Raw genomic sequence first — 72,089 nt, forward strand, 5'->3', positions numbered from 1 at the left:
GGACTTCTAGTACTATGTTGAATAATAGTGGCGAGAGTGGCATCCTTGTCATGTTCCTGATAAGGGAAAGGCTTCCAGCTTTTCCCCATTGAGAATGATATTTGCTGCAGAGTTTTCATAGATGGTTTTTATGAGACTGAGGAATGTACCCTCTATCCTTACACTGTGAAGGGTTTTAATCAGGAAAGGATGCTGTATTTTGTCAAATGCTTTTTCTGCATCTATTGAGAGAATCATATAATTTTTGAATTTTTCTTTCTGGTTAAAATCTAAGACACTGATCGATTTCCAAATGTTTAACCACCCTTGCATCCCAAGGATGAATCCCACTTGGTCATGATGGATAATCCTTTTAATGTACTCTTGGATTCTATTAGCCAGGATCTTGTTGAGGATTTTGGCGTCCATGTTCATTAGGGAAATCGGTCTGTAATTCTCCTTTTTGATGGGGTCTTTGCCTGGTTTGGGGATCAAGGTAATATTGGCCTCATAGAATGAGTTTGGTAGCTTTCCGTCTGTTTCTATTTTTTGAATTAGCATTAGGAGAAGAGGTATTATTTCTTCTTTGAATGTTTGGTAGAATTCCCCAGGAAAACTGTCTGGGCCTGGAGTTTTGTTTTTTGGAAGGTTGTTTATCACTGACTCAATCTCTTCATAGTTAATTGGCCTGTTTAAAAAATCAATTTCTTCCTGTTTCAGTCTTGGTAGTTTATAGGTTTCCAGGAAGGCCTCTATCTCTTCCAGATTGCTTAATTTATTGTCATAAAGCTGTTGATAAAAGTTTCTAATAATCCTTCCAATTTCATTGGTGTTGGTCATGACCTCTCCTTTTTCATTCATAATTTTATTAATTTGGGTCCTTTCTCTATTCTTTTGGATAAGTCTTGCTAGTGATCTGTCAATTTTATTGATTCTCTCAGAGAACCAGCTTCTAGTACTGTTGATCTGCTCTACTGTACTCCTGGTTTCTAATTCATTGATTTCTGCTCTAATATTGGTCAACTGCTTCCTTGTGTGGATTAAGTCTTACCCTCTGTTGCTGTTCCAGCTTCTTGAGGTGAGAATATAAAAACTGCATTTTAGATTTTTCTATTCTTTTGAGTGAGGCTTGGATGGCTATGTATTTCCCCCTTAGGACTGCCTTTGCAGTATCCCATAGGTTTTGGACCATTGTGTTTTCATTCTCGGTGGTCTCCATAAACTGTTCAAATTGATTTTTGAGTTCCTGGTTTATCAAATCATTCCTGAGCAGAATGGTTCTTAGTCTCCAAGTGTTTGAGTTTCTTCCAAATTTTTCCTTGTGGTTGAGTTCCAATTTCAAAGCGTTGTGGTCTGAGAATATGCAGGGAATAATTTCAGTCTTTTGGTATTGGTTGAGACTTGTTTTGTGTCCCAGAACATGGTCTATTCTTGAGAATGTTCCATGGGCATTAGAATAGAATGAGTATACTTTGGTTCTGGGGTGTAGTGTTATATATATATATATATATATATATATATATATATATATATATATATATATATATATATATATAGTCCAACTCATCAAGTATGGCATTCAAAGCCCTTGTTTCTTTGTCGATTTTTTGCCAGGGTGTTCTGTCTATTTCTGATAGTGGAGTGTTGAGGTCCCCTACCAGTATTTTTTTTATCTATATGTATTTTATCTATATGTCTTTATTCTGGTTAAGAGTTGGCTTGTGTATCTTGATGCTCCCCTGTTGGGGGCATATATATTTATAATTGTCATATCCACTTGTTGAATACTTCCTTTAAGAATAATATAGTGCCCTTCTGTGTCTCTAACTGTAGTCTTTAGTTTAAAATCCAATCTGTCTGATATGAGAATTGCTACCCCAGCTTACTTTTGAGGTCCATTGGTGTGAAAGATGGTATTCCATCCCTTTCCTTTCAGTCTGAATGTATCTTTAGGTTCAAAATGAGTCTCTTATAGACAGCAAATGGATGGGTCATGTCTTTTATCCAATCTGCAACCCTGTGGTGCTTTATGGGAGCATTTAGGCCATTTACATTGAGACTGAATATTGAGAGATATGCTTTTAATGATGCCATGTTGCCAGTACAGTCTTTGTTTCTATCGATTGTGACTTTCTGTTCTGTATCACTCTTGGGGCCTTTTTACCTTTATAGAACCCCCATTAATACCTCCTGTAAGGCTGGTTTCATGGTTACAAAATTGGTTAATGACTGGAGATTCTGGAAGGTCTTTATTTCTCCATCAATTCTGAATGACAGCCTTGCTGGATAACGGTTCCTTGGCTGCATGTTTTTCTCTGAAAGAGCTTTACAAATGCCCCCCCTTTCTCTCATTCCAGGTCTGTGTAGAAAGGTCTGACGTAATTCTGATACCTTTGCCTCGGTACGTGAGAAATTTCTTTGCCCTGGCAGTTTTCAATACTGTATCCTTGAATCTAATATTTGCGAATGCACTATGACGTGACGTGGCGTAGGTTTGTCGTGGTTGAGCCTGGGAGGGGTCCTCTCTGCCTCTTGGACATGAATGTTTGTTTCCCTTGCTAGATTAGGGAGGTTTTCAGCTATAATTTGTTCAAATATCTCTTCTAGACCTCTGTTTTTCTCCACCCCCTCGGGGATGCCTATGATTCTGACATTGGAACATTTCATTGAGTCAGTATTCTCTAGTAACCTACATTCCTGAGCATGGTTTTTTTTAAAGTCCAGATTCTATTTTAGTTTTCTCTTCTACTAATCCATCCTCCAATTCGCTGATATGTTCTTCTGCCTCATTCACCCTGGCCATCAGAGCCTCTAGTTTTGACTGCATTTGGCTCATAGAATTTTTAATTTCTGCCAGATTCGCTCGCATTTCTGCCCTTAGAGATTCTATATTCTCATTAACATTTTCATTAATACTTTTTCCAAGTCTACACATCATCTTGATCATTGTTACTCTGAATTCCATTTCTGATAATTTGGTTATATCCATATCCCTTAGTTCTGTGGCAGAGGCCACAGACTCATTGTCTTTTCTTTGCTGGGGGGGATTTCTCCTTCTCGTCATTCTGATGAGGAGAGGTTGCGGGGTTGTCCAGAGCCCAAATTATTGACCGGGACCCAAGCCATGAGCATGTATTTTATAGGGATCTTAGGGCTTCTTGATTTTTCAGCCTGCCTTCTGGGGGAGGGGCCTGCCGCACTGATATTCAGGCAACCCTGTTTGGGTAGAGTCTCCCTGTCCCCTGAGAGGGGGTTGAGGGTGGGCACCCTGTGAGCCGGTATTTCCAGGCTTTTGTTCTCTGTCAGCTTTCCCTGGTGGTTTGCTGTGCCTCTTCTGAGAGTCAGAGCATCAGTGGCCGAGTCTCAGCCTCTGTCTCAGAACAGAGGGCTGCGAACCATTCTCCACTGATGTTCTGGCCACTTTAAGTCTGTTTCTGTTGGTGCCGCTCAACCCTGCAGCGTCCCGGGATGTGCGCCCCACACCCGGCATCCCAGCCCTCACTTCCAGGGCCAGCGTGTCTCTGTCCTTTGTGTTTCTAACACTGCCAGCGCCAGCTGCCCCCCCCCCCGTTCGCTCCCGGAGCTCCCGGTCTCAGTCTAGTTCCAGTGAGCACACTGGAGCCCCGTTTCAGTCTGGTGGCACGCGTTCCCGGCTCACAGTCTCAGTCTGCTCTCTCACGGGTGCCAGTCCACAAGTCCGCCCTCTCCCCCGTGCAGGTGGCTACTGCTTCCAGGCGTCCAAATGCGGCGGCTCCCTACCCCTTCCGTTTATCTTCCGATATCTGTGCGCAGTTTCAGGGCTCCACGCTTCGTACCTCAATACTCATCCTTGGAAGTGTTCATTTGTAGAGATCCATATGTATCTTTCTGTGTCTCATGCTGATTCCATGGATGTTCAGGATGCTCTGGTACCTGTCCAGCTCAACTCAGGGGACTGGCTGATAAAGGGGTCCCCTACTCCTCCGCCATCTTAACTCGTGAATGGGTGTTAAATGGGTGTTAAATCCCCTACTTTTATTGTATGTATTATCAATGCTCTTGAAATCCAGGAATAAATCACATTTGATCATACTGAATGATTATTTAATGTATTTTTGGATTCAGTTTGCTAATACTTTGTTGAGGATTTTTGTATCTATGCTCATCAGATTTATTGGCCTGTAGTTCTCTTCTTTTGTGGTGTCTTTATCCCATTTTGTTATCATGGTAAAGCTGGCCTCATAGAATGAATTTGGACATTTTCTTTCCATTTCTTTCTCCCAGAACCCAGAATCCCTCCCTTTTGGGCTAGTTTGAGAAGAATTGCTGTTAAATCTTCCTTAACAGTTTGGTAGAATTCATCTGTGAAGCCATGTGCCCTGGGCTTTCGTTGCTTGCAATTTTTTTGAATACTGATTCAATTTCTTTGCAGGTTATTTGTCTGTTCAAGTTTTCTATTTCTTCCTATTTCGGTTTTGGTAATTTATATATTTCTGGGAATTTACCCATTTTTTCTAAGTTGTCCAGATGGTGTCATATAGTTTTTCATAATATTCTCTTATAATTGTTTGTATTTCGGTGGTGTACATTCTTATTTCTCCTCCCACATTTGTGCGTTTTTTGGTTCCTTTCAATTTTCTTTTTGATAAGCTTGGCTAGATGATGATCAATTTTATTAACTTTTTTTCAAAGAAACAGCTCCTCGGTTCATTGATCTCTTCTGTTGTTTTTTGGTTTATTTTCGTTTCTATATTATTTATTTCTCTTCTAATTTGTATTATTTCCTTCCTTCTGCTGGTTTTAGGCCTCATTTGTTATTCTATATCTAGGTTTTTTTTAGGTGTAAGTTTAGGCTGTTTATTTTAGATTTTTATTACTTCTTTTTAAAAAATATATTTTAAAATTTGAGAGAGAGAGCAGGGAGAGGGACAGAAGGGGAAGAAGAGGGAAAGGGAGAAAATCTCAAACGGACTCTACACTGAGTGAGGACCATGATATAGGGCGTGATCTCACAACCCTGAGATCATGATCTGAGCTGAAATCAAGAGTGGAACACTTAACTGACTGAGCCACCCTGGTGTCCCAGATTTTTCTTGCTTCCTGAGGTAGGCCTGTATTGCTATATACTTCCCTTTTTGGAACATTTTTGGTGCATCCCAAAGGTTTTGGATCGTTTTGTTTTCATTTTCATTTGTTTCAATGACAGTTTTTATTTCTTCTTTTATTTCCTAATTGACCCATTCACTGTTTAGTAGCATGTTATTTGAGCTCTATGTATTTGTGGTCTTTCCAGATTTTTTCCTTCTCAACTTCTACTTTCATAGCATTGTGATGAGAAAAGGTGTATGTTATGACTTCAATCTTCTTGTAATTGTTGAGGACTATTTTGTGCCTAATCTGTGATCTATTCTAGAGTATGTTCTGTGTGGACTTGAAAACATGAAATGAATGTGTATTCTGCTATTTTAGGATGAAATGTTCTAAATATATCTGTTAAGTCCATCTGTTCCAGTGTGTCAGTCATTCAAAGTTTTTTTTTTTTCCTGGTTGATTTTCTGTTTAGATGATCTGTCTGTTTATGTGAATGGGTGTTAAATCCCCTACTATTATTGTATTATTATCCATTAGTTTCTTTAGGTTTGTTATTAATTGTTTTATATCTCTGGGTACTCCCATGTTAGGTGCATAAATATTTATAATTGTTATAATCTTGTTGGATTGTCCCCTTTATTATTTTACAGTGCCCTTATTTCTCACTTGTTAATCTTTGTTTTAAATCTTGTTTCTCCAATGTAAGTGTTTCTACTCTTGGGGCGCCTGGGTGGCTCAGTCGTTAAGTGTCTGCCTTCAGCTCAGGGTGTGATCCGGCATTCTGGGATCGAGCCCCACATCAGGCTCCTCTGCTGGGAGCCTGCTTCTTCCTCTCCCACTCCCCCTGTTTGTGTTTCCTCTCTTGCTGGCTCTCTCTCTCTCTCTCTCTAATAAATAAATAAAATCTTTAAAAAAAATAAGTGTTTCTACTCTGGCTTTCTTTTGACAGAAATATTTATCCATTTACATGATAAATATTTCCCTTTCCCCTCAGTTTCAATATGCAGGTGTCTTTATGTCTAAAATGAATCTATTGTAGGTATCTTTATGACTAAAATTAGTCTACTGTAGGTAGCGTATCCATGGGTCTTGCTCTTTTTATCCATTCTGACACCCTCTATACCTTTAAAAAAAGATTTATTTATTTATTTTAGAGAGAGAGAGAGCACGAGTTGGGGGGCAGAGGGAGAGGGAGAGAGAATCTCAAGCAGACTCCATGCTGAGTGCAAAGCCCAATTCAGGGATTGATCCCAGAACCCTGAGATCATGATCTAAGCCAAAACCAAGAGTCAAATGCTCAATCTGTTGTAGATAACATATAAATGGGTCTTGTTCTTTTTATCCATTTTGTTACCCTATGTGTGTCTTGATTGCAGATTTTTGTCAATTTACATTCAAAGTAATTATTGATAGTTATGTATTTTTTGCTATCTTATTACTCCTTTTGTGGTTGTTTCTGGAGATTTTCTTTGATCTTTTCTTGTCTTTCATGTTTTGTTGATTTTCTTAATTGACATATTTGCATTTCTTTCTCTTTATTCTTTGCATGTTTATTAGTGGTTTTTGATATTTGATTACCATCAGGGCTGTATATAACCTCTTCTGCATATAGCAGTCTATACTAAGTTGATGGTTGTTTAATTTCGAACCCATTCTTTTCTCCTCTTCTCCCCACATTTTAGGTACATGTTATATTTTATATCTGTTTTGTGTTTGTGTGTGTGTGAGTTCCTTACCTAACTTTTGACAAAAATATTCATTTTTATTTCTTTTGTATTTCCTGTCTTTTTACTGTAAATTTGGTCTCTCCTTTCCACTCAAAGATTCCCCTTTAATATTTCTTCCTGGGCTCAGTTAGTGATCATGAACTCCTTTGGTTTTTGTTTGTCTGGGAAACTCTTCATCTCTTCTTGTATTCTGAATGAGAGCCTTGCTGGATAGTATATCTGTGGCCACAGTTTTCTCCCATTCAGCACTTTGAATATATCATGCCACTCTCTTCTGTCTTGCCAAGTTTCTATTGAAAAACTTCCTGCTAGCCTTATGGGTTTTCCCTTGTAAGTTAAGGACATCTTTCTTTTTGTTGCTATTAAGATTTTTTTCTTTATTGGTGTATGTTGAAAATTTAATTACAATATGTCTTGGTGTAGGCCTGCTTTTGTTTATTTTGTTGGGAGTTCTCTGTATCTTCCAGATCTGGATGCCTGTTTCTCACCCCAGACTAGGGATGTTTTCAGCTATTATTTCTTCAAATAAAATTTCTCCTCCCTTTTCTCTCAATTCTTCTCCTGGGTCCCCTATAATACAAATATTAGTACATTTGATGGAGTCACTGAGTCCTAGGTGTTCTCATGTTGCATAACTCTTTTGTCTCTTTTGTTCATTTTCATTGTTTTCCATTACTGTTCTTCTAGGTCATTAATTCATTCCTCTGCTTCTCCCATCTTACTGTTCATTGTATCAAGCTTGTTTCCTATCTCATTTATTGCATTCTTTGTCATCTCTGACTGATTCTTTTTTAACCCTTTTATCTTTCCATTCTTTTCTCAAGTCCAGTGAGTATCCTATGATCATTGCTTTAAATTCTCTATCAGGCATGTTTCTTATATCTGTTTTGCTTGGATCTTTGACTATGATTTTATCTTGTTCTTCCATTTGGGTAAATTCCTCTGGCTTCTCATTTTGTCTAAGTCTATGCTTACTTCTCTGTGTTAGAAAAGCCAGTTATGTCTCCTGCTTCTCATTATAATGACCTGATGAAGAAGAGGTCATGTGATATCTAGGGCTTGGCACTTCAGGGAGTGTCTCCAGAATGTGTGTTGCATGACCTCTGCTGTTGTGTTCTTGCTTCTCTGTCCTTCAGACCAGTTATCTGCAGAGGCTCTCCTTTCCTGTTGTGGGCTGTGTTTGGTCCTTGGCCTGAATGTGGCGAGTTTTAACTAGGTGTGCTTTGGTCTGTCTGCTTGTGAAATGAGACCTGACACCACCTCCACCAGAACTGAGGCCCTGAAAAACTCTCTGGTAAGGAGGCATGATGTGGGCAGGGATTTGTGCTGGTCTTCTGTGGGAAGGGTCCTCTGCATTGGGACCGAGGGAAGTGTGATTGAGAATGGCAGTCCCACTGGAATACAGGGGGGTGGAGCTCAGTGTAAGCAAATTAGGCAGTCAAAGTGCCACGGTGATGCTTCCCAAAGATGACTCTGTGTTTATGCTGAGTGGTAGGGGAGGGAAATGTTGCTGGTCAGCTCCTTTATTCTTGGAGAAGTCTTTCCACAAATGCTGCCTCTCAGGGGCATGATCTGAGAAGAGCAAATAATCTCCCTGCTGTTTGCCCATGATGTTCTTTGGATCACTTTTTCCATGCTCTATTCCCCCATGTTGTTTGCCTGTCTTCTTTTCAAGAGCAGCACAGTGCCCTCCAGGCTCTATCCCAGCCAAAACCACTGACCTTTAAAATTCTAGGCTTTAAGCCCTGATGGTTGCAAGAATTCATGAAATTCAGGCCCTCTCATCTTCTGACTCTGGGGAAACTTTCTCCTTGTGCATTCTCCTATGTGCTCATCTCTCTTTCCCTTCTCCAAGATCACAACTCCCTCCCTTCCACAGTAGCCAGCATCCTTTTCTTCCCTAAACCAGTTCTCTGCACTTCCTACCTTCTTTAATGTGGCCTCTTCTCTCCCTTTATTTGTGGAGTTTTTTTCTGTCAGTCTTCAGGTCGATTTCTGGGGCATTAAAATGGTTTGATAGTTATCTAGTTGTATTAATTGGACTAGGTGAGCCTAGGGTCCTCCTACTCCACCACTATCTTCCTGTCTTCTATTTTCTATGTTCTGAGGAAACTCCATACTGTTTTTCATAGTGGTTGCATCAGTTTGCATTCCAACCAACTGTGCACAAGGGTTCCTTTTACCCCACATTCTTGCCAATGATTGTTCTTGTGTTTTTGATTTTAGCCATTCTGACAGGTGTGAGGTGGTTTTCCATGGTTTTCATTTGCATTCCCCTAATGATTACAGATGTTGAGCATTTTTTTCATGTGTCTGTTGGCCATTTGTATGTCTTCTTTGGAGAAAGCTTTTGCTTTTATATAAATCAGTGCTCTAATGTTGGGTGCTTAATTATTTACAATTTTTAGATCTTGTCGGTATGTTGACCACTTTATCATTATATAATGACCTACTTTGTCTCTTTTTACCATTTTTATGTTAAAGTTTATTTTGCCTGATATAAGTATAGCTACTCTTGCTTTTTGTCCAAAATGTCTTGTTTCTATTTTTTCCACTCTCTGTTTATATGTATCTCTAATGCCAAAAGAAGTCTCTTTTAGACAGCATATTGTTTGATCTTGTTTTTGTTTTGTTTTTATCCATTGAGTCATTCTATGTACTAGAATTGGAGAATTAATCTGTTTATGTATAAAGTCATTATTTATAGTAAAGACTTACTATTGTCATTTTGTTATTTGTTTTCTGGGTGTTTTATAGATTTTTTTCTCCCTTGCTTCTTATTCTGCTCTGTGTGTGTGTGTGTGTGTGTGTGTGTGTGTGCATGTCTTTTGGGTTCAGTATACTTTGACTTATTTATTGTGTTCTTTTGTGTAACTTTTGTAGGATTTTTTCTTGTGATTACCATGAGGCTTATATAAAAATCTTAAACTTATAATACCTTATTTTAAACTGACATCTTAAATTCAACAGAATTTGTAAATTTTATACTTTTACTTCTCTTCCCCCTCACATTTTAGGTTATTGCTGTTATAATTTATAAGTTTCTTTAATATTGTTGAATGAACAACAGATTGCTGTAATTATGGTTGTTTTTAATATGTTCGTTTTATTTTTTAACTTTTACACTAGAGTTGTAAGTAAATTATGCACCACTCTTAACCATATTGCAGAATCTAACTGCGACTATATATTCACTATTACCAGTGAGATTTACACTGACATTTTAAATTTTTATAATGTTAATTAGTTCTTTTACTTGAACTCAAAATACTATATCATTTTTTGTAGAACAAGTCTGGTGGTAATGATCACCCTCAGTTTTTGCTTGTTAGGGAAAGTCTTTAGTCTTTTTTTTTTTTCCTAAAAGACTACTTTGCCAGGCATGGAAATCTATTTTGACAATTATTTTCTTTCAATATTTTGTACTGTCCTAAAATGTTTCTTCTGTGTAATACGTTGAAAGTCTCATAGGGATTCCCTAGTATGTAACTTATCTTTTTTTTTTTTTCGGCTTTTAAAATTATTTCTTCGTCTTTGACTTTGACAATATAATTATAATGTGTCTAGGATGTAGTCCTATTTGGTTTCAACCAATATGGTATCCTTGGGCTTCATGGATCTGAATATCCATTTTTCCCCATGTTTGGGAATTTTTTAGACATTATTGCTTTAAATATGCTTTCTTCCCTTTTCCCTTTGTCTTCTCTTTCTGAAATCCCCAAAATGTGAATATAGTTTCTTTTCATTGTGTTCCACAATTCTCCTAGGCTTTTTTTACTCTTTTTTTTTCTTCTCCTACTAGGTGAGTTTCAATGTCCTATCTTTTCTTCTGCATGATCAAGTCTACTTTTTAAACTCTGGAATTCTTCAGTTCGGTTATATTTTTCAACTCTAGGATTTCTGTGTTTTGTTTGTTGTTGTTGTTGTTTTTCTTTTTGATGGTTGCTATCTCCTTGTTGAACTTCTTGTTTAATGTATGCATTGTTTTACTAATTTTATTTAGTTGTCTGTCTGCATTTTAGTGTATTTCACTAACCTTTCTTAATGGGATTATTCTATATATTCTTTGAGAGTTCACAGATCTCCATTTCTTTAGGGTCAGTTTTTAGAGTCCTATTAGTGTCATTTGGTGGTGTCATTATTTACCTGTTTTTTTTGGTGATTACTTATGTTGGTATCTGACCATTTGATTAATTGGCCCCTTTTTTAAACTTTATATGTTTGCTTTGGAAGAGACTGTTCTTCACCAGTCAGCTCAGTAGGGTTTCTAGGTATGACACTGATAAAGTCCTTAGGCAGATGAGGTCTACTATTCTGGTCTATTTTTGGGTAAAGAAACTGTTTGAGTTCTGAGAGTGGGGAACTGGGGTGTACCACTGGCTAAGAATGATTGGATAGGTCTACCGGCTTTGTTCCCTACCCAGGTGAGGTTGTAGGGTGGGCTCCACGATTGTTTGCATTCTCTGTTAAGACTTACTAGATGGTAGGGACTGGGTACTATATTTAGTAGTAGATGGGGCTATGAATTAGCTTACCTGCCATGGCCAGGCAATAGCATGGGACCCAGAGCTTGTACCACTTGCTTGGGGATCTGAATCAGTTAGTGTGCACTTAATTTCCTGGTCAGGTGAAGACACTGGTTGTGCTCTGCTGAGAGGGGAAGGCACAAGCTGTGTTCTCAGTTTAAGTGCCATTGTATGCACAGCTTTTGACTGGGTTATGCAGTTTCCTGTATGCTCTGGTTATGTTCCCTGGTTGGACAGCTAGAGGTTTATTCAACAATGAACAGACCTACAGATTAAATTATTTGCCTGGGCACAGAAGGAAAAGCATCACTAAAACTAATAAAGCTCTTTCTTGTCTTAAGTCAAGCTGACCCATACCCGATGTTCCCTGATCAAAGAGGGACACTAACTTTGCTCTGAAAACTATAAGTTTTGCCTGCTTGCCTACCTTTTGGCTCATGTGGCATTGGGCTGCAAAACTTCCAGGAGATGCACCAGCCCTTCTGCAGTTGGAGCTGAAAAACACTTCCCACAGTGGGTGGGACTATGTCACAGATTCCTTACCTGGGCAGGAGGGGGAGGAGCTTCTCCAAGCTACTTTAATTTTCCCAGTCTTTTTACATGGGAGGTACTGGGAGCTATTCTCAGCCTTGGCTATGAATTAATTTCCCTGCTTGTACATAGCACAGGAATGATCCACATCTAGTACTGGCTTTGCTCTGGGGGTAACCAGTCCTACCCTCCTGCCTCTCAGCTCGAGTGCTTCTGAGCTTCATTGTTTCTGGAAATTGTTGCCAGGCTTTCTGGGGCTTAAAGACATTCTCCATTGCAGATGGGGTTGTGATTCAACTTCTTGCTTGGGCATAGGCAAACCAGGTTCTATGGCCAGCAAAATTCCTCATCTGAAGATCCAAATCAGGCATATCCAAAGCTTGCAAAGTTCTGTAGTCAGAGTATGCCCCTGACTTGGCTCTGCAGACCAGCAAAGCTACTGGTTAATATTATTTTTTGGGCACTTTGTATTTGAACTTGGTCTGTCAAGATCCATGTATTGGTTGTTGCAAACCCTTCCCCTCTTCTCCAACACAGTCAGATTCCCAGTGGTTGAGCCCTGTAGATTCTCCTGCAATCCTCATGGTGTAGAATCAGAGTAGGGGCTCCCACAAAGCAACCCACAATGCTGAAGAGGGGCTGGTTTTGTCCCCAGGTTCTTTCTCATTGGAGAAGCCAGAGACTCAGGGGAAACCTCTCAGTGTGGTGCTCTGCTGGCCTGGGGAAGGGACAATGTGGTCAATGTGTAGCCATTTCTCTTACTTTTTTAATGTAGTCTGTCTTGGTCTCTGTGGTGCAGGAGAGTGCTTCAGTCTCACCCAGTGATCTAAGATTCCCTCATTTTTCTTAAATGGTTGTTAGTTTTTCTTCATGTGAAGGGTCATGAAATCAGGAACAACTTAGTCACCATTTTGGTGACATTACTCCTACTATAAGTTTTTACTTTGTGGTTACTATGATGATTTCATGTAACAACTTATGTTTATAATAGTCTTTAAGTTGATAACAACTTAGGTTTGAATGCATTCTAAAGCTCTTAACTTTTACTCTCCTCCCATGTTTTGTTTTTGATGTCGCATTTTACATATTGTGTATTCCATAACTATGGCAGTTACAATTATTTGTATTAGTTTTGTCTTTTAACTTCATACTAACTTTATAAACAATTAATCCACTATATTTACCATATTTACCTTTACCAGTGTGATTTATACTTCCATTTGTTTTCTTGTTACTGATTTGTGTCTCATCTCTTCAGCTTAAGGAAGTCCTTTTAATATTTTTTGCAAGTCTGGTGTAGTGGTGAAGAACTCCTTTAACTTTGGATTGTATAAAAAACTATTTCTCTCTCTTTCAATCCTGAATGATGACTTTGGCAGATACAGTAGTCTTGGTTGGGATATTTTTTTTCTTACAACATTTTAAATATATCATTCTACACTTTCTGATCTAAAAAATGTCTACTGAAAAATCTGCTTTACTTCTATCCTTTTTTTGTATGTGACAATTTGTTTTTCTTTTGCTGCTCTTAAGATCTTTTTTCTTTATCTTTAATTTTTGACATTTTAAATTATGTGTCTTGGTTCCTGTTATTTGGAACTCTCTGGACATTCTATATCTGTATGTCTGTTTCCTTCCTTGCGTTAAGGCAGTTTTCAGCCATTATTTCTTGAAATAAAATTTCTGTCTCTCTTCTTCTGGGGCTCCTACAATGTGAATGTTAGTCTGTTTGATGCTTTCCCATAAATCTCTTAAGGTATTCTTTTTTTTTTTTTTCTGCTCTGATTGGGTGAGCTTCTCTTCCTTGTCTTTGAGTTCACTGATCCTTTCTTGTTTCATCTAGCCTGCTATTGATTCCCTCTAATGTATTTTTCAGTTGAATCAATATATTCTTTAGGTCTGTGACTTCTGTTTGGCACTTTCTTATATTATCTATGTCCTTGTTGAAATTCTTACTGTGTTTATTTATTCTTCTGCTGGGTTCAATGAGCATCTTTTTTTTTAAGATTTTCTTTATTTATTTGACACAGAGAGAGACAGCCAGTGAGAGAAGGAACACGAGCAGAAGGAGTGGGAGAGGAAGAAGCAGGCTCCCAGCGGAGCAGGGAGCCCAATGTGGGGCTCAATCCCAGGACCCTGGGATCACACCCTGGGCCAAAGGAAGACGCTTAACGACTGAGCCACCCAGGTGCCCCATTGAGCATCTTTTTTAAAAAAGATTTTATATATTTATTTGAGAGAGAGAGAGCAGGAGGAGGGACTGAGGGAGAGGGAGAGAGAGAATCTCAAGCAGACTCTGAGCTGAGCATAAAGCCTGATGTGGAGCTTGATTTCACAACTCTGAGATCATGACCTGAGCCAAAATCAAGAGCTGTATGTTTAACCAACTGAGCCACCCAGGCACCCTAGTGAGTAATCTTTACAAACATTACTTTGAACTCTTTATCAAGTAAATTACTTATCTCTGTTTCATTAAGTTCCCCCCCTACTCCCAGGGTTTTATCTTTTTCTTTCATTTGAAACAGGTTCCTCTTTTTCTTCATTTTTCTTGACTCTCTGTTTTGGTCTATGCATTAGATGAAACAGCCACCTCTCCCTCCCGTGAAGGCTTAGCCTCATATAGGAAATGAACCTTATTGTTCAACTCTGCCCTAGCTATTGGTTGTCTTTCAGACCTTTGTGATTGTCCAGGCAGCCTATTTTATTTTTAATATCTCCTAGTAGTTGAGAGTGTGCCAAGATGTCAGTGTCCCAAAGGGGAGGATCTCTATCAACATCCAGCTTCAGTCTGATTAGAAACCAGACCCTCAGGCAACAGTTTTTGAAGAATGCAAATATATACAGTCCTGTAAGACTGCAAGTTTGAGCCCCATTGGACACCAGAGCCAGGCTAGAGTTGTTCCCTGAGCAGCAGTCACAAAAATTGGGCCTCTACATAATACTATATGCTCTATCCTGGGAGATGCCAATGAGCAGTAGTGAGGCAGAGGGACAGCACAATGAGAGTGTTCCCAGCCTATGTTTTCTGAGAGCAACTTAGTAGCTCCTAGATGTGTGTCAAACCTTAAACCTGCCCTTAAGACTGAAGTTCCAGGACAAGCAAGTAGGCCTCTTTCACAGAATAGCTGGGTGTGTATTCCAGTCTGCTGCCTGCCTGTGCAGTGCCTTGGGGGTAGCAGCCTGCCAAGAACGATCTTTCTGATTGTTACAGACTTGTGGGGGACAGAAACATAAGATTCCCTGGCCACCAGAGCCAGGTATTCAAGGGTTAGCCCCTGGGTGGCAGCTGCAAAAACCAAGACACCATACATAAAACCTGGGGCACCAGATACACTAAACACACCTCAGAGATTCTGGCACCCTGAAGCATAGCAAAGGAAGAGCATGAAAATAGTGCCATACTCTAAGGTCTCAGGAAAGGTTTACAGTCAGGCCTTAGATATATGCTTAATTAGAAACCTGATGTTCAGGCTGCAGCTATGATAATAAGCTAATTAAAACTCTTTCAAAGAAAGAGTGAGGTCTTGGGTCTGTTTTCCCTTGCTATGCCCTCAGGGTGGTAGTTGTTAAAGAACACTTCCTCCACTGGATACAGTTCTGTAAGACTAGTGAGTGTAAGCCCTGCTAGCCACCAAAGCCAGGCAATGTAGAGGTGTTCTCTGGCAGCAGCTGCAAAAATCATGACACCAGAAAAGTTATAAACTCCTTTATGTAAGATACTAATGAGCTGGAGCAAGGCAGGGGAGTGTAAAGATCACAGCCATATAGTCCTCTTTCTCAGAAGGACTAAGTGTGTATTTCAACCTGATAATCTGTGCAGTATCCTGGTAGTGGTAGCATACCACAAACTGTCTCTTCAATTGTTACAGTCCCATGGGACATATTTTATGCAAGCCCCCTACATCTCCAGAGTAAGGTGATCAAAAGACATCCTTTAAGCAACAGCCACAAAAGTGAGGTCACCAAATGTAAAAACTTGGGCACCAAATATGTGTGGAAGCTTTCTTCCAGAAGATACTAGTGCTTTGGAGTGTGACAGAAGAAGAGTGCAAAAATTGTTTCCACTGGCTACAGTGAGGTAACGAAGGAGTACAAAGGTAGAAACTGCTGTAAAAATAAATAAAAAAGGAAAAAACAGAAACTTAAAAAATAAAAAGGGAAAGGAAAATAAGGAAAGTAAGAAAAAAAAAAGATGGTACCCACTGACTTTAGTAGGCTTGAGGGAGAGCAGGAAGATGTTGTCTGCTTGCCTCTGTCCCTAAAGAGTATTAAGAGTATTTCAGCAGATATCTGACCCTCAAAATTTGCAAATTAATCTATTTCACATAAAGTCTTGGCACTTTTCAAGGGGCTGCTTTGTACTGAGCCCTAAATGAGTGACTGTGCAAAGGAGGCCTTTAAGAGCTGTTTCTCAGTTTGCCACAGCCCTGTGGGTCTCATGGGGTTGAGGCTTGTTGGTCTTCAAAGTCAGACATTTTTGAGGCTTGTCTCTCACATATCAGTCTTAAAAACTGGGGTGCCCAATATGGGATATAAACACTTTGCTCCTCAAGTTGAAGCTCCAGATTTTGAATCCCCTCCACCCAGATTGTTGATCATTGAGCCAGGGGAGGAGTTTATGGTGAAATTGCGTCTCAGCTTTCCTTACCAGCTTTGATGTGGTTTCCCTCTCATTTTTTAATGTAAAGGGGTCATTCTGCCAGTGTTTAGTTTTTATTTTTGTTTTTGTTTTCCCCATAGAAAATTATTCAATATATAGCTTCAGATTTGATATGTCCTTGGGAGCAGGTGACTTCAGGTTCCTCCAATGTTGCCACTTTGAACTGGAACCAGATCTCTAAATTTTACTGCATTACTTCCTGCTCCTCTGTATATTTCTAACCGAACTATAGTATTCAGTATTAGTCACCTCTCAGCTTTTTTTCTCTTTCTACCTTTGACTCATGAGGGTTTCCAATAAGAATGCTTACTCTTACTCTTTGGCAACAACTTGAAAACATGCCATCATGTAAAACTCAGTTCAGATGGAAATTCTCAGGTCATGGAAATCTACATCCAACTCCAGAAGATCAGGAAATCTGCTAGTCTATAATAATAGCTAGTGGAATTTTGCTACTTCCTTTCCCCATAGTAGCCAGTTTGAAATTCAGTTTCTGTAAACCAGTTGTTCCCTTTCCACTTCATCAATTCAGTACATTGAAAATTCTCAAAATACCTTAATTGTCCATGTGTGGTAAATTTTGAACCTTGGGAGATTAACTCTTTCAGATTCTTAAAGGATAATACCATACTTTTACTTGTAATTACATATTGAATTTGTAATTCACCTAAAGGCTTAGTATTTGGTCCAAAGAGTTAATATGACACCTAAACTACTTACTACTTAAAAGTGGAATGTAGTTTTAAGTTTATATTATAAGCACTAACTTTACTTTTATGGTGAGTTATAGTGCTGTAAAACGTGCAAAAGAATGTAAGGAAAAACCAATTTACTTATAGTAGCAATTTTATAGTAGGGAAGTTAAATTTTCAAATAAGAGTATTGTGCTTGACATTTTTAAAGAAATGATCACAGGCTACATAAGAATAATTCATTTATCTATGATAAGTATTATATCTGTACTCTGTGCTAGTATTTAAAGCTTTCTAAAAGTGAACAACATAACCAATCATGCATAAACTGCATTTAAGGTCATATAGATTGTTGTACAAAGTTATTTTATCTCTCAAAATTTCTTCCTTCCTTTTACTGAAACTATCAGGTTAAGGAGTCTTTGGTCAGTATTATAAGATTCTGAATGGTATCCAATGGTATCTAAGTGGATTTCGACAAATCCACTTGCAATATATGGAAGCAAATATACAAAGATTTTTTTGGTGACTTTTTGAAAAGCTGATTCAAGGAGATATATTTTTCTGTCCTATTTGTCTTGCATCATGTTTCTGTAATAAGCATACAGATATGTGATAAAATTGTTCATTGTAATAACTTAAAGCAATCTCACCGATTTACTGAGCTGTTATCTCATAAGATCAAACATTATCATCTTTCTGCCAGCATTGTATAAGGCATCCCAGCCTTTAAAATTCAAGAACCAGCCATTACTTTCTTTGATGTTATATCTTTCTCTCTCTCTCATTGCAATAGGAATTTATATGTCAAAAAAAGCCCAAAGATTCCACTTTAATGGTGGCCAATTGAAAAGTACATATATTAATTAGCTCACTAATATAAAAACCCTGTGTTCAAAGCACCATCTCTAGGCAGCAACTTCAAAGTAGGTGTGAGTATTTAGAACTGAAATACCTTTTCTCTGCAAACAGCAGGATATGTAGTTCCAAATAGTTTTATTTCAAAATTATATTCTTAGGGTGGGGCCCTCTAGATAGTCATTCTGATAATGCTTCCATTAACTCCAATCATATCTGGAAACCTTCTTTAAGCAGTGATTTCAGATGTAGGTTAATAAAGCACAAGAAAACCAGTTTCATTAATTCATAATTACAGAGCTCTCTTCTTCCCTAGAAACCTTGTTCTTTCTTTTAATTTCTCTGTCCTAGTTTTCCCTCCTTTCTTCTCCTCAGCCACTCTGTCCAAATGGATATTCTGAAGACAACCACTTCCCTTCTCCTTCCTGCATGCAAAGTGTCTGTACTATTTAAATTTTTAGCATAAGTGATGAAAGTGATGTATTGAGTTTCATAAATGCCAAACTGAGAAGCTGAGGATTGCTTATATTCAAATCCCCCATAATGGCTCTGAAATAATAGACATAGCCACTAGAAAAATAAAGGTAAAGAGATTGCCAGAAGGGGGACACATGTTTTTCTCCCATTCATTTATGATGTGATAATGTTTTCTGTTTCTAATGAAATTCTGTGAGCTCTGCTGATAGAGCTTTCTTAATAAACACAAATTTGTTCAGTGATGTCTAGTAATGTTTAAAAAGAAAGAAGTTGGGCAAGCTCCAAAAAAATCTAAATTTCACAGAATGTTCATCTCTCAGATTTTTTTTGCCCCCCATAACAATATTAGATATGTCAACTAAGTCAAGAGAAACAAACAAACAAAAAAAAACCTCTTGGGACTATATCAAAATAAAAGAGATTTTGCACAGTGAAGAAAACCATCAACAAAACAAAAAAGCAGCCTACTGAATGGGAGAAGATATTTGCAATGATATATCCAATAAGGGGTTAGTATCCACAATATATAAGGAACGTCTACAACTGTCAGCTTTATAGCTTGCTTTCTTTCATCTATTTATGGGTTTTGTGTGACCTACATTAAACCCTAAAATATGTTTGGTAAGGTATAATGAACTATTTGGGTCTCCTATATCCCTGATCATTAAACTGTAGATTGGGACAGTATTAAAAAAAAACTATATTTATCATTTGATACTTTGTAGCCAGAAGCCTGATCTTCCATTTCCATAACCCAGACTTTTCAGATAATCTCAAGCAAATTGTGTAGAAATGGTCTTGGTCTGATGCAACTTAGCTTTGGTCTGTTTCTTCAAGTTTAATATTGACTTAGTAAAAGTAACAACACAAATAGAAGGAATAACTTACGCATATGTGGTGAATACAGGACAAATTTTAGCTCACCACTGTTTATCGTCAGGCAAGTTACTCTCCCTCTATGAGGTTCTACTTACTCATTTGTATTGGGAGCTTCCACAAGTTTATTAGAAGGGCCAGATGAGATGCTTGCTATATTGTGAAAGTACCCAAGAAATTGATAACCCAGAATACAATAGGCATCCAATACATTTTCAGTGAATGAACAAATTTCCATGCCCTTTATTCAGTAATAGGTTAGTGGCTCTGAAATTTATGCATACATTACTTCAATTGTCACTCCCCCTTGCCTGTGCATTTATCTCTTAGAAAGACTGAAGAATTTTATTCTCATTCACAAATAAAAGTCTTCATATAAAAGAGACTTACTTTCACAGTTTGGAAAAAGATTCATGTATTTATTGTATCTTAGTAACAATATATTTACTAAAGAAATGTTTAAGGTAAAATATCCAATTTTCATTTGGTTGAAAACATCTGTAAAAACTTGAGCTAGGTCAAAGTATCTTGAATTTCAAAGAGGAAACAGGCAAATTCTATGTTCCCTACCTCTCCCACATTTCTTACACACTGTCACCCCCACTATATCCCTGTGACCACAACTATCACACAAGAAGACTTCCTTAATTTCCATTAAACAAATTGTCTGGGTGGTCATTCTGTCCTTCGGGGAAAGCTAGGAAACATAAAGTCATAATTGAAGAGTTATTTTATTTTTGGCTAATCATTGATGAACCACTCTCCCTGCTCATAAGGCGGGAACGGGTCACAGAGCTTCCATGGCGAGATAGCTGGTCACGAAACTCTGAGGCCATGAAATAATAGAGAATTGGATCCAAAAGACAGCAGAGACTTGCAAGGCATAGACAAAAAGGGTGGAAATACAGTGTGCTTTGAACAATGGGGCAACTACTAATGATGGTTTCCTTCACCATAGTGTAAAAAATAAAGTTAATATGATAAGGAGTGAAGCAGATGAAAAAGACTGCAGCACACATAAAAACCATCCTCAGTGCTTTCTGCCTCTCACTGATTCCTTGGAAAGCCATTGGTGGCTGTCTCAAGGATATAGTAGTTTTCCAAGTACACCATGCAATGATTACTACTGGGACCACAAATCCTGCCAGCTCAGCAACTGTAATCATTCCAACCAAAGCCACTGCATTCATTTTCTTATAACCAAGATCAGCAAAACAGGACTCATTGTTGTTGTCTAAGTAGGTGCTTCTCAGAAGGGGAAATGGCAAGCAGGCAGTTCCCACGATGATCCAGATGGCAGCACTGATGCCCACATCGTACCTACGCTTCCAGTTTCTGGCCCTAAAGGGCTTGAGGAGAAAGAAACATCTCTGAAGGCTGATGCACGTCAGGAAACAAATGCTGGCATACATGTTGAGATACTTCAGGTAGAAGCACAGCAGGCAAAGGGCCTTCTGGAAGGGCCAGTGGTGGCTGATGTAATAGTAAATCCGGAGGGGTAAGGACAGCACGTGAGCAAGGTCAGCCACAGAGAGGTTGATCATGAAAATGATGGCTTTATTTTTCTTGCTGATGAAGCGGCACAGAACCCACAAGGCTGCACTGTTGGCCAGAAGACCAGGGATGAATATGAGGATGTAGGTGGCTGCATAGAGGGTGTTCTGAAATGTCACAACAGTAGCATTGCACTCAGTCTCATTATTGCTGGTACTGTTGCTACCCATCTTGAATATTTCAGTATACTCATCAAGGTAAGCCGTGGAGTTATAATCCCTGCTTAATCAAAGAAAAAAAAAGAGTATAATGACTAACCAGTTCTATAGGCGACACCCAGATTCCTTTTTATACTTAAAGAAACAGAATATTAGAATTAGATAAGACCTTTATTTCAGATGAAGAAGTAGATGCTCAAGGAATATATAGTACTGATCCAAGGTCACCTAATCAATCAGGAAAGCATGGAATTGTCCCCCAACTGCCCTCCCAAATTGTCTAAGTTGTGTCTTGTAGGCAAGGATGTCCTGAAATATTTAGCTAAATTTTTCTTACCACAACAAAAAGGGTATCGCATTTCAGTCTGTTCCTTCTGCATCCAAATTTTTCTTGCCCCAAGCCCTGCTCATTTACAATTGCAGGGATAGAAATCCAACTTCACCTTTTATATCCCTTTCTCCTCCTTTGGGTTCTGACTTCCTACCGTACTACAGCACTTGGAAAATGGCCCTGCATCTTTAGCCTGCATTGCCAGTATACTAGCTGAGTTTCAGGACTTGGGAACACTACCTTCTTATCATACTATCGCAATAGCATAAGCGGTTCTCATGCACATTGTCCCCACCCCCTCTGCTTAGGTCTTATTTCAATTTACATGAAAAACATCATTAATACAGGAATTCAGAATCTGAACTAGGAACTCCCCTTAGTGATCTGAAAGGAAAGAGACTAATTTTCTGCCTAAGAATTCTGTTCTAGTGTGACATCATGGACATGGCAGATTTATCCAGTGGTCACAGTAAACATTGATTAGGGAACCAGTAAAATAGGCCACAAAATCATTTTTTGGAAACAACTTAGAGCTTAATGTTTTCTTCATTAAAATATTATCATAAGAAGAAAAGAAATATGAATGTCCTTAATCTTATTTTATGCTTTAGTGTGGTTTTTATTATGTAATAAATATAGGACATGGGGAATATAAAGTAATCTTTAGGACTTCTCATGGTCTGGTCATGGATTTACACAGGCTGCCTGCAAATAATAACAACTTCATTATTTTACTTTCACACTCTTGTAGAATTTTAGACTGGAAAGAACCTTTAAAAAATCATTTAATTCAGCCTTCACATAATACATGTAGAAGTAATGCCAAAAGAGAGGTTTATTTAAGTCCACAAAGCTACTAAACAGAAGATGTAGGACTTCAAATGGAAGTACAAGGTGCCTAATCCTTATAAACACCCTTCTCTTCATTTGTCTTCCTCCCCAAAACAAATTTTACAAACATAGCCTCTGTTCATATTGCAAGAATGTTTACTGCATTTAGGGCTAAAAGCGGAATACCATAGTGAGGTTGTTCTTTAGGAGGAAATAACACTTTTGTTGTTTTAATTGTTTTTGTTTTGTTTTGTTTTAAGTAATTTTACAAAACAAAGGAGTGGTTTGCTTTTAGAGTCTCCTCCTAAGTAGCAGAATGACTTCCTATAGCATGTTAAGTGCTATTCCAGGGAACAGAAATGTGAATTGAAAACAGAACCCCAGATGATTAATTCACATATAAAGAAGTCAACATTCTGAGCTACCGTATTCTAAAGAGTACTCTCACTTTCCCTCCCCTAATATCTCATCCTTGCTACTTGGCTTGTGTTATGTCTTAAAAAGTCATGCAATCATCTTGCTTCTGTATGTATGACTTTGAATAGAAGGTGGAGGGTTGTTCACAGGTGAAATGAGGAAATAATTATCATGGTATGACTATCAGCAGTGCACCCCAGAATCTGCAATGAAATTTTTCTCATGCATTATCTAATTTCATTCTCATAGCCATCATCAGAGGTAGGTACTATTCTTACTCTTGTACTGCAGATGAGATAACTGAAGTTCAGAGAGATGCAGTAAATTTTCTGGGGTAACAGACCTAGAAAATAGTAGAAATGGGATAACTATTATGCTTTATTTTCTCCAAAGTCTATGCAATTTTCACTACACCACCTTCTCTCTGCTTAGGAAGGACTACTTAAAGAATGGGGCTTATGACATCTGGAGGGCACACTACAGAAGAACCTTTCTAATCTAATAGTAGGACCTTAAAATCTTATAATACTAGGATTACTCTAGGTGGGCTATTATAATATAACTAAACACCTGTCCCCACATATACTACCCATCTTTCCTCAACACCCACTTTGACTTCGTTATTGGCAATGTTTCTACTATTATCTATTATCCATGCAAAAACTGTGAGAAACCAAGGGAAGATTCATCAAGTGCACTACAATTCCAAGAACTGAGAACATCTCACACCCACCCAAATCACACTTCCACTTTTGTATTTTATAGACATGGGTATTTGTTCCTGCTTCACTGGTGTAGAAAGTTTCACTTACTAAAGGGGGGTGTTGCATTCACACCTCTGTGTTAAATAACAGAAACCTATTATGCCAGAACAGCAAGCTAGAGATCAAGTTCACACCATGTGTGTGTGTGTGTGTGTGTGTGTGTGTGTGTGTGTGTGTTGGGAGGGAGGTATGCCTCTGCAATTCACAGTTTATTGTGAGCTTAGAGATTTGCATGGTCTGCTTTCCAAAATCTCTTCTCCAGACTGAAGGGAAGATAGGATGGTTTTGCCCCAAATCTGGTGACAATTAAATGTAAAATTCCCATGGTAGGGTGAAGCTGGGGAAATTTGATTTGGCTAGGGCAGAAATATAAGCTCTCTCAGGAAATATTTAGCTTGCTGTGGACAATCTGTGACATTTCTGAAATTTAAGAAAGGAGAACAATCTAAGAAGCCACTAATAGAAAAATGCTGAAGAGAAGGGCTAACGTTGGAGTAGATTCCTTCTGTGTCTCTGCTTCTGTCACTGTCTCTGTTTCTCTCCTTTTTGTTGACTATTTCTAGTTGGCTTGTACCACCTCTGTTGCCAATTTTTCTCCCCTTCAACCTAGATACATCTTTGGTTCTTGTCTCAGAAAAACGTGTATGATTGGTGATTTACTCCTGAGTCTAAGCTCTCCTTCCAATAAGTGTCATGACTCTCCTCCCAGAGACTCAAGCTGAAAAGTAGGAATTTAGCTAACCCCTATCACTACTTTTCCCCCATATCCAATCAGAAACCAGGTGATTTTCCTTCCTAAATTCTCTCCAATCCATCTATACTTCTACTGTTGCCATCCTAATGTAAGCCACTGTCACCTTTCTTCTTGACTATTGAAACGGATTGATTTACCATATTCCCTGCACTCCAGTCTTAACCCCTGCAGTCCATTCCCCACACTGTGTCTAACACTAACATTAATTTCCACTACCATTTATTGAGGTATACCATTTATTTACAGGCTAAGCCCTCCTCATGTATTATCTCATTAATCCTCATAGCAGCCCTATGATTTATTACCATATTACTGATGAGGAAACTGAGACCAAAAGAGGTTAAGTAAGTTGCAACAAAGTCACAAAACTTGCTTTGTGTAGAGGTAGTATATTAGAATTGGAACCTATGCTTGTTTCCATACTCTCTTACCTTTGTTGTGGCACTTACTAACTCCTTCTAACACTTTCTATACTGTGGCCCAAATAATCTTTTTTTGAAATATGTCATTCTCCTCCCTAAAATCCTTTGCTGGCTCTCTATTGTATGAAGGCCAAACTTTTCACCATGGCCTAAAGGTTATAGCTAATATGTCTCTTGTGCTCTTCAACATCACTTCATTCTATTCTCTTCCTCATTCTCTATGTTTCAACTACACTGAGATGTTTTCAGTTTCTAGAACGAGCCAAGCTTTTTTCCTGATGAAGGCCTCTGCACATTTTTTTCTCTGTCTGGAATTACCTCCCTCCAGGTCTTCACGTGTCTGGTTCCTTTTAATATCAGTTTGCAGGCCAGAGAGACCTTCACTGCCAATACTAGTAAACCTGCACATCATTATATATCCTCATACTCTCTGATCCTTCCTTCATAGCATCAACATTTGTAATTTAAATGTTTGTCTATTTGTCTGTTGGCTTTTTCACCCATTTATTTTTCACCCATTATGCCATTAGTTTCATTAGTGCCATAACAAGATCCGTTATGTTATTCACCGTATAATCAACAGCCTGCTACTTAGGAAGCACAGAGAAATTGCATAATTGGATTGAACTATAGACAGTAGTTCAAAGTCCCTGTTTGGAAGTATTAAGCAAAAATGCAAACTTGGATATGTTAACTAATACATGTCTGTTGTTTGCCATTTCCCTACGATGTTGTCTTCTGATTTGGGCTATTATCATCAGTATTCCTTGAACCTACCCTTTTCAACTCATAAAATTCATACCTGTAGAAGTTTGATAGAAATGCAAAATAATTAATTTAGAAATCACAAATGGTCAGACATATCCTATGGGTAGAAACCAGCACCACCCAAGATCTCTGAGTATCATTAAGACTATTATCTGGACCTCAGAAAGAAGCTAGCCCTTGTGGTCTACTTCTAAAAGCATTTCAAACCTTTATTTTTCTTGGCTGCCATTCTGCAAAGGGTAAAACTGCCTCATCTCATTAGCAAATAACTTCTTACCTGCCTATGCATAAGAATTGAAAGGAGAGTGAGAAGGCTCCCTCTGTAGTCACCAAAGTTCTCCACACATTAAAAGTAAGCATAAAGGAAGGATAACTTTAGTTTCCCCCCCCCATGGCTTTTTGAGGACTCTGGCTGCCTTAATCAACATATATTTAATACATACAATCTTATAAACTCTGTACTAGGTCCTGTGGAGATACAGAACTATCTGCCATCATCTCTGTCCCTGAGAAACTTCTGGTCTAGTGGCGGAAATATTTTTAAAATCTCCAACATCATAATCAATACATGACAAGAACTGTGGTAAATTGCATAGGTGATAAGAAATCCTCATATTATCATAGCATCATCCCTGTAAGGTAAGTGAGACAATACCAGTAATACACCTACCTACTATAGTCTTTAACTGACAAACAGGTGTATTCATGAACAATTAAATACCTTATTCAAGGTCACCTAGTAAGAACATAATGGAGCTGAGACCAGAAGTCAGACTTGTAGGCTGCTTAATGGTCTTTTTACAGCGTCAGACTGCTTCTATTGAATTCTGAGAGATAGAGCACCTCAAGCCAGAAGAGAAGACACTTGTTCCAAGCTATCTGCGTTTTCTTATTGGTGTCTGTGGGGACAGGGTTGGAAGGAAAAATAGAGATAGTAGCTGAGGAAGAGATAAAGTTAACTTATTTTGCCTGGAGTATACACTATTGAATTTAAACCCCAATAACCCTGCAAAGTTTGGTCAAGCTTCATCTCTTCAAGAAAGCCTGCACTATTACCAAAGCCATTCATTTAGGATTCAGTAGATTATGATTTCATACAGCAAATTAAAATTCTGCTACGAGTGTATCCAGTATGTTGATTGCTAAGAATGGTGGAGTGAGGTGGGAAATTTCAGAGAAGAATAATGCATGATTGTTGTCCTCAAAATATTTATAGTCATTTAAGAGAGACAGACATAAGAATAACTAACCATAATAGATTTTTGAAATGTGCCATGAAAGAAATAATAAAGAAGTTTCTATGGGAATAGAAACAAATCTTGCACAGAAGAGGAGGATTGGAAGTTCAACTTACAGGTAAATCCATTTTCAAAAAGCAGTTTGGGTGTGCAGGGTACAGGAGAAGAAAGTGTGGGAGAAGAATAACAGCAATGAATAGATAGCATTCAAACATCCTGAAGTTAAATGGCCTATAGATAGCAATAATAGTTGTTCTAGTCCAGCTGGAAAACTGAGTGAGATGGTGGGGAAGATGGGATGAAAGGTAAAAATGGGGGAAGGTAGCAAAAGGAAAAAAACTAAAAAGGTAGATGCAACCCAGTCATGAAGGGTTTTAGGGGAAAGCATTGAAGGATTCTGGGAAGATATGTCATATTACCACACTGATGTTTCGAAACAGTCACTCTGGCAGAAGTGTAGAAGATGGATTGGAAAGATGGGATGTGAGAGACAGGAAGTCCATATCAGCTGGGGGTTTGTAGAGTGACCAACAGTTTTGTTTGCCTAAGACTGAGGGTTTCCTGAGACATAGGATTTTCAGTGCTAAAACTATGAAAATCCAAGGAAAATAGTACAGTTGGTTACCCTACTGGTGCAACAGTTGAGGTAACAACAACAGCAACAACAATGAACTTGGCATGGTAGGAATCACAGAATTTCAAGTAAAAATCATGTATGGAATTAGCCAGTTTGGGACACCATTTGACTGAGGAGTCAGAGATACATTCAGTTATAGAATGTGTGACAATTTATAAAAAGATATCACAGTTTTGCACTTTTCCAAAGCCCTTTCAGATTATCCTTATTATTGGACTTTTCAAGTTTGTACTCTCTGCCAAGCCTCATCAATTCTTTTTTTTTTTAAGGATTTTACTTATTTATTTGACAGAGACAGAGAGAGAGAGAGAGACAGCCAGGGAGAGAGGGAACACAAGCAGGGGGAGCGGGAGAGGAAGAAGCAGGCTCCCAGCAGAGGAGCCCAATGCAGGGCTCGACCCCAGGACTCCAGGATCATGCCCTGAGCAGAAGGCAGACACTTAATGACTGAGCCACCCAGGCGCCCCCCAAGCCTCATCAATTCTTGACTCTCTAACATTAGAATTGCTAAGTTTCACCATACTAGCTTGCACCATACACTCCCAGAGACTTCACATATTTAAATCCCTCCAATTCTGATCATTCAACCCAGCACCCACCCTTATCTTACTTCCTCCCTTACTCAGCCTACATTAAATGGTCAAACCAACTACTCTCACACAAGAAACCTCAACTTCCTTGTTCACCATTCTTCTGCTCTACCAGACTGGCAATGCCTTAATCCCAGATCAAGTCCGCAATCCATTTTCTTTTTTACTATCCAAAAATCCACTTTCTTTTTTACTATCCAAACTGCTGAATAATCCTATTAAAAATACTAGGATTTATTTGGAATGCCCAAACTAGAAATTTATGATCTCCAGCCTAAGATTTGTTTGTTCCAGTATGTTTTTCCATTTCTTCACTCTCTATTCTTTATGTACTTCAAGCTGGTGTATATACCCTCACAACCTCACTGAGACTGCTTAGCAAAAGTGACAAGTGACCGTCACGTTGCTAAATCATGCAGGGCTTCTTTGCTGCCCTGGACGCAGTCTGACCACTTCCATCTTTTTGCAAAGTTCTCTTCCTTTGGCTTTCAAACAAGAATTTCTTAATTCTCCTCTTAGCTATCTGTCCATTTATACTGAGTTTCTCTCATGGTTTCTTTTATTTTTTCACATCCTTTAAATGTTTGTTTTCCCTAGGTCTGCATCTTCTCTTCTTATTCACCATCTTCATGCTGAGTAACATCACCTAACATCACCTACATTAATGGCTTCAGTTACCACCCATATCTTAATCACTTTCATATCTCTCTGTCCAGGCCAGGTCTCTCCTAAGTTATTAAACCCATTTTTCCAGCATCCAGCTAAAATTTCACATATGAATGTCTCCAGGCATCTCAAAATGCATATGTCCAAAGCAAAAGTCATAATATTTCCTGACCTTTTACTTATCCACCACTTCCAGAATTCTTAGAACAATCCTAGACTCCTTCTCTCTCATTCAATCAACCATGTTTTCTCTCCCTCTCTCATTGTCACACACTCTCTTCCCTCTCTGAATTATTGAAACACCCACTAACTGATCCATCTCCCTTCAGGATTGTCCTGTTAAAATCTATTATCTACTCTGCTATCACAATGATGTATTAAAAATGCAAGTTGGGGCTATCATGTCACCATAGGAATTGCTTTAATGATACACTCACTGCATTATACAAAATGTTTCCATTTATGTCCATATTTCTAACTAAACCATGAGCACTTTGAAGGCAAAAACCACATCTCACTCATTTTTAAATCTCTAGAATCTAGCAGAATGACTGGCACATAGTCATTAAGTAAATATCTTTAATTGAAAAAATACTCTGCTTTATGACGACTCATATTGTTTAACTATTTATGGATCTCTCTTCACTAGGTTGTGAAGTCCGAGGTCATATTCTAAATTTCTTTATCTCTTTCTCTCTAACTCTAGAACAAGGCTAAACATACAGCACTATTAAAACAATTAGTTTTAACTGACCCATATAGTGATTAATTCCAAGGACTTAATCTCATTGTTGTATAATCAACTCAGCTAACCAAAACCATACTGACAATAAAGTCCAGACAAAATTATAACCTGTGAAAATGCCACATCCTCAACATACACTTCAGCCTTTAGCTCTGTAGATGTGAACCACATAGAGAGACATAAGAACAGAATTTCCAGTGCCTCCAATACCACCCTTATAGAAGTAAATGCCTCTTGGTCACTCCAGTGTGCAGTGCTCTGTCCAGGGTACATGTTGCTTACACCAAAGGCCAGGACCATGATGGGAGATGCCTCTTCTCTTGCAAAAGGGATCTGATGACAGAAGACAACCCCTAAAGGGAAGTTTCTTTCTGGATCCTATCTCAGAAGCCACTGTTTTACTCTTTCTCAGGGTTCTTTCTCAACTCTCATCTTTTTCTTGCACTGGGAAACCCTACTATGACTGTTTCCTTCTTTGTACACGATAGTACTTTTATGTGGACTTGTAGCCTACACCATAACAATGTATTCTCCCTGACAGAGGACTCTGCATCTTAGACTTATATATTCTTCACTTTGCTTACCAGATGGTTAGACATGCAGTAAATACTCAGTTCATATACATTGATTTGTAAAGACAAGAACATGGAGAATAAGCACATATTGGTAGAGCCTTAGGCAGCTTTACCTTTAATATCTCTCCCATGAGCTACTCTCACAATCAACAGTCATAGTTTGCTCCGCTACTGAATATATGGTCAAGGCAAGGATAATAAGGTTGGAGTCTAATAAGTCTGGACACCTAAGAATTCCAAAGCATATCACCCCAGATTTTTATTTAAAATGCAACAGGAACCACAAAAGCTTAAGTAGGAATATGGTCATTAAACATTAACTTTATGGGAATAACTTAATTTTGTCTCAGAGCATAAAGATATGTCAAGTCTTTAAATATAACTCAGTGTAGCTGAGTCCAAAAACTTAGGAGGTACCAATAACACATAACCCAAGGTAGTTTTGCTTCCTAACCAACTACCTAAATGCTGTGATTTCACAAAGGTAAAACCAATGTGAAGTTATACTATCATGTCATCAGAATCTGTACCAGACTTCTAAGTTTCAGAGAAATGCTAAGTCCAAGAAGTTCCCACATGCGCCCTGTCACTGTCCAAGTGTTATTCATATATTACCTTTAATCCTTGTCAGAGCTCTGAGGAAATTATTATTATACTCCTTTTATAGATCAGGAAATGGAGGCTCAGCAGGATTTTCTTTCTCAAAGTCAGCTATTATGATTTCCATTGTAATAAGATTGTTTATGAGCAGAGAAAGCTGAAACTCTTCTTATACAAATAACTTTTTGCACAAGCAAAAATTTATTTTACAGTGGCATTTCTATGGATAAGACTGTTCATCAAAAATGAAGCTATTATTTTCAGTTCTAGTTCTAGCACTTTTATTTCTATACATATACGGCAAATGACTGCCCACCAGGTGTCAGGGTAGGATTGCATCCAAAGCAAGGATGCATCTGTTTAGGAAGCTTTGCCTATGAACCCAAAATCATAATAGATCTGTGAATAGAATACTGGGACAATGGTAGAAAACCCAATGTGACAATATTTTCTATAAGTTGGGGAAGACTTAAAAGCAGTAGGATATATTGAAAAGAGTACTAGATTTGGAGCTAAGACATTTAGATTCTTGTAACTATTAGATTGTTCTTTGTGTTGCCCTGCTAAGCCTCTTCCCTTCTGTGGTTTTCATTTCCCTCATTATTAAAATAAGACAGTTTGAACTGGATGATTTTTAACTCTCTTCCTGCTTTAACTTTCTATGATTTTATGGGCATGGACCATTTCAACCCCTGCCTCTGAATACTACCAGCACTGCCACTGTCATCATTAATGCAGCAACCCTAATTTCAACCCATCTACTGATTTATACTTTACAAACCATTATTACACCTATAATTGCTGTTAATCATTAGTAAAGGTATATATTATGAATAATCAGGCCTCTGGCCTGATATCATCCTCATCTCACAGGTCAGAAAACTGAGGCTCAAAGAGTGACTTTATTTACCTGAAGACATAAGGTTAGCAAGTGGCAGAGTGAGCAGAGGGAAATCTAGGCTTCTGGTATCAATGTGACTGCTCTTTTCCTATACAACTCTACAAATCTTCACTCTCTCAGTCCTTCGCCTCTTTTCACCCCTCATCATTAAGTCATAAATAACACTAAGTGAACACGTTTATCAAATTTGCTTCTCTTATTTTCTTTGATAATAAGGTCAGTATGTGGGGTTGTCATCTTTGGAAGAGAAGGGAAAATCAAATAGGTAGAGGTTTCTGAGGGGGGCCCTCCCACTCTCTAGGGGACAGCCTTTACAAGCTTTTTGGGAACCTAACTTGATTTGTCTTACTTGACCTTTTTCTTCTTTAAACCATGAAAGTCTCACATGTATTACCTAAGCCAGTCTGACCATAACCATGGTGTCCTTCATTCAATCACTCACAATCACAGCTGAAAAATAACAACTGGAATTTGGAACTCTGCTGTTTCCTGAATGGATTAGAATCAACTCTAAATCACCTACTTGATATCAGAAACACTAAGATTTGGATATATTCTGTAAGTCTAGACATTTTTTCTGTAAATTAGAGGAAGTGAAAATTATTTTTCTCCTGAAAACAAATTAAAGCAATTAGACTATTCACAAACAAAATCTTAAATGTTTAAATTTAACTTCCATGCATGCATTTTATTAGTTTTTTAATCATTTAGGAAAGAGGCCTAATTAGATATCATTTTTGCACTTAAGGCAGTATTTTGGAGGTGGAAATAATCAGGTTCTTTGGGCAGAACTGGGGTCATATCTTAACTCAGTTATCAGCTGACTAGCCTGAAGCAACTTCTTCATATCTCTGGGCTTCAGTTTCCTCATTTATAAAAGTAAGATCATAGTCCTTGCAACAAAGATTGTTGCAAAGATTAAATGGAAAATGTACAAGAAATGACCTATTTTCGTGTCTGGTACACAGTGACATTAAATAAATGTTAGTTCATTTCCCCTTTACTTGTACAGAAAGTAATCTCCACGGGTTTTTGGTTGGATCCTGTACTTTTCTGGGTTTAGAAAATCCCCAAAAATGTATAGTTGTGAGAGATGGCTAAAATCATAATTCTTAAAGTGGAAGGCTGGAAAGCATGTGTTATTTGAAAAAAAAATCCTTATTATAGTAAGTATATTTGGGAATCAAAATCATTGTTCCTATAATACAAACTGTTGAAAGTACAGATCTATAAAACCTTTGTAGCTGTTGGATACATAGTACTTGGGAAATGTCAATGTAATGAGTAGGTTTTTCTAGAAGTCCAGAGTCTGGTTCCTAGAGAAACAAGTCCACAATAACCTTGTAGTGACATTTTTAAGTTTCTCAAAGGGAACTTTGGTTTTAAAAGATTGAGAAATAACGATTGGGTGACAATGTCATTGTGGAAATCAGATTTCAGAGCTATTTCCCTTGTTTGTTGTTTGTGTTTTTCATTAAAAAAGGGAAATTACTTACAAAAAAAAAAAACAAACAAAACTTGCCTGTGGTCTAAAAGTTGAGTTCTCAAGATAACATTATTCTGAAAGAAATATAATGGACTTGACAAAGTTTACTGGGTTCCATTTATTATCTAGGTTAGATTTCCAGAAAGTTCCCTCCAGTAAGATTTTCATGTTATGGCCCTATTATTTACCACTTAATGATATCTAACTCTTCTCAGGTACCTAGGAACCTAGAGTCAAGTCATTGCATTGTTATGAAGGAAAATAAAGACCATCTATTCTAAGCTCCCCCACTTATTACAGGTGAGAATATTGAGACCTACAAAAATAAAACAACTTGCCAAAGGCCACGCAGTGAGTCATTAGCAAAACTTGAACTAAGACAAAAACTTTTTGATTCCCTCTTTATTGATCCATCTACTTCATTACTTTGCCTGTGATACATGCAAACGAATAATAGATAAAAACTTCCCTGCAAAATATCCTGACCTGGATGTAAGTAAACTTCTTGAGCAAAAGTTTTACAATAAAGCACAGACTCTCTACCATTGTCCTGACTACTGAAACTCTTAGAGTGTTTTCACAACAGACAGCCCTGGCCTCTTTGCTTGAGCTGTGGCTGAAGGGTAGAGACTGCCCTGACTATTAGGATATCAGTTGACTTACCTCAAACACAACTGGTCATGAAAAGCCACCCAAAATCACCCATAAACATGTGCACTCATTTTTTAGCCTTATGTTCCACCACTGCCAGGGTTTGAGCAATTTGTACAACATGAACTCAACGACTTTGCTGGTTAAGCTTCAGTAGGAACTGCTTTTAACCAAAAAGGGCCTGTGTTCAACTTTTGTGTGCAAAGGCTATTACCCTGAATGCATTATCTGATTCTTGGTATGGTTCAGGCCATTTCCCACCCCAGTATGCCAGCATACCACCTCTTTCAGCAGTGAATAATTTTACTGTGTCACAATTACTAAGTGAGAAACTCCTCAATTAATAGAAATGGCAGTGACATCCTGCATCCATTTAAGCAATAAAAATAAAAATTTCCCCACTGGCAGGATCTTTGGGACTGTGACTACTCCCCACCAAAATTACAACAAAGCTTATTGTTTTATTCAGAATCATCTTGGTACCAACAGGCATGGCACAGTCCACCTTTAAGGACTCCCCAACAGAAGTTTCCTTTTGACTCAGTCATCTTGGCTCAGAACCAGAGAGGTTGCTAGTACTCAGAGTAATAAGAACAATAATCACCTGAAAAATAAGTGCCTCTTTAGGGCTCTGGTATCCAGTAGGGCTAAACTTGGGTCAACAAAGCAACTTGTAAAGGATCAAGAAACACCTCTGAACACACTCTTAAATCATTTGTCTTTACTTTTACATTTGTCTGAAATCAAGTGTCTTTACTTCACCGGCTCTCAGTTTCCCCATCTGTATTGTGGTGGATTTGAATCTCTAAGAGCTCTTTCAATGCCAAAATCTATGATCTGGTTCCTTCTAACCTGAAAGAACTTACTGTTTTTTGTATATGTGAAAACTAAACTTACCAAATCAAGAAGCTTATACACAAACTTTTCCTTCATTATGAAACTGGATAAATTATAGAGATGAACCACCATGTAGATTTGGAACCACCAAATTCAAATACTCCTTTTCTGGCTGAATATGCCAGGTTGTCCCAATGAGTCTCACAAACACAGTTTTCTTAACATTCTGTGCTCTCTTCCCTCGTTGATGGAGAAACAAAGAGCCCTCAGCAAAGAGGGACCTGCATCACATACTCCATGCTCCTTGAGAAAAGGTGGGCACTGGTGGCATTAACTGACTTTGTTGTACTCTAGTTAGACTCATGGGCAATCACCGCTGATTCTGCTTTAAGAAGGCTGAAATGAGAAACTAGGGACCATTTTCAGTTTGGACAATGGTCCCACATCTTCCTCTATCCTTGATCTTCGTACCCCCACCAATTTTCCCACATGGAACCACCAATCCCCAAATACGAGACTGTAACTTACCCTGGAGCCTTGTGGGGATTAGCACTCTTGTTTCTTTGCAGGGAGCTGAGGGTGAAAAAGCCTAACTCCGGGTGGCAGAGATCCTGCTGATAACTGACAAATTTGTTGTTGAAAGAGGAAGTTGAGTTCATTTGGTGTCTCACCACAGAAACCTTATTTGCACAAACCAAAGGTAAGTCCCTTGAGCAGATGACGGTACTCAAGTTTTATTTCATTTGTATTTCATTTGTATTGTATTGTATTGTATTTCATTGAAATTCAGAGTCTGGAACCAATGTCTGTGCAAAATCAAATAATAACTGCATACTAGCCTGACTGTTCTTCACCCTATCTCCTTCCACCAAAACTCACATGTCTATCGGTCACACTAGAATCTCCGTGGCAAGATAGGATTTTGAAACAAAATATGAAGAGAGTTTACTTTAGAACAAGAAAGTTGCAAATCCTTCAAGCCTGAGGTCATAGTATGAGGAAACCTCAAAAAACATAAGACAGAACTAATAGCATTAGAACCACCTTTGCTACATTCTTTCCTCCACATGGAGTGCTCTTTCCTCAACCTCTCATCCCAAAGCTCATAATTTAATGTGTAAGTTAGTTATTTTTGTTGATGGCTTATCCCCTGTTTATACTGCAAACTGATTGAGGACAAAGATCATGTCTGACTCATCTCTGTATTCCTGGTTAGTCTAGCACAAAGACTTTTTATGTTTGTTGAATGAATAAGTGAGATAATGAATTTTAAAAAACTAAATGTTTAAATAATGCATGAATAAATAAATAAACAGTGCTGATTACAGAGTCTCTTTCCAGTGTACTAAGATTTTGGTCTTCATGTATAGTGTTTATGGGCCCTATAAGTGTGCAAATAAAGAAAATATACACCTGGGGATTATAATGTTGGCCAAGTCTGAAAGTAGTTATGAAAAAAAAAAACACAACAAGGTTTGGAACAGTAGCATTTTAATTAAACTACTTAAAAAAGAAAGTGGATGACAACATTTTATATGAGGGCAACCTAAATCTGCTCCAAGCTCTCCTTATAAAAACAGAACCATTCAAGAAGTAGATGAAGCCATGCCTAACACTCAGAGATTTCTAATACAAATTTCAAGGTTATCAAAAGTTGGAAAAGACACTTTCCACACTAGAAACTAAGAATTTGAACTGCTTTATGAAAAGACCATGACTTGTGAGGACTGGCAAAGGGAAAGAATACCCATCTTGGCTGAGGTTTATCAAATGAAATATGCTTGACCTTACAATCCCCTTCTTAATTCTGACTTCATTTATTTATCCAGCTTGAATCTGTTGTTAATTTAGTTTTCTGACTTGACCCCCTACTAAAAGAAGAAAACAATGACAGGCCAACACACATTTCAGTCCACTTGGCAGTTCTATTCCTCAATATAAATTATTAAATTGGCTTTCTCATAAAAATCCATCCTTTGTGATTTTGGGTCCACAGCATGAGCCAGTTTTCCTAGGGTATGATTATTTTCTGGACAAAGAAAGTTCCAGACTTGTTGAGCTTTAAAGCCAAACCCTGAGACAGAAGAAGAAAAAGATCCTTTTCCTGATAATTAGCTGTTGTCACTACCTCCCACCTTCATTTCACAGAAAAAAAACTTAACATTGCTGAGAAAACTTGCCAGCTTACCTCATTTCTCTTTTGCATGCAAGTATTCTCTCTTTTCATTGGTCCTAAAAAGGGAAGAAAAAGTTGCTCAGAAGTCAGTGACCCAGTTTAGGCAAAGACAATTTCAACTCAGATAAAGTTTTGAGTATTAATTAAAAGGAGTAAACCTGTGGACAAACCAAAAAAGCTGATAACTGAATTATCAGTTTTTTGGTTAATTGAATACAACCGACAGCGTAGGAATCAACATCAACTCAAAGTAATTAATATTCAGTCATAAGAGTCTAAAAATAGTACATATTTCTTATTTTGCCCATAGTTCTGACCTCCTCTCTTCCCTGTATATATCCCCTTAAAGTTTATTTTTTTCATCAAGATAAAAAGCTTCTTTTTTTATTATTATGTTAATCACTGTACAATACATCATTAGTTTTTGATGTAATGTTCCATGATTCATTGTGTATAACATCCTGTGCTGCATGCAATATGCGCCCCCCTTAATACCCACCACAGGGCTATCCCATCCTCCCCCCCTCTAAAACCCTCACTTTGGTTTCCAGAGTCCATAGTCTCTCATGGGTCATCTCCCCCTCTGTTTCCCCTCTTCATTTTCCCCTTCTTTCTCCTAATGTTCTCCCTGCTATTCCTTATGTTCCACAAATAAGTGAAACCATATGATAATTGTCTTTCTCTGCTTGACTTATTTCACTTAGCATAATCCCCTCCAGTTCCATCCATGTTAATGCAAATGTTGGGTAATCATCCCTTCTGATGGTTGAGTAATATTCTATTGTATATATGGACCAACAAAAATTGACAAGGCAAGAAACAACAAATGTTGGAGAGGATGCGGGGAAAGGGGAACCATCTTACACTGTTGGTGGGAATGCAAGTTGGTACAGCCACTTTGGAAAACAGTGTGGAGGTCCCTCAAAAAGTTAAAAATAGAGCTACCAAAATAGAGCTATGATTCGGCAATTGCACTACTGGGTATTTACCCGAAAGATACAGATTTCGTGAAAAGAAGGGCCATATGCGGGGCACCTTGGTGGCATAGCGGTTATGCGTCTGCCTTCGGCTCAGGGCGTGATCCCGGCGTTATGGGATCGAGCCCCACATCAGGCTCCTCCGCTATGAGCCTGCTTCTTCCTCTCCCACTCCCCCTGCTTGTGTTCCCTCTCTCGCTGGCTGTCTCTATCTCTGTCAAATAAATAAATAAAATCTTTAAAAAAAAAAAAGAAGGGCCATATGCACCCCAATGTTCATAGCAGCAATGTCCACAATAGCCAAACTGTGGAAGGAGCTCTTCAACAGATGAATGGTTAAAGTTTATTTTTAACTGATGAGTCATATCTTCCCTAGGCTGGAGTAAAATTATGAGTTGGTGCTTTAAAGGCTTTTGGCTGTTCTTCAACAGTATAAGTAGATTAGCAGTGATAGCTATCTTTAAGGACATTATTCATTAAAATATACTGTTTTTTTTAGGACAACACAAGACTACAACCTGATTTTGGTATTATGACCAACTAAATATTTCCTAAGCAATTTGTTTGATTTGATTTGATTCTTATGGATACTAAAAATTGGTCACATATGTCTTTTTTACATAGTCTGCTGGAGAATCTAGAACTAATTTACAGGCTACTGGTAGCAAGTTTGGAGATCTTTTTATGGTAATTTTTATTATCATCGTTCATGGCTCTACTTTTATGTTTTTCCTCATTTTCTCTTTATTATTTTACACTTAACATTTATTTATATTATCTTGCTATAGTATGCAGCATTTTAAATGATTTTCAATCCTTCCTGGAACAATGGTGGAAGAAATAATTTTTTAAAAAGAGTGCACTGTGATTTCAATTCCTTTTGTGTTACAACTAATGAATATTAATTGCTTTAGATAAGCAGTCTTCAACAGTCTCCCATATCTGGAGAGGAAATAATGGGGGAGATAGCAAAGTAGGTGGACCATAAGCTCACCTCATCCCATGGATACAACTATATAACACTCACATCAGTGTATATAACCCGGAAAATGTTGCAAAGATTGGCAGAAAAAAACTTCACAAAAGGTAGAGAAGAGGCAACATCAAAAAAGGTAGGAATTGTAAATATGTGGTTTGGGAGTGAAGTCGACCATGGCAGTCCATGCTTAGGAGGAAGCTGGTGGCACAGAGAAGGGTGAAAAACACTATCACACAGGGAGTGTGCATGGGGAAGACAAATCCCCAAAATATTTAGTCTTGAAATCAAGAGGGAGAGAGGAGCCAAATTTCATGAATTCTGAAGCAAGACTTAAAGTCTAGAACTTTAAAAGTCATCGGGGTTAGCTCTGAATGAGCCTGGAGGGCATCGGGAAGCTGTATCCCAACTCTGAAGAGAGAGCACAAAAAAACAGCCAGGGGAGCTAGAGCCTTTAAGCAGAGTTTGAAAAATGCCAGAGGCAGACAGGAAATATAGTTATTTACTCATCTCAGTGTGGCCCAGAAAGGCAGAGATCATGGGACGACCCTTCCAGGAACAAAGTAGCTGGCAAATGACATTTTCTTCCTCTGCACTTCAGTATAAACCCACAGCCACCTGAGAGAACAGGCTCAATGCCAACAATCTCTACCTAATTTGCTTATAGCAAGTTCCATGCCCCCATGCTTCAGCAAATCTGCCCTTCCCAGTCACTCTTGCCTCAGTCCCAGTGCTGCAAGTTCCTTTCCCCCAGAAGACCCGCATAAACCCCATCAACAACTTGTCTCCCAAACCATGAGTTTTGTGAAAACTCAGTTCTGGTGACAGTGGCAGCAGCAGGTCTTATTTTGCAAACAGGCTAGTGCACACCTTCTTAAAACGTGCTCCACCCAGATGGGGAAAAAATCTGCCCACAATAGGAAAAGAAAGGCCCTGAAGACCACTGAACTGAAGGAGAAAGTGACCAGGATTCAACAGGAGGGCACATGCAACATACATAGGGGATACTCCCTGAAGCACCACATCCTGGAAAACAGGTGGCACTACACTGAAGGGAACTACAAGACCCCTTCCTCATAAAGCCATTACCTTCAAGAACAGGAGATGTAGTTGACTTTCTTAACACTCAGAAACAGACGCAAAGACTTAGACAAAATGAGGATACAAAGAACTATCTCCCAAATGAAACAGGACGAAAGCACAGCAAGAGACCTAAGTGAAACAGATATAAGTAATAAGTGTGATAGAAAATTTGAAGTAATGATCATAAAGATACCAAGAGTGGAGGACATCAATAAGACTCTTAATAAAGAGATAACACGAATTAATCACAGATGAAGAACACAATGAATGAAATTAAAAATACACTTGATGGAATAAATAGCAGGCGAGATGAAGCAAAGGAATGAATTAATGGACCTGGAAGGCAGAGTAATGGAAAGTAATCAAGCTGAAAAAAATGAAAGCAAAAAATTGAGCAAAATGAGAGTAAACTAAGGGAACTCAGTGACTCCATCAAGCATAATAACATTCATAGTATAGGCCTCCCAGAAGAAGAGCAGGAAGAGGGGGCAGAAAATTAATTTGAAGAAATAATAGCTGAAAACTTCCCTAATCTGGGAAATCCAGGAGGCACAGAGACCCCTCAAAAAAAAAAAATCAAACCAAGGAGGTCCACACCAAGAGACATAGTAAAGGAAAAAAAATATAAAAGCAACGGAGAAGACAGTTACTTACATATGTGGGGAACCTCATAAGGCTATGAGCAGATTTTTCAGCAGAAACATTGCAGCCCAGGAGAGAGTGGCATGATATATTCAAAGTGCTGAAAGGGGAAAATCTGTAGGCAAGAATACTCTATCCAACAAGGCTATAATTTAGGATAGGAGGGATGAAGATTTTCTCAAACAAAAAAACTAAAGGAGTTCATGACCACTAAATCAACCCTACAAGAAATAATAAAGGGGGGGTGCCTGGGTGGCTCAGCTGGTTGAACATCTGACTCTTGATCTCAGCTCAGGTTTTGATCTCACCATTGTGAGTTCAAGCCCCATGTTGGGCCCCATGCTGAGCATGGAGCCTACTTTTTAAAAAAAGGAAAGAAATAATAAAAAGGACTCTTTGAGTGGAAAGAAAAGACAATAAGTGAAAGCATGACATGTAAAAAAACCCACAAAAACAGTAAAAATAAATATTTCTGTAAAAATCAAGGTATGAATAAAATAAAATGATGTAAAATATGACACCATATACCTAAAACATGGAGGGAAGTAGAGGAGTAAAGAATGGATTCAAATGTAAGTGGCCATCAACTTCATATAGATTGCTATATGCAGAAAGTGTTATCTACAAACTTAATGGAAACCATAAATCAAAAACCAGTACTAGATATGCAGAGAATAAAGAGAAAGGAATCTAAGTATACCACTAAAGAAAGAAAGAAAAAAAAAGACCCAAGAGAAGAAAGGGTCAGAGAAAAACTCCAAAAACAACCACAAAACTAGTTTAAAAAAAAAGTGGCAATAAATATGTATCCATCAATACTTACTTTGAATGTGAAGTAGGAAGATGGTGGCAGAATAGGGGCACCCTAGTCTCACCTCATCTCACAAATACAACTACATACCTATCAAATCATCCTAAATACTCCAGAAATTGTGGTGAAGACTGGCAGAACAAACACCACAACTGAAGGTAGAGAAGAAGCCAATTCAAGGAAGGTAGGAACTGTGGAGACAGTTGGAGGGAGCCACAGTTGTGAAGAAGGGGGAGAGACAAACTAGCACACAGGGGACCACATAGGATAAATCCCCCACAGCAATTAGTTTGAAAAGTAAAAGGGGGTGAATATCATGAATTCTGGCAACTAGCAGAACTTCAACCCTGGAGGCATAAAAGTCAGCAGGCTTGACCAGGATAGAGCCCAGAGGGCACTATGCTGATCTTGGTGAGTAGGCAGGTAAACAACCTGGGGACATACAGCATGGAATCAGCAATCTGAAGAGCACCTGGGGCACATGGTGGGGAAGTTATTCGTTCATCTTGGAGCACATCCCAGAGAGAAAACATTCATGGACACACCCCTCTGGGAACAAAGGAACTGGCTAATGCCATTTCCCTCTCCCATTATTTAGCATAAACATAAGGCAACCTGCAAGAACCACCACAGTGCCAGCACTGTCTTACTAACTTGCTTACACCAAGAGCCCCGCAACAAACACTCCAGCAGAACTGCCATTCCCAGTCATGCTTGCCTTAGTCCCAGCACAGTGGGCCACTCCCCAAGAAGACCAGCCCATACTCCTGCGCACATTGCATCTCCTGATGTAGATTTGTGGAGTCTCAGTTCCAGTGGCAGTGGGGACAGGTCTCATTTCACAGAAAAGAGCACACTTACTTAAAACACACCACATCCAGGCCATGGACAAAACACTGGCCATTATAGGCAAAGACAGTCTCTACAGATGACTGGCATGAAAGATGAAGCAACCAGGACAAAACAGTAGAGCACAAGCAGCAGGTTTGGAGACACTCCCAGAAATGCTAGGCCCTGGGGAACAGTAAACACTACACATCAGGGAACTACAGGACCTCTTCTTCACAAGGCAATAACCCTCAAGATCAGAAAATGTAGCTGACTTTCCTAATGCACAGAAACAGGCACAGAGACTTAAAGAAAATAAGAGTATAGAGAAATTTATTCCAAATGATGAACAGGACAAGTCAGAGATCTAAATGAAACAGATATAAGTAACATGTCCAATAGATAATTTAAAGTAATGGTCACAAGGGTATTCGCCGGACTTGAGAAAAGAGTGGAAGACATCAGTGAGACATTTAATAAAGAGATAATGAATAACATAGCAGAGATAAAGGCTTAATAAGCAAAATGAGAAACACACTTGATGGAATAAACAGCAGTCTGGAAGAAGCAGAGGAATTAATTACCTAGGAGTCAGTGTAATGGAAAGTAATCAAGCTGAACAAAAGAGCGAAAGAAGAATTATGCAATATGAGAATACACAGGGAACTCGGTGACTCATAAATGTAATAACATTTGTATTAAAGGGATCCCAGAAGGAGAGAAAAGTGGGCAGAAAATACATATGAAGAAATAAGAGTTGAAAACTTCCCTAATCTGGGGAAGGACACAAATATTCAGATCCAGGAAGCAGAGACTACCCCCATCAAAATCAACAAAACCACCTCACTACCAAAACATATTGTAATTAAATTGGCAAAATATAGTGAAAAAGAAAAATAAAATAAAAGCAATAAGACAAAAGAAGACAGAACTCAGAAGGGAAAACCCAAAAGGTTTACAGGGGATTTCGCAGAAGAAATTTTCCAAGCAAGAAGAAAGTGGCATGATATATTCAGAGCATAGGAATAGGAAAAGTCTGCAGGCAAAAATACTCTATCCAGGAAGGCTATCATTCAGAATAGAAGGAAAGATAAAGAGTGTCCCAGAAAAAAAATAATAAAGGAGTTTGCGACCCCAAACAAGCCCTGCAAGAAATATTAAAGGGGATTCTTTCAATGGAAAGGAAAGACCAAAAGTGGTAGTATAAAGGAAAGAAACACAACAGCAGTAAAGATGATTTTTCTGTAAAAAAATCAGTCAAGAAACCCACAAAATAAAAGGATGTAAACTATGACAATACTTAAAATGTGGGAAGAAGAGGGGCGCCTGGGTGGCTCAGTCATTAGTTGTCTGCCTTCAGCTTAGGGCCTGATCCCAGGGTCCTGGGATCGAGCCCCGCATTGGGCTCTCTGCTCCGCTGGGAGCCTGCTTCTTCCTCTCCTACTCCCCCTGCTTGGTGTTCCCTCTCTCACTGGCTGCCTCTCTCTCTGTCAAATAAATAAATAAAAACATTGTTTTAAAAAATGTGGGAAGGAGAGTAGTAAAGAATGGGTTCAATCTGAAGAGACTATCAACTTCACATAGACTGCTATATGCATCTGATGTTTTATATAAAGTTAGTAGTAAACTATATATTGAAAACCACTAATAAATATGCAAAGAATAAAGGCAAAGAAATACAAATATATCACTGAAGAAAATTAGCAAAGCATGAAAGAGAAAGATAAGAAAGGATTAGAGAAAATCATCAGAAACAACCAAAAAACAAATAATAAAATGACAATAAATACATATCTATCCATAATTACTTTGAATGCAAATGGACTAAATACTTCAATGAAAACACATAGAATGTCAGAATGGATTAAAAAAAAAAACCAAGACCCATCTGTATGCTGCCTATAAGAGGCATAGTTTAGACTTAAAGACACCTGCAAATTGAAAGTGAGATAACGAAGATACCTATTATGCAAATCATTGCCAAAAAGGAAGCCAGGGTAGCATTACCTAGACAGAAAGAAATAGATATTAAAAAAAAAAACTATAACAGGAGACAAAGAAGGACTCTATATAATAATAAAGGGGACTATCAAAAAGAAGATATAGCAATTGAAAATATTTATGGACCCAACATAGGAACACCCAAACACATAAAACAGTGAATAAGAAATATAAAGGAACTAATCAGTAATAATATAATAGTAGGCGACTTGAATATCCCACTTACACTAATGGACATATCATCAAAACAAAATAAACAAGGAAACAATGGTTTTGAAAGACATTTTGGACCAGGTAGATTTAACACATATATTAAGAACATTCTATCCTAAAACAGCAGAATACACATTATTTTCAAGAGCACATGGAACATTCTCCAGAAGAGACCAAGAGAAAAAAATCTGGAAAGACCCCAAACATATGAAGGTTAAATAACATGCTACTAAACAATAAATGGGTCAACAAGGAAATAAAAGGAAAAATTTAGATTTATTTAGGAAGGGTCAAGTTAAGATGGCGGAGGAGTAGGGGACCCCTTTTTCAGCCGGTCCCCTGAGTCGAGCTGGATAGGTACCAGACCAGCCTAAATAACCACGGAATCAGCCTGAGACGCAGGATGATGCATCTGGATCTCTACAAATGAACATCTCCAGCGCTGAGTATTGAGGTACGAAGAGGGGAGCTGTAAACCGTGCACAGATATCGGAAGATAAACGGAAGGGGGAGGGAGCTGCCTGGTTCGGGCGCCGGGAAGCGGCAGCCACCTGCACGGGGGAGCGGGCGGACTCACAGAGGGCACCCGCGAGAGAGCGGACTGAGACCGGTGAGCCATGAATGCGCGCCACCAGGCATCTCCCGGAACACCGGAATCCCGGTGTGCTCACGGGATCCAGACTGAGACCGGGAGCTCCTAGAGCGCCCGCGGGGCGGCTGGCGGCTGGCGGGCCACCTGCACGGGGGAGCGGGCGGACTCGCGGTCAGCACCCGCGAAACAGCAGACTGAGACCCTGAACCGGGTGTGCGCGCCACCAGGCTTCTCCCGAAACTCCGGAATCGAGGTGTGCTCACCGGGCATAGACTGAGACCGGGAGACCCGGGAGCGTGCGGGGCGGCCGGTGGCTGGCGGCATTAGAAACACAAAGGACAGAGACGCGCCGGCCCTGGAAGTGAGGGCAGGGACGCCGAGTTGGTGCGCACATCCCAGGACGCTGCAGGGTTGAGCAGCACCAACAGTAATAGAGTTAAAGTGGCCAGAACATCAGTGGAGAATGGGCCGCAATCCCTCTGTTCTGTGACAATGCAGCCGCTGCTGCTCTGACCCTCAGAAGAGGCATAGCCGGCAGCCAGGGAAAGCCGCCAGAGAACAAAAGCCTGGAAATACCGGCTCAGAGAGTGCCCATCCCCATCCTCCCTCGCAGGGGACACGGAGACTCTAACCAAACAGGCGCGGCAGGCCCCTCCCCCAGAAGGCAGGCTGAAAAATCAAGAAGCCCACAACCGGAGGCGCCTGGGTGGCGCAGTCATTGAGCGCCTGTCTCCGGCTTAGGGCGTGATCCCAGCGTTCCGGAAAGGAGTCCCTCATCGGGCTCTTCCGCTGGGAGCCTGCTTCTTCCTCTCTCACTCCCCTGCTTCTGTTCCGTTCTTGCTGACTGTCTGTCTCCCTCTCTCAGATAAGTAGATAAATAAAATCTTTAAAGAAGAAGACCACATCTCTAAGATCCCTATAAAAAAAGGGGCACGGCCTGGGACCCAGTCAATAATTTTGGGCTCTGGACAACCCCGCAACCTCCCCTCATTAGAATGACAAGAAGGAGAAGCCCCCCCCCCCCCAGCAAAGAAAAGACAGTGAGTCAGTGGCCTCTACCACAGAAGTAACGGATATGGATGTAACCAAATTATCAGAAATGGAATTCAGAGTAACAATGGTCAAGATAATGAGTAGACTTGAAAAAAGTATTCAAGAAAATGTTACTGAGAATATAGAATCCCTAAGGGCGGAAATGAGAGCGAATTTGACAGAAATTAAAAATTCTATGAGCCAAATGCAGGCAAAACTAGAGGCTCTGACGGCCAGGGTCACCGAAGCGGAGGAAAGAGTGAATTGGAGGATGGGTTAATAGAGGAAAAAATAAAAATAGAAGATGGTCTTAAAAAAATCCACGCCCACGAATGTTGGCTACGGGAGATTACTGACTCAACGAAACGATCCAATGTTAGAATCATCGGCATCCCTGAGGGGGTGGAGAAAAACAGAGGTCTAGAAGAGATATTTGAACAAATTGTAGCTGAAAACTTCCCTAATCTAGCAAGGGAAACAAAAATTCGTGTCCAAGAGGCAGAGAGGACCCCTCCCAAGCTCAACCATGACAGACCTACACCACGTCACGTCATAGTGCAATTCGCAAATATGAGATCCAAGGATACAGTATTGAAAGCGGCCAGGGCAAAGAAATTTCTCACGTACCAAGGCAAAGGCATCAGAATTACGTCAGACCTGTCTATACAGACCTGGAATGAGAGAAAGGGTTGGGGGAGCATTTTTAAAGCTCTTTCAGAGAAAAACATGCAGCCAAGGATCCTTTATCCAGCAAGGCTGTCATTCAGAATTGGTGGAGAAATAAAGACATTTCAGAATCGACAGTCACTAGCCAATTTCGTAACCACGAAACCAGCCCTACAGGAGGTATTATGGGGGATTCTATAAAAGTAAAAAGGTCCCAAGAGTGATACAAAACAGAAAGTCACAGCCAATACAAACAAAGACTTTACTGACAACATGGCAGAATTAAAAGCATATCTCTCAGTACTCAGTCTTAACATTAATGGTTTAAATTCTTGCTTTAAACACCACAGGGTTGCAGATTGGATAAAAAGAAATGACCCATCCATTTGCTGTCTACCAGAGACTCATTTCGAACCCAAAGATGCATTCAGACTGAGAGTAAGGGGATGGAGTACCATCTTTCACGCAAATGGACCTCAAAAGAAAGCTGGGGTAGCAATTCTCATATCAGATAAACTGGATTTTAAACTACAGACTAAAGTTAGAGATACAGAAGGGCACTATATTATTCTTAAAGGAAGTATTCAACAAGTGGATATGACAATTATAAATATATATGCCCCCAACAGGGGAGCAGCAAGATACACAAGCCAACTCTTAACCAGAATAAAGAGACATATAGATAAAAATACATTAATAGTAGGGGACCTCAACACTCCACTCTCAGAAATAGACAGAACACCCTGGCAAAAACTAAGCAAAGAATCAAAGGCTTTGAATGCCATACTCGACGAGTTGGACCTCTTAGATATATATAGAACACTACACCCCAGAACCAAAGAATACTCATTCTATTCTAATGCCCATGGAACATTTTCAAGAATAGACCATGTTCTGGGACACAAAACAGGTCTCAGCCGATACCAAAAGATTGAAATTATCCCCTGCATATTCTCAGACCACAACGCTCTGAAATTGGAACTCAACCACAAGGAAAAATTTGGAAGAAACTCAAACACTTGGAGACTAAGAACCATCCTGCTCAGGAATGACTCGATAAACCAGGAAATCAAAAATCAATTTAAACAAGTTATGGAGACCAATGAGAATGAAAATACAACAGTCCAAAGCCTATGGGATACTGCAAAGGCAGTCCTAAGGGGGAAATACATAGCCATCCAAGCCTCACTCAAAAGAATAGAAAAATCTAAAATGCAGTTTTTATATTCTCACCTCAAGAAGCTGGAACAGCAACAGAGGGACAGGCCTAATCCACGCACAAGGAAGCAGTTGACCAAAATTAAAGCTGAAATCAATCAAGCAGAAACCAGAAGTACAGTAGAGCAGATCAACAGGACTAGAAGCTGGTTCTTGGAGAGAATCAATAAAATTGACAGACCACTGGCAAGACTTATCCAAAAGAAAAGAGAAAGGACCCAGATTATTAAAATTATGAATGAAAAAGGAGAGGTCACAACGAACACCATTGAAATTGGAAGGATTATTAGAAATTTTTATCAACAGTTATATGCCAATAAACTAAGCAATCTGGAAGAGATGGAATCCTTCCTGGAAACCTATAAACCACTAAGATTGAAACAGGAAGAAATTGATTTCTTAAACAGGCCAATTAATTATGAAGAAATTGAGTCAGTGATAAACAACCTTCCAAATAACAAAACTCCAGGCCCGGACGGTTTTCCTGGGGAATTCTACCAAACATTCAAAGAAGAAATAATACCTATTCTCCTAAAGCTATTTCAAAAAATAGAAACAGAAGGAAAGCTACCAAACTCATTCTATGAGGCCAATATTACCTTGATCCCCAAACCAGGCAAAGACCCCCTCAAAAAGGAGAATTACAGACCGATTTCCCTAATGAATATGGACTCCAAAATCCTCAACAAGATACTTGCTAATAGAATCCAACAGTTCATTAAAAGGATTATCCACCACAATCAAGTGGGATTCATACCTGGGATGCAAGCGTGGTTCAATATTCGCAAATCAACCAGCGTGATACATCATATCAACAAGAAAAGACTCAAGAACCATATGATCCTCTCAATCGATGCCGAAAAAGCATTTGACAAAATACAGCATCGTTTCCTGATTAAAACCCTTCAGAGTGTAGGAATAGAAGGTACATTTCTCAATCTCATAAGCGCCATCTATGAAAAGCCTACTGCAAATATTATTCTCAATGGGGAAAAGCTGGAAGCCTTTCCCTTAAGATCAGGAACACGACAAGGATGCCCACTCTCGCCACTATTATTCAACATAGTACTAGAAGTCCTTGCAACAGCAATCAGACAACAAAAAGGGATTAAAGGTATTCAAATCAGCAAAGAAGAAGTCAAAATGTCTCTCTTCGCAGATGACATGATACTCTATATGGAAAACCCAAAAGAATCCACTCCCAAACTATTAGATGTTATAGAGCAATTCAGTAACGTGGCTGGATACAAAATCAATGCTCAGAAATCAGTTGCATTTCTGTACACGAATAATGACAACAAAGAAAGAGAAATTAGGGAATCCATCCCATTTACAATAGCACCAAAAACCATACGTTACCTTGGAATTAACTTAACCAGAGACGTAAAGGACCTTTATTCTAGAAACTATAAATCACTCTTAAAAGACATTGAGGAAGACATAAAAAGATGGAAAGATATTCCATGCTCATGGATAGGAAGAATTAACATAGTTAAAATGTCCATGCTACCTAGAGCAATCTACACTTTCAATGCTATCCCGATCAAAATACCGAGAACGTTTTTCAAAGAACTGGAACAAATAGTCCTTAAATTTGTATGGAACCAGAAAAGACCCCGAATCTCCAAGGAACTGTTGAAAAGGAAAAACAAAGCTGGGGGCATCACAATGCTGGATTTCGAGGTGTACTACAAAGCTGTGATCACAAAGACAGCATGGTACTGGCACAAAAACAGACACATAGACCAATGGAACAGAATAGAGAGCCCAGAAATGGACCCTCAGCTCTTTGGGCAACTAATATTTGATAAAGCAGGAAAAAACATCCGGTGGGAAAAAGACAGTCTCTTCAATAAATGGTGCTGGGAAAATTGGACAGCTACATGCAAAAGAATGAAACTTGACCACTATCTCACACCATACACAAAAATATACTCCAAATGGATGAAAGACCTCGATGTGAGACAGGAATCCATCAAAATTCTAGAGGAGAACATAGGCAGCAACCTCTATGACATCGGCCAAAGCAACCTTTTTCATGATACATCCCCAAAGGCAAGAGAAACAAAAGATAAAATGAATTTATGGGACTTCATCAAGATTAAAAGTTTCTGCACAGCCAAGGAAACAGTCAGAAAAACTAAGAGGCAGCCCACGGAATGGGAGAAGATATTTGCAAATGACACTACAGATAAAGGACTGGTATCCAAGATCTACAAAGAACTTCTCAAACTCAATACACGAGAAACAAATAAACAAATGAAAAAAATGGGCAGAAGATATGAACAGACACTTTTCCAATGAAGACATACAAATGGCTAACAGACACATGAAAAAATGTTCAAAATCATTAGCCATCAAGGAAATTCAAATCAAAACCACACTGAGATACCACCTTACGCCAGTTAGAATGGCAAAAATAGACAAGGCAAGAAACAACAATTGTTGGAGAGGATGTGGAGAAAGGGGATCCCTCCTACATTGTTGGTGGGAATGCAAGTTGGTACAGCCACTCTGGAAAACAGTGTGGAGGTCCCTTCAAAAGTTAAAAATTGAGCTACCCTATGATCCAGCCATTGCACTACTGGGTATTTACCCCAAAGATACAGACGTAGTGAAGAGAAGGGCCATATGCACCCCATGTTCATAGCAGCATTGTCCACAATAGCTAAATCGTGGAAGGAGCCGAGATGCCCTTCAACAGATGACTGGATTGAGATGTTGTGGTCCATATATACAATGGAATATTACTCAGCAATCAGAAAGAACGAGTTCTCAACATTTGCTACAACATGGACGGCACTGGAGGAGATAATGCTTAGTGAAATAAGTCAAGCAGAGAAAGACAGCTATCATATGATTTCTCTCATCTATGGAACATAAGAACTAGAATGATCGGCAGGGGAAGAAAGGGATAAAGAAAGGGGGGGTAATCAGAAGGGGGAATGAAACATGAGAGACTATGGACTATGAGAAACAAACTGAGGGCTACAGAGGGGAGGGGGTGGGGGAATGGGATAGACCGGTGATGGGTAGTAAGGAGGGCACATATTGCATGGTGCACTGGGTGTTATACACAACTAATGAATCATCGAGCCTTGCATCGAAAACCGGGGATGTACTGTATGGTGACTAACATAATATAATAAAAAATCATTATTATAAAAAAAAAAGGAAAAATTTAAAAAGTACATTGAAACAAATGAAAATGAAAACACAATGGTCCAAAACCTCTGAATGCAACAAAAGTGGTTCTAAGAGGGAAGTTTATGCCAATACAGGCCTACCCACAAAAGAAAACAAATATTAAATAAACAACCTAACCTTACACCTAAAAGAACTAGAAAAAGAATAAACAAAACCTAAAACCAGCAGATGGAAAGAAATAATAAAGGTTAGAGCAGAAATAAATGATAAAGAAACTTAAAAAAATGGATCAATGAAACCAGGAGCTGGTAGTTTAAAAAACTCAATAAAATTGATAAAACTCTAGCCAGACTTAGAAAGAAAGAAAGAAAGAAAGAAAGAAAGAAAGAAAGAAAGAAAGAAAGAAAGAAAGAAGAAAGAGAAAGAACTCTAATAGAATCACAAATAAGAGAAGAGAAATAGCAACCAACACCACAGAAATACAAATAAAAGACAAATGTAAAGCCATATTATGAAAAACTATATGACAACAAATTGGACAATCTGGAATAAATGGACAAATTCCTAGAAACATAGAGTATCAGAACTGAAATAGGAAGGGGACACCTGGATGGCTCAGTCAGTTAAGCATCTGCCTGGGGACCAGGTCATGATCCTGCACCAGGCTCCTTGCTCAGCAGGGATCCTGCTTCTCCCTCTGCCTGCTGCTCTCCCTGCTTGTGCTTTCTCTCTCTCTGACAAATAAATAAATTAAATATTTTAAAAAACTGAAACAGGAAGAAATAGAAAATTTGAACAGAGCAATAACCTGTAAAGAAGTTGAATCAGTACTCCAAAAACTCTCAACAAACAAAAGCCCAGGACTAGATACCTTCACATGTGAATTCTTTTTTTTAATTTTTTAAAGATTTTGTGTGTTTATTTGACAGAGAGAGACAGCGAGAGAGGGAGCACAAGCAGGGGGAGTGTGGGAGGGAGAAGCAGGCTTCCCGCCGAGCAGGGGGCCAGATGCGGGGCTCGATTCTGGGACCCTGGGATCATGACCTGAGCCAAAGGCAGATATTTAATGACAGAGCCACCCAGGCGCCCCTCACATGTGAATTCTAACAAACATTTATGGAAGAATTTATACCAATTATTTTCAAACTATTTCAAAAAATAGAAAACCAGGAGAACTTCCAAATTCATTCTATGAGGCCAGCAATACGCTGTTAACAAAACTAGATAAACACACCACTAGAAAAGGGACTACAGGCTGAAATCCCTGATGAACATAGATGCAAAAATCCTCAACAAAATACTATCAAACCAAATCCAACAATACATTAAAAAATTATTCATCTAGATCAAGTGGTGTTTATTCAGGGTTGCAAGGATGGTTCAATATTCACAAATCAATTAACATGATTTGTTGCATCAATAAGAGAAAGGATAAGAATCATATGATCATTTCAATAGATGCAGAAAAAGAATTTGAGAAAATACAACCTCCATTCGTGATAAAACCTGTCAACAAAGTAGGCTTGGAGGGGGATGCCTGGGTGGCCCAGTTGGTTAAGCATCTGCCTTGGGCTCAGGTCATGATCCCAGGTCCCTAGGATCAAGTCCCATGTTGGGCTCCCTGCTCATCAAGGAGCCTGCTTTCCCTCTGCCTGCTGCTCCCCCTGCTTGTGTGCTCTATCTTTATCTCTGACAGGTGCATAAATAACATGTTTTTTAAAAATTTAAAAATTAGGCTTAGAAGGAACATATCTCAACATATTACAGCCCATCTATGAAGAAACCACAGCTAACATCATCATTAATGGGAAAAATTGAGAGATTTTCCCCTAAGGTCAAGAACAAGACAAAGATGTTCATGCTCATCACTTCTGTTCCACATAGTAGGGTATGTCCTAGATACGCCAGACAACAAAAAGAAATGAAAATCATCCAAGTCAATAAGAAAGAGGCAAAATTTTCACTCTTTGCACATGACATGATACTATATCATGTATATAGTATATATAGAAAACCCAAACTATATATAGAAAACTGTATATAGAAAACCCAAAATACTTGAACAAAACACTGCTAGAACTGATAAACAAATTCAGCACAGTTGCAGGATACAAAATCAATGCACAGAACTCAGTTGCATTTCTATACACAAATAATGAAGATGCAGATAGAAAAATCAAGAAAATAATCCCATTTACAATTGCAGCAAAAGTAATAAGACAACTAGGAATAAACCTAACCAAAGAGGTGAAAGACCTGTATTCCGAAAAATATAAAACACTGATGAAAGAAATTGAAGATGACACAATAAATGGAAAGAAATTCTATGGTCATGGATTGGAAGAACAAATATTGTTAAAATTCTTTACTAACCAAAGCAAACTATAGATTTAATTCAATCCCTATCAAAATAGCAACAGAAGGAAGGGAAGAAGAAAGGAGGGATAAACAGAAGGGGGAATGAACCATGATGGACTATGGACTCTGGGAAACAAACTGAGGGCTTCAGAGGGGAGGGGGGTGAGGGAATGGGATAGGCTGGTGATGGGTAGTAAGGAGGGTACATATTGCATGGTGCACTGGGTGTTCTACACAAGTAATGAATCATGGAACTTTACATCAAAAACTAGGGATGTACTGTATGGTGACTAACATAATTTAATAAAAAAAATTATTAAAAAATACCAGGGGTGCCTGGGTGGCTTAGTCGTTAAGCATCTGCCTTTGGCTCAGGGTGTGATCCTGGTGTTCTGGGATCGAGCCCCAAATCAGGCTCCTCCGCTGGGAGCCTGCTTCTTCCTCTCCCACTCCCCCTGCCTGTGTTCCCTCTCTCACTGGCTGTCTCTCTCTGTCAAATAAATAAATAAAATCTTTAAAAAAATACCAACAGCAGTTTTCATTGAATTAGAAAAAAATCTTCTAAAATTAGTATTGAACCACAAAAGACCCAGAATAGCCAGAGAAATCTTGAATAAAAATAAGCAATGCTGGAGGCATCACAATTCTGAACTTCAAGTTGCATTACAAAGCTATAGTAATCAAAACAGTATGGTACTGGCATAGAAATAGACACAAAGATAAATGGGACAGAATAGAAAATTGATAAATAAACCCATAATTTCATGGTCAATTACTCTTCCAAAAGGAGGATTCTTTCAAAATGGGAGAAAGACAGTCTCTTCAAAAAATGCTGTTGGGAAAACTGGACAGCAACATGCAAAAGAATGAAATGGGCCATTTTCCTACACCATACACAAAAAATAAATTCAAAATGGATGAGAGACCTAAATGTGAGGCAGGAATCCATCAAAATCCTAGAGGAGGACATAGGCAGCAACCTCTTCAACCTCGGCCACAGCAACTTCTTCCTAGACATGTCTCCAAAGACAAGGGAAACAAAAGCAAAAATGAAATATTGGGACTTCAAGATAAAAAGCTTTTGCACAGCCAATGAAATAGTCAACAAAACTAAAAGGCAACCTATGGAATGGGAGAAGGTATTTGCAAATGACATATCATATAAAGGGCTAGTATCCAAAATCTATAAAGAACTTATCAAACTCAAAACCCAAAAAACAAATAATCCAGTCAAGAAATGGATAGAAGACATGAACAGACATTTCTCCCAAGAAGACATACAAATGGCCAACAGACACATGAAAAAATGTTCCACATCACTTGGCATCAGAGAAATACAAATCAAAACCACAGTGAGATATCACCTTACACCAGTCAGAATGGCTAAAGTTAACAAGAAAGGAAACAACAAATTTTGGCGAGGATGTGGAGAATGGGGAACCCTCTTAGTTTTTGGTGGGAATGCAAGCTGGTGAAGCCACTCTGCAAAACAGTATGCAGGTTCCTCGAAAAGTTAAAAATAGAGCTACCCTATGACCCAGCAATTGCACTACTAGGCGTTTACCCCAAAGATACATATGTAGTGATCTGAAGGGGCACTTACACCCCAATGTTTATAGCAGCAACGTTCACAGTAGCCAAACTATGGAAAGAGCCCAGATGTCCATCAACAGATGAATGGATAAAGAAGATGTGGTGTGTATACATACAATGGGACATTACTCAGCCATCAGAGAGGATGAAATCTTACCATTTACATCGATGTGGATGGAACTAGAGGGTATTCTGCTGAGTGAAATAAGTCAATCAGAGAAAAAAAAATTACATGGTTTCACTCATATGTGGAATTTAAGAAACAGCTTAGAGGATCATAGGGGAATGTAGGGAAAACTGAATGGGAAGAAATCAGAGAGGGAGACAAACCATGGAGACTCTTAACTATAGGAAACAAACTGAGGACTGCTGAAGGGGAGGTAGGGGGGATGGGGTAACTGGGTGATGGCCATGAAGGAGGGCATGTGATGTGATAAGCACTGGGTGTTATATGCAACTGATAAATTATTGAACTCTACATCTGAAATTAATTATATACTATATGTTGGCTGAGTTTAAATAAAAATAAATAAATAAATAAACCATCACACTCCACACCCCCCACTACTCACCACACCTAAGCAACCCACAGTTTATTCACTACAGTTAAGAGTCTGTTTTCTGGTTTGCTTCTCTGTTTTTTCACCCTATGTTCATGTTTTGTTTCTGAAATTCCACATATGAGTGAAATATGTTTTTGTCTTTCTCTGGCTGAATGAATTCGCTTAGCATAATGCTCTCTAGCTTCATGACGTCACTGAAAATGGCAGGATTTTGTTTTTTTATGGCAGAGTAATATTCCACTCTATATATGTCCTACTTCTTAATCCATTAATCAGTCAATGGACATTTGGAATATTTCTATAATTTGGCTATATTGACAATGCTGCTATGAACATCGGGGTGCATGTACCTCTTCAAATCAGCATTTTTGTACCCTTTGGGTAAATACCTAGTAGTGCAATTGCTGGATTGTAGGGTAGTTCTATTTTAAAATTTTTTAAAAACCTCCATACTGTTTTCCAGAGTCTGAATCAGTTGGGATTCCTACCAACAATTTAAGAGGGTTCTCCTTTCACCACATCTTCGCCAACAACTGTTCTTTACTGTGTTGTTAATTTTCACCATTCTGACAAGTGTGATGTGATATCGCATTGGAGTTTTGATTTGTATTTCCCTGATGATGATTGCTGTTGAGCTTCTTTTCATGTATCTGTTAGCCATTAGGATGTCTTCTTTGGAAAAATGTCTATTTATATCTTCTGCCCATTTCCTAACCGGATTATTTGTTTTTTGGGTGTTGAGTTCTAGCAGTTATTTATATATTGTGCATACTAATGCTTTATCAAATATGTCATTTGCAAATATCTTCTCCCATTCTGAAGGTTGCCTTTTAGTTTTGGTAATCATTTCCTTATTATGTAGAAGTTTTTATCTTGGTGAAGTCCCAATAGCTTATTTTCCCTATTGTTTCCTTTGCCTCAGGAGACATATCTAGTAAGTATTTGCAACAGTCAATGTCAAAGAAGTTAGTGCCTGTGTTCTTCTTTAGATTTTGATGGTTTCCTGTCTCATATTTAGGTCATTAATCCATTTTGAATTTATTTTTGTGTATGATGTAAGAAAGTGGTCCACTTTCATTCTTTTGCATTTTGCTGTCCACTTTCCACAAAACCATTTGTTGAAGAGACTGCCATTTTCCAATTGGATATTCATTCCTGCTTTGGTGAAGATCAATTCATCATACAGCTGTGGGTCCATCTATGGGTTATCTATTTTGTTACATTGATCTGTGTCTGTTTTATGCCACTATCATACTGTCTTCTTGACTATAGCTTTGTAATATAATTTAAAGTCTGGAATTGTGATGCCTCCAGCTCTGCATTTCTTTTCCAAGATTGCTTTGGCTATTTGGGGTCTTTTGTGGTTCCATACAAATTTTAGGATTGTTTGTTCTAGCTCTGTGAAAAATGATCACAGAATCTTGATAAGGATTGCATTAAATGTGTAGATTGCTTTGGATAGTGTAGACATTTTAACAATGTTTGTTCTTCCAAACCATGAACATGGAATGTTTTTTCATTTCTTTGTGTGATTTTCAATTTCTTTCATCAGTGTTTTATTGTTTTTAGAGTATAGGCCTTTTAACTCTTTGGTTAGGTTCATTCCTAAATATCTTATGGTTTTTGGTGCAATTGTAAATGCGACTGATTCCTTGATTTCTCTTTCTGCTGCTTCATTATTGGTGTATAGAAATAAGCAGATTTCTGTACATTGATTTTAGATCCATCTTCTTCACCCATTCATCTGTCAATGGATGGACATCTTGGCTCTTTCCATTTGTTGGCTATTGTGGACACTGCTGCTATAAACATTGGGGTGTAGGTGCCCCTACAAATCACCATGATTTTATGTTTCGGATAAATGTAATAGTGCAATTGCTGGGTCATAGAGTAGCTCTATTTTTAACTTTGAAGAACCTCCATACTGTCTTCCAGAGTAGCTGCACCAGTTTGCATCTCCACCAACAGTGTAAGAGATTAGGGGGACCCTAAGCTTGTCTCATCCCTCGAACACAGCTAGATAGTTATCCAATCATTTGGAACACCCAAGAAATAAATTGAAGGTTTGAGAAAACAAAAACTACAAGTCTACAAGTAGAAAAGCAACCACCTCTTGGAAAGTAGGAGGTACAGAGACTTGAATTAGGGAAGATTTAACTGTGGAAATGGTGGCAGGGAGGGAGCCTGCTTACAGAAGCTACCACAAATTATTATAAACAGCAAAGAGTGCAAAATCTGGACTTGTAAAAGTCTGCTGCAGTGGGGGACGTGCCTGGCTTATAAGTGCTCAGGTGACAAAGTGGGATGGAATCCTAGGTGTGACACCATGGTCTGAGGATCCCCTGGGTTGCAAGAAGAATGGGTGGTACCTAAGTCTTACACTGTTCGCAGGCACAGGAGATCAGAAGCTGGCTGAGAACAGCGAGTCCTGGTGCCGGCTTTCTGCCTGATTTGCCATAAACTGTGAACTGCCATATAGTTGTGTGACCACTTTCCCAGGGTGGGCCCAGCAAATGACAAAAGCTTGGCAAGACCATCCCCTGGAGGAACAGTGCAGGTCTGCACCTCAGGAGTCCTTAAAATTTGAAGTGTTGAAACTCAGTAATGTGCCTGAGATAAAAAACAAACAAATGAAAAACAAAAACAAAAAAAAAACCCTCAGTCACAGGCAGGGTGAATGCAGGGTTCTGATGGAAACTAGAGACACAAGAGTGATTGATTGCTCTTCTGGAAAAGTTCACTTAAGAATAGGCGGCACAGACTTTCAGCTCTGGGTCCAGCAAGCAGGGCACTGCCATATTCAACCCACCCCATCAGTGCTGAAAGCCTTCAAGGAGTAATACAGCGCCACCTAGTGGATGCCAGAGCTACTTACACCAAGTCTCGACCCCTTGTGACCTGGAGGGGCATTTCCATTGCAGCAAGACCACCTGAGAATAAATGCAACAGGCTCCTTCCCCAGAAGACCAGCAAAAAAACTCACTTACACCAAGTTTACTGGTCATAAAGTGCTGCAAACTTCAGCTCTAGGGGAAAACAGGATCTAGTTTCCTTTTTCCTTTTATTTTTTATTTCTTTATTATTACTTTTCATTTGTTTTATTTTTTCAATTCTATTTTTTTAATTTTTTAAATTTCTGTTTATATGTATACTTTATATTTTTAATATTTGTTTTTTAATTTCAATTAGTTTTATTTTATTTATTTATTTTTTATCTATTTTGGGGGACGGTGAATCTAGATTCTATTATCAAGCAGAACAAAACACAACCAGGATCTAGTTAGTTTTGTTTTGTTTTGTTTTGTTTTTTGTTTCTTTTTCTTTTCTGGACAAAAAGACAAGATGGAGACATTCATCCAGAAAGAAAGAACAGGAAGTAGAACTCATGGCCAGTGATTTAATCAATACAGATATAAGTAAGATATTTAAACTAGAATTTAAAACAACGATTATAAGTATACTAGCTGGGCTTTAAAAAAGCATAGAAGACCGTAGAGAATCCCTGAGTGCACAGATAAAAGAACTAAAATCTAGTCAGGCTGAAATAAAATATGCTATAAGTGAGACACAATCCCAAGTGGAGCACACAAAAACGAGGGTGAATTAAGCTGGGGAGCAAATCAGTGATATAGAAGATAAAAAGGAATATAATGAAGCAGAAAAAAGGGGGGAAAGAAAGGTATAGGCCATGAAGGTAGACGTAGGGAACTCACTGACTTATTAAAATGTAATAACATTCACATTATTGGAGCCCCAGAAGAAGAGAGAGAAAAAAGGGCAGAAGGTTTATTTGAAAAAATTATAGCTGGAAACTTCCCTAATCTGGGGAAGGACACAGACATTAAAATGCAAGAAGCACAGAGAACTCCCATTAAATTCAACAAAAGCCAAACATAGCCAAGACATATCATAGCCAAATTCACAAAATACACAGACAAGGAAAGAATCCTGAACGCAGCAAGGGGGAAAAAAGTCCTTAACCTACAAGGGAAGACAGATCATGTTTGCAGTAGATCTGTACACAAAAACGTGGCAGGCCAGAAAGGAATGGAAGGAAATATTCAATGTACTGAATGAGGAAAAATATGCAGCCAAGACTTCTTTACTAGCAAGGCTGTCATTCAGAATATAAGGAGAGTTAAAGAGTTCCTAGATGAACAAAACCTAAGGAGTTTCTGACCATTAAACCAGCCCTGCATGAAATTTTAAGGGGGACTCTTTGAGTGGAGAAAAAAAAAAGACCAAAAGCAACAAAGACTAGAAAGGACCAGAGAACACCACCAGAAACACCAAATTTACAAGCAACGCAATGGAACTAAACTCATATCTTTCAATAATCACTCTGAATATAAATGGAATAAATGGAGATAATGCTAAGAGAAATAAGTCAAGCAGAGAAAGACAATTATCATATGGTTTCACTCATTTATGGAACATAAGAAGTAGGAAGATCTGTAGGAGAAGAAAGGAAGAAGACAGGAGGGAATAAACAGAAGGGGGAATGAACCATGATGGACTATGGATTCTGGGAAACAAACTGAAGGCTTCAAAGGGGAGGGGGGTGGGGAAGGGGATAGGCTGGTGATGGGTATTAAGGAGGGCACATATTGCATGGTGCACTGGGTGTTATACACAAGTAATGAATCATGGAACTTTACATCAAAAACTAGGGATATACTGTATGGTGACTAACATAATATAACAAAAAATATTATTTAAAAAAAGACATAAGGTATATAAGAGACTCATTATAGGCCTAAAGACAGCTACAGATTGAAAGTGAAGGGATGGAGAGACACTACCATGCTAATGGTCATCAACTGGTAGGAGAAGGAAGGGAATAATGAAGGGGGAATAAACAGAAAGGGAAATGAACTACAAGAGACTATGGACTCTGGGAAACAAACTGAGGGTTTTAGAGGGGAAGGGGGTAGGGGGATGGGCTAGCCCAGTGATGGGTATTAAGGAGGGCATGTATTGCATGGAACACTGGGTGTTATATGCAAACAATGAATCATGGAACACTACATCAAATACTAATGATGTACTGTATGGTGACTAACATAGCATAATAAAAAAAAATCAGCAGGAATACTTATATCAGACAACCTAGATTTTAAAACGAGGAAAGACTGTAAAGATAGTAAAGGAACAGCAAATGAAGCTTTAAGACTGTAGAAGGAGGGAAATAGTAAAGATTAGAACAGAAATAAACAATACAGAACCAAACAAACAAAAAACGGTAGAACAGATTAACAAAACTGAGAGCTGGTTATTTGAAAGAATTAATAAAGTTGATGAACCCCTAACCAGACTTATCAAAAAGAAAAGAGAAAGGACCCAAATATATAAAATAATGAATGAAAGAGGAGAGATCACAACCAACCCCGAAGAAATACAAACATTTTAAGAGAACATCATGAAAAATTATATGCTAACAAATTGGGCAATCTGGAAGAAATGGAAAAATTCCTAGAAACCCACAAACTACCAAAACTGAAACAGGAAGAAATAGAAAATTTGAACACACCCATAGCCAGCAAAGAAATTGAGAGAGTAGTCAAAATCCCCCAACAATAGTGCAGGGCCCAATGGATTCCCAGGGGAATTCCACCAGCCATTTAAGAACAGTTAATACCTATTCTCCTCAAACTATTCCAAAAAACAGAAATGGAAGAAAACATCCAAACTCCTTCTACGAGGCCAGCATTACCTTGATTCCAAAACCAGACAAAGACCCCACTGAAAAGAATCACAGGCTAATATCCCTCATGAACATGGATGCAAAAATTCTCAACAAGATATTAGCAAATTGAATCCAACAGTACATTAAAAGAATTATTCACCATAATCAAATGGGACATATTCCTGGGCTGCAGGGGGTGGTCCAATATCTCCAAATCAGGCAATGTGACACACCACATTAATAAAAGAAAGGATACAAACTATACAATCCTCTCAATAGATGCAGAAAAAGCATTTGACAAAATAAGACATAAATGCCTGAAATATATAAAGAGTTTTACATCCATTATCTGTAATCCTCATAACATTCCTGCAAAGTAGGGATTTCCATTTTATTCATGAGAAACCTGACAAAGAAATCAGTTAATAAGCCCAAGGTCAAATGACTGGGAAAGCCAGTATTTGGACTCAGTGTAGTTTGGCTCTAAAGTTCTCTCAATTAGAAAAAAAAAAAAAAGATATAAAAACATGGGGAACCTGTGGTAGATTGCATAAATTGTCATAATTTGCCACTCCTTCCTGCATGCACATTCTTTTGCAACATGACTTTAAAGTTCCTTCCATTAAAAGATGATATCCATTTCTCCAAAAAAAAAAAATAATAATAAATAAATAAATAAATAAATAAAATAAAGTTCTCTCAATTATATACTGCTAAACTTTTTTCTTCCTAACTTGAATAATCCCATTTTCTCCATGCCAATAACCTTTTCTGTGCTCATTTCCCAAATCAAATACTTAAAATCCGACTTCTGCTTCTTTCCCTTTACTAAATGCATCATAATCACCAATTTTGATGGCTCTTTCTTTAATATTTATTGTTCTTGGATTCTGATATTTAAAATGGTTAACCAGTATGAAGACACCATGGAAAGAAACTAGATTTAGCTTCAGATAGACTAAAGTTCAAATCCATGTTTTGCCACTTATTGGCCAGGTTATTTTAGATGAGTTACATTACTTATCTGAGCTTCAGTGATTTCATCTATAAAATGGACATAATGTATTTACTTCTTAGGCTGATCCTGAGAATTTGAGGTAATTGCTCATTAAAAGTTTTAACACAATAACCTTACAATAAATTCTAGTTGTCTTTCTCCACTTTCTATGGAATGTTATCTTTGGTTTGTTAACACTGCAGTATCCTGGCTGCCTTACCTCTCCAGTTGCTCTCTTTAAATTATGATTATTGCTGGCTCTTCTTTCTTCTCCAGGCCTTAAATCTCAGTGTTCCAAAACATAAAATCTGTAGGCCTCTTTTCTTCTCTTTACTCCTCCTTGGTAATCTCACCAAAAATTAAAATCCATGCTCTTATAAATAAAAATAAAGCCCCCAGAACAAATTTGGCAATTGTCTACAATATATTTCCACCATAGATTCAATACATCCCAAATCTCAGTGAATATGCTAGTCTCAACCAGTCTACTCTTTGATTGATGTGATATCCTCCAAATTTTCTAGGGTAAAAATCTAAGGAACCCTAGTGATAAAAAAGACTATATGTATGCCTAAGACTGTATCCTCTGAGGAGAACATTCTATTTCACACTGTAATAGAAATAGAATTCACTGAACTAACCTAATGAACTGACTAAAAACTAAGAAAACAGACAACAGGACCTAAGGGAAAGGTTTCAGGATCCAGAGTTGCTGTAACATACTGCCCAAACTGTTCAGTTGTAAACCACTTTAAAAAAAAAAAAGGTACATGCAAAGAATCAGAAGAGTGTGTCCCATAGATAGGAAAAAAAGTAATCAATACAGAAATTTCCTTTGAGGGAGGCAAGATGTTGGGCTTTTCAGACAAAGGCTTCAAAACAGCTATTACAAATCTATTCAAACAATTAAAGGAAACCATGTTGAAATAATTAAAGGAAAGGGTGATAACAATGACTTATAACATAGAGAATATCAATAAACTGTTGAAATTATATTTAAAAATGGAAATTCTGGAGATTAAAAGTGTAATAAACAAAAAGAAAAATCATTACTTTTGAGGGACTCAAAAGTAGGTCTAAACTGGCAGGAAAAAAAATGAAAAGTAAAAATAATATATATATTTAAATAAATAATGGCTGAAAGTGTCCTAAACTTGATAAAGAACATTAATCTACACATTTAAGAAGGTCAATGAACTCTAATTGCAATATAAAATGGTGGAATGATGACTCCTGAACATGCTTTCCTTGATAAAAGCAAGAACACTGGGGAAAAAAATTGTCAAAATCAACTTTTTCAGTACTCTTGAAATTGACTAAAAGCTTGTAACAATCCAGGGAATGTTTACTAGAAAAAAATGGTTGAATCTTGGAAAGAATTGTGAGCTTTGTGATGTTTTAATTTGCTCTATTCCCATAAACCTCTCTTAAGATCTGCAGTAGCCTTGAAAGCCAATAACCTGGAACCAGAGTTGAAAACCAGAGCCCTGACAGCCACTAGAGACGTCTGAATTATGTTCAAGACCTTCCAAAACCATATTCCCAGATTAATTGTCATTATTGGAGCTGTCTGGATATTTCCTGGAAAATGACACTAACAGGACTTAATTAACCTGACTCACATCATCCAGTGCAAAGAGAATTTTACCTGAGACATTTTCTCAGAAACATTGGCATTAATTGTATAAGATTGCAGCTTCCTGGAGTGGTAAATAACAACTGGGACAGACAACAGCCAAATCAAAATGTTTAGAGGGATGAACGATGGAATAGTAAGTTCAAGTAATGAATCATGGAACTTTACATCAAAAACTAGGGATGTACTGTATGGTGACTAACATAATATAATAAAAAATATTATTATTAAAAAAGTAAACAAAAAACAAAACAAAACAAACAAACAAAAAACAAGAGGGGTTTTGAAGAACTTTATTATGTTCCTAGACATCTAGAAGGTCATGCACATGTATAAGGCTACATGCATGCACAGAGTTGTGCACATGTTCAAGAAAGAACTGAGAAGACCATAGGCCCTCACCCATGGGCAAACATAAGACTTTGAACAAGGAAGAAGTGAAGGAAGGCTAAGGCAGATTTGAAACTGTCTGGGTGAGTGTTGCCACAACATGCACATAGATTCCCTCAACAAAAACTGAGAGGCCTATTGGTTTCAGGCAATTTCTTTTCAATCCTTACATGACCACTAGGCTAATTGAACAGAGACTTCAGTGACCACACATAACATACAATTTACAGAATTCACATTAAAATGTACAAAATTAGTTTAGAAAACTAAAACTAAAACAATAAATAACAACAACAACAAACTCAAGGGAAGGAAATAATCTAATTTCTACAGTAGCCACATATTGTAAATTTTCAGTTTACAACACAAAATATTAGAAGCATAAATAATCAAGAAAATATGGCACATGTACAGAAAAAAATAAAGCAATCAAAGAAACTGTGCCTGAGGAATCCCAGGGAGTAGGCATACTAAAATAAAAGTTTAAATCAGCTATTATAAATATGTTCAAAGACCTAGAAGAAACTATATCTAAAGAACTAAAGTGTGAAAATTATCTCACCAAAGATAAAATATCACTAAGTACAAATTTTTGTAATTGACCACATAAAAATTCTGAAGTTGAAAGTACAACACTGAAATAAAATGAGCAGAATAGTGCAGACAGAAGAAAAAAATCAGTAAACTTGAAGACTGAACAACTGAGATTTTTCCATTCTGACAAACAAACAGAACAGAAGAATGAAGAAAAATAAAGTTTTAAGGCTTCTAGGACACAATCAAAAATACAAATAAACACATAATGGAAGTTCCATAATGGAAGGAGAGCAAAAGGCAGCAAAATATTCAAAGCAATAATTGCTGAAAATATTAAAATAATGAAAATCATTGATCCATACATCCAGGAACTCCAAATATAATAAATTCAAAGAGATCCATACCTAGACACAACATAATTAAATTATCCAAAGCCAAAAATAATGAGAATATCGAAACCAGAAAGAGAGAGGAGTTCTTTATGTATAAAGCAACTTTAATAAGATTAAAAATGATATCTCATCAGGAATCTTGGAGACCATAAGTCAGTAAAGTGACATATTGAAACTGATTAAGCAAAAACTGTCAGCCAAAAATTCTATATGAAGCAAAGCTGTTTTTCAGAAATGAAGCTAAAAATAAGACTCTCGAATAAACAGAAACTGAAATGTGTTGCTAGAGACCCACCATGTAAAAAAATACTAAAGCAAGTTATTCAGTCTGAAAACAAGTGATACTAGACAATTATTCAAATACATATTTTTTAAAGTACCAGTAAAGGTAGGTAAACATAAAAGACATAATGTAATTGTGTATTTCTTCTCCTTTCTTCTTTTAATTAAACAATATTAAAATAATTGTATGGTTGGGCTATAATATATAGAAAATTTATATTTCACAATTACAGCAAAAAAGAGGGGGATGAGAACTAACATAATAGAGTGAGAATCCTGAGCTGACCACATTTCACAGACACACTAAGATAACAACTATACCTGTCAAACTAACTCTGAAAATGACCTGAAGATCAGCAAAACAGGCCTTCCACAGTAAATCATAGAGAGGAGGTAACATTAAAAAAGGTAAGAGATGTGGAGACATGGTTAAGAACCAAACCCCCGGTGAGACTAATCACAAGTGGGGGAAACACCACAACCACAGAGAAACAAGAGGTTTAGACCCCACACCAGGGACCCCAGGTATGGGAGACCTGCACTGAAAAATGAGTTCCTATAACATCTGGCTTTGAAACTAAAGGGTCTCAACTTTGGGAGCTGTTAAAATCAGTGGAACCCAAATCTGAGTACTTTATTTTTTTTATATTTTATTTTGTTATATTAGTCACCATACAGTACATCATTAGTTTTTGATGCAATGTTCCATGATTCATTATTTGTGTATAACACCCAGTGCACCATGCAATATGTGCCCTCCTTAATACCCATCACCAGCCTATCCCAATCCCCCACCTCCTCCCCTCTGAAGCCCTCAGTTTGTTTCCCAGAGTCCACAGTCTCTCATGGTTCATTCCCCTTTCTGTTTCCCCCCCTTCATTCTTCCCTTCTTTCTGCTACCGATTTTCCTATTTCACACAATATCTAAATTGTGGAAGGAGCCGAGATGCCCTTTAACAGATGACTGGATTTAGAAGATGTGGTCCATATATACAATATAATATTATTCAGTCATCAGAAAGAATGATTACACAACATTTGCAGCAACATGGACGGGACTGGAGGAGATTATGCTAAGTGAAATAAGTCAAGCAGAGAAGGACAATTGTCATATGGTTTCACTCATTTATGGAACCAAATCTGAGTACTTTAAAAATCAGTGAAATCAGCCCCTGCATGGACCAGCACCACTCCAAAGTGACTCTACCCTGGAAAGAGAGGTAGACAACTCCACACACCAGCACAGCTACAGGTCCAGTAAGCCTCTTATCTGGCTGTGCAGGAAATAAGGCCGTTTGGTGTGTGCATAACTGTGGCAGAGATGCTATTGCAGATATCTAGTCTGACTGCCAGCCCTACCAACCAAAAAAAGTCTTTGTTGGCCATGGAGAGAGTAAGCCCTGTCATTTAGTGAGCCCCTAGCTGTGCCAGAGAGCTTAATTGCAGACACCTAGTCTGACTGTCAGCTCCACCCACAAATTAAAGCTTCTCAGTTGGTTGTGCAGAGAGCAAGCCCGCCTTTCAGTGCACCCACAATTATAGCAGAGAGGCTAATTGCAGGCAGCTAGCCTGATGGCCAACCTCACCCACCTAAAAGCCTCAGTCTCAGACAGGCTTCTCAACAGTAAAGGGATCCAACCCTGCCCAGTGTGCCCTTAGCAGTCAAAATGAGTCATTGTAGCTGGCTGTGCTGAAGTCGAAGACAGCTCAGACTCAAATATAAAACACACATGACACACATGGTGACACCCAGAAACTCCTAATTCTGGTGGACCAAGTGGGATTGCACTACAGGGCACCCCAGGATCTCTTCTACATAAGGACAGTACTTTCAAGATGAGGATACATAGCTGAACTCCCTAACACATAGGGGGGAAAAAACCACAGAGAGTTAGACAAAATGAGCAGACAGAGGAATACATCCCAACTGAAAGAACAGGACAAAATCACAGCAGAAAAGCTAAATGAAACTGAGATAAGCAGTATGCCTCATAAGCAATTGATAGTAATGGTCATAAAGATTTTCACTGCACTTGAGAAAAAAGTGGATGAACTTAGTGAAAACTTGAACAAAGAGATATAAACTATAAAAATGGACCAGTCAGAGATTGAGATAAATACAATAACTAAAACAAAAAATACCCTGGAGTGAATCAATAACAGATTAGGGGATGCAGAAGAAAAATCAGCAAACTGAGAAACAGGGTAATAAAAAGCAAGCAAGCTGAAGAGTAAATTTTTTAAAAATGATAATTTAAAAAATGAGAATAGGTTAGAGTAACTCAACAACATCATCAAGCATAATAACATTTGCATTATAGTAATGCCAGAAGAAGTGTTGGGGGTGTGGGAGGGGGTTGCAGAAAACTTACTTAAAGAAATAATAGCTGTGGGGCGCCTGGGTGGCACAGCGGTTAAGCGTCTGCCTTCGGCTCAGGGCGTGATCCCGGTGTTATGGGATCGAGCCCCACATCAGGCTCCTCCGCTATGAGGCTATGAGCCTGCTTCTTCCTCTCCCACTCCGCCTGCTTGTGTTCCCTCTCTCGCTGGCTGTCTCTATGTCTGTCAAATAAATAAATAAAATCTTTAAAAAAAAAAAAGAAATAATAGCTGAAAACTTCCCTTATGTGGAGAAGGAAACAGACAACCAGATGTAACAAGGTGAACCCAAGAAAGTCCACACCAAGACATACAATAATTAAAATGACAAAAAGTAATGGTAAAAAGAATTTTAAAGACACTAACAGAAATGAAAAGAGTTTCATAAAAGGAAAACCCATAAGACTATTAGCTCAGCTGATTTTTCAGCAGAAACTTCAGGCCAGAAGGAAGTGACATGATATATTCATAATAAATTCAAAGTGTCTACTCTCACCACTTGTATTAATCATGGAACTGGAAGCCCATGATGCAGCAATCAGACAAGAAAAGAAATAAAATGCATCCAAACTGGTAAGGAAGAAGTAAACTTGTCATTTTTTGCAGATAACATGATATTATACATAAAAAACCTAAAAGACTCCACCAGAAAACTATTAGGACTGATAAATAAATTCAGTAAAGTTGCAGGATATAAAATTAATACAGAGAAATCTGTTGCAATTCAATATACTAATAACAAAGTAGTAGAAAGATAAACTAAGGCAATGATCCCATTTACAATTGTACCCCCCAAAATGCCTAGAAATAAACTTAACCAAGGAGGTGTAAGACCTCTACTCTGAAAACAATAAAACATTGATGAAAGAAATTAAAGATGAGACAAACAAATAGAAAGATATACCATGCTCATGGATTTGAAGAATTAATATTGCTAGAATGTCTATACTGCCAAAGGCAATCTACAAATTCAATGCAATTCCTATTGAAAATACCAGCACCGTTTTTTCCCAGAACTAGAAAAAATAGTCCTAAAATTTGTATGGAACCAGAAAAGATCACAAATGGCTAAAGTATTCTTGAAAGACAAACAAAGCTGGAGGTTTCACAATCCCAAATTTCAAGATACACTATAAAGCTGTAGTAATCAAGATATCATGATACAGGCAGAAAAATAGACACATAGATCAATAGAACAAAATAGATATCCCAGAAATAAACCCATGCTTATACGGTCAGTTAATTTACGATAAAGGAGGTAAATGTGTACAATGGGGAAAAGACAGTCTATTCAGTAACAGTCCTGGGAAAACTGAACATTTACATGAAAACAATGGAGCTAGACAATTTTCTCACACCATACACAAAAAATGAATTGAAAATGGATTGAAGACCTAAATGTGAGACTTGATACCATAAAATTCCTGGAAGAAAGCATAGCCAGTAATCTCTTTGACATTGGTCTTAGCAACATTTTTCTTTTTCTTTTTTAAGGTTTTATTTATTTATTTGACAGAGAGAGACAGCCAGTGAGAGAGGGACCACAAGCAGGGGGAGTGGGAGAGGAAGAAGCAGGCTCCCAGCCTAGGAGCCTGACTTGGGGCTCAATCCCAGAATGCTGGGATCACGCCCTGAGCCGAAGGCAGACGCTTAACGACTGCGGCACCCAGGCGCCCCTTAGCAACATTTTTCTAGATATGTCTCTTCAGGCAAAAAAAAAAAAAAAAGGAAAAAATAAACTATAAGAACTACACCCAAATTAAAAATGTTTTACACAGGGAAGGAAGCTATCAACAAAACAAAAAGACACCCTACTGAATGGAAGAATATATTTGCAAATGATATATCTACAAAGGGGTTAACAGCAATAAGGGGTGGGTGGGCAAAATTGGTGAAAGGGAGTGGGAGACACAGGCTTCCAGTTATGGAATGAATAAGTAACAGTAATTAAAGGCACGGCATAAGGAATATAGTCAATGACACTGTAATGCCATTGTATGGTGATAGATGGTAGCTACACTTGTGGTGGGCATAGCATAATGTATAAATTTGTCAGACCACTATGTTTTACACCTGAAATTAATGTTAGCATTATGTGTCAGGTATACTTAAATAAAAAATAAAAAAGACAGCCTAGCAGTTTCTCAAATGGTTAAACATATTTATGACATGATTTAGAAATTCTACTTCTAGAAGAATGAAAACATAGTCACATGTTCACAGCAAAAATGGTTCAAAATAGCCCCAAAGTGGAAACAACCCCAAAGTTAGTCAACTGATGAATTGATAAATAAAATATGGTATATTCATACAATGGACTATTACTCCTATAAATGCATGAAGTACTAAAACATGCTACAACATGGATACACCTTGAAAACATTATGTTAAATGAAATAAGTCAGATACAAAAAGGCCACATATCAAATGATTCCATTTACAGGAAATGTCTTGACTAGGCAAATCCATAGAGAGAGAAAGTTAACTTACGTTTGTCTAGGGCTGTAGGGAATAGGGAAAGGACAGGGAATGATTGCTAAAGGGTATTAATTTGAAGTAAGTAAGTGGTTTTTACTATATTCACTATGATATGCAGCCATCACCATTAACTCTGGGACATTGCCATCATGCAAGGTTATGTAGTTCAGTTCAGGACTGCCAAACACATGTGGTGTGCTATATGTGGCATAAGCCTAGATCTAGTCATGTACACTAGGATTATGTGGCAAAATATGATATTTTAAGTTCAATTTGTCAACCATAACCTGGTATTTTCTTCAAGTATTATAGTTTTAGCTCTTACTTTTAGGTGTTTAATCTTGTTTGAGTGAATTTTTATATAGTGTAAGTTAAGGGTCCAAATTCGTTGTTTTTCATGTGTACATTCCATTTTCCCAAAATCTATGATTGAAAAAAAAAAACTCGTTTATCATTAAATGGTCTGGGTTCCCTTGTCAAAAAATTATTTAGCAATAAATATATATGAGGGTTTATTTCTGAACACTCTATTCTATCCCATTGTTCTGAATGCACGCCTTTATGCTACCAAACACTGTTTTGAACATTATACCTTCATAGTAGATTGTGTTGTCAGCAAGTGTGAGATCTATTTAATTTTTTTTTTCAAGTCTGCTCTGGGAAATTTTGAGTCCTTTGAGGTCTCACGTGGATTTTACAAAGGATTTCTATTTCTGAAAAAGCATCTTGGGATTATATTTAACTATTAGTATTTTTAATTATTTTTAAACATCCATTATTTTATTAGTTTCAGGTATACAATATAGTCATTCAATAACCACATACGTCACATAGTGCTCATCATGACAAGTGCATATATTAATTTCCATCAACTATTTTGCTCATTCCCCCAATACCCTTCCATCTGATAACCATCAGTTTCTTCTCTACACTTAAGACTGTTTCTTGATTTGTCACTCTTTCTCTTTTCTTTCCATTTACTCATTTGTTTTGTTTCTTAAATTCCACATATGATGAGTGAAATCATGTGGTATTTGTCTTTCTCTGACTTGCTTATTTTGCTTAGCATTATATTCTCTATTTCTATCCATGTAGCAACTAGAAAGATTTCATTCTTTTTTTCATGGCTGAGTAATATTTTATAGATACATATATCATATACATATATATTATATAGATATATATGTAGATATATATATGTTATCCATTCACCAATCCATGGGTACTTGGGCTGCTTCTATAGTTTGGCTATTGTAAATAATGTTGCTTTAAACATAGAGGTGCATGTATCCCTCTAAATTATGTTTTTATATTCTTTGGGTAAATATCTAGAAGTGCAATTGCTGGATCATGAAGTAGTTCTATATTTAACTTTTTGTGGAATCTCCATTCTGTTTTTCCACACTGGCTGCTCCAGTTTGTGCTCCCACCAACAGTGCAAAAAGGTTCCCCTTTCTCCACAACTTTGCCAAAACCTGTTGTTTCTTGTTTTGTTGCTTTTAGCCATTCTGACTGGTTTGAGGTGGTATCTCATTGTAGGTTTGATTTACATGTCCCTGATGACCTGTAATGTCGAGTATCTTTTCATGTGACTGTTGGTCATTTGAATGTCTTTGGAGAAATGTCCATTCATGTCTTACGCCCATTTTAAAATTGGATTATTTGTTCTTGGGTGTTGATATGAATAAGTTCTTTTGATATTTTGGATACTAATCCTTTATCAGATATATCATTTGCAAATATCTTCTCCCGTTCCATAGGTTGTCTTTTAGTTTTATTGATTATTTCCTTTACTGTACAGAAGCATTTTATTTTGATGAAGTCCCAATAGTTTATTTTTGCTTTTGTTTCCCTTGCCTTAAAAGACATTTCTAGAAGAAAAAAAAAAGTTGCTACTACCAATGTCAAAGAAGTCACTGTCTGTGTTCTCTTCTAAGATTTTTTATAGTTTCAGGTCTCGTTTTTAGGCCTTTCATCCATTTTTAATTTATATTTGTGTGTGGTGTAAGAAAGTGGTTCAGTTTCATTCTTTTGCATGTTACTGTCCTGTTTTTCCGGCACCATTTTTTGAAAAGACTGCCTTTTTACCATTGGATATTCTTTTCTGCTTTGTTG

At 38.2% G+C, this 72,089-nt stretch overlaps 1 protein-coding gene across 2 annotated transcripts; it reads right to left on the bottom strand.

Moving 5' to 3' along the window:
• Positions 1 to 19,307: 19,307 nt before the first annotated feature.
• Positions 19,308 to 35,004, bottom strand: LOC123796630 (putative P2Y purinoceptor 10). 2 transcript variants are annotated; one of them, XM_087859704.1, is made up of 2 exons: positions 34,850 to 35,004; positions 19,308 to 21,172 (listed from the first exon to the last, which is right to left on the bottom strand). In XM_087859704.1, exons 1-2 carry the CDS (start codon positions 34,978 to 34,980, stop codon positions 20,128 to 20,130), a joined length of 1,176 nt encoding a protein of 391 aa, XP_087715830.1. In that variant the 5' UTR covers positions 34,981 to 35,004; the 3' UTR covers positions 19,308 to 20,127. The 2 variants fall into 2 exon arrangements, with proteins under 2 accessions (XP_087715830.1, XP_045660113.2); XM_045804157.2 differs by having other exon boundaries at positions 19,309 to 21,169.
• Between the last annotated feature and the right edge of the window lie 37,085 nt (positions 35,005 to 72,089).

Source organism: Ursus americanus, chromosome X, assembly GCF_024610735.1.
Source record: "Ursus americanus isolate L20-20 chromosome X, mUrsAme1.1.p, whole genome shotgun sequence".
NCBI classification, from domain to species: Eukaryota; Metazoa; Chordata; class Mammalia; order Carnivora; family Ursidae; genus Ursus; species Ursus americanus.

What these genes read in the sequence shown, in the direction of transcription:
- LOC123796630 (XM_087859704.1), bottom strand. Translation starts at nt 34,980, where the DNA reads ATGAACTCAACTTCCTCTTTCAACAACAAATTTGTCAGTTATCAGCAG. An exon ending in AATCCCCACAAGGCTCCAGG is followed by an intron (nt 21,173 to 34,849) that starts GTAAGTTACAGT and finishes TCTTTGATTAAG; the next exon opens with CAGGGATTATAACTCCACGG.